Below are 71,809 nucleotides of genomic sequence, written 5' to 3'. Positions count from 1 at the left end.
AAACAGTGTGAAAACTGATGCATGCATGTGGGCGTCTGCAGTCTCTGGTCTCCCACATACATCATTTTCAAATAAAAAATTAAAGGGAAAAAAAGCAAAGAAAATTAGATTGCGAAAAAAGCAGGATTTTATTATTAGTAAAGATGAAAAAAGAAGCAGGATTTTTGCATATCTCTTTGATTAACAACACGTCAACTTTGCCTTTTATTTGGCCCTATATTATCTGGATTATATTGTTCGGTTTGTCGGGAAGCCTTTTCCTTTTCGACAAATTATACTTTTGTGCAATAATTCGTAAATTGTGTAATAGAGAAAATCATATACTAGAGAAACCATGTAATATTATAGCTTTCATTTATTTATTTATTTTGAGGCGGGAGAAATGCAAATTTATCATTGGAAATTTGAAAGTATAATATTAAAAGGTCAATAAGAAAATTTCGACTTTCATATTACTTTAAAATATTTTTGTATTTCTTGAACATTATATTCTTTTAATTGGTTATAATTAGATATTCTTACGCACAATTTACGTGACCGAACTAGCATCGTTGGACAGCACTAGCTCGCTCTTAAGTCTTAATAATACCTATATATATATTTTTTTAATGCGCTCTTAATACCTCTTTATTAGGTAGGCTTCCAAAACAAAAGGATTGATTATAATTTATGGCTTAAATTTGTAAAAACTGATTAGAAAAAAAAAATATATTGCACTTTCATAAAATTTATAAAAAAAAATGGACCAACTTTTAAAATGTACGAAAATTTGTCTTGAACTTTCATGAAAGTTGTAACTTTCATGAAAATTCAACACAATTGCCTTTCTTAAAGTTTGAATCATTTTACAATAGAATCGATCACCTACCCACTGTGGGCAAGCATAATGTGTCCACCACCGATATAACAATTTTAATTTGGAAAGAGAATTAGCATATCTTACTCTAATTAAAATTATCTTACTTTAATTAAGATTGTCATAACATATTATTCCTAAAAGAAATGTTAGTCGGTTGTTATTTACATCGATATTAATTATATCCTAGCTAGTACTAAAAATAATAATAATCAGCTGGTACTAAACCACCCTAGCTATAGCTAAAAAGCAAATGATTAATTGTTCATAAGACTAGATTATATGTGTCGGTAGAAAATGGAAATAAAATGAAAACATTTAGGCTTGAAGTTGATTATAAATAGCCTACCTACATCTGTCATCGTTAACTCATCTCTCTCCAAACTCAACTAAACTCAGTAGATCTCTAAAACAGTTAAGATGGGGCGCTTTGCTACTGTTGTCTTGGTGCTCATGCTCGTCATGATGGCTACTGGTAATTACTCGCTTCATTCATGCAACTTATATCATGTATTTCTATAGTTAATTAGCAATAATGCATGTGAATATGTGTGTGGAGATAGGTCCAACGGTGGGAGAAGCTCGGACGTGTGAGTCAAAGAGCCACAGTTTCAAGGGGGCGTGCGTCAGCGACACCAACTGCGGCTCCGTTTGCAAGACGGAGGGCTTTACCGGCGGCAACTGCCGCGGCCTCCGCCGCCGCTGCTTCTGCACCAAACACTGCTAATTAATCACCACTTCCATTTCTACCTCCATCGTCTCTTGTAATGCCATCTTAATTAATAACCAAATAAATTTCTCCATGCCTTTTCTTATCACTTATCACATATATATCATTTTTATTTTTAGTCGATTATTTCTTTTCCACATTCTAATTTTTGGGACGCAAATTTTAAACTATATATGCAGTTAACTTACGTTCCAAAGTTTAATTTTCCGATTGATCAAGTCATCTATTAATATTACTAATATTTTCGTACATGAATAATGATATGCGGTTAAAAAAGAAAGAACCACAAATTTGGAAATAGTTGCGGACCTTTTAATTAAGACATCAATTTAAGGTTTGAATGTTTTGTCAACAACATAGATAGTTCACGAGGGTCCAAGACAACGAAGGGCAGTTTATTGATAACACGTTTCCCCTTTAACCAATAAATTAAATAATCGAGTCGCTCAGAGGGCTAAAGTGTAATTCTTGAGTAGCAATAATTGGTGACGATTTTTTTTTTTTTTTTGAGAACATTGGTGACGATATTTGCATGGTGAAGCTAGCTCCTAATCTAGTTATACCCCACGGCACCATTATCCGCGTCTGCAGGCCCGTGGCCGCCGCCAAAATGCCGTGATTATTCACATTTGCCAGACTGTACGCCGAGAGCTAATTTCTTCACGCTCATGCCGGCCTGAGTCCAAGCTGCGATGTCGGCGATGTCGCAGCGGATCGTGCGTACAACATTTTCAAAGGAAAAATAAAAGAAAAAAGATGTTAGTATAGAGGAAAAAAGATCGCGATTGACTTGTGATTTGTGATTCAACGAGAATGTTATGTTTTGTGATAAATGACAATAATAAATAAATCTATAAAATTTGTGAATAAACTGCTCGTAATGCACGAACAATCATATATTGGTGAAATTTGTGTCCGTCCAAATTTTAAATCTAGATGAAAATGATTATTGCGTTACAAACAACTTATTCATAAATTTCACTATATTTATTGATTAACTGAATATCTGACAATTAATTTAAATAAGGCCAAAAATTGCATGAAAATATCCCACTTTATACCAAAATATGATTTTTTTTGACAATCTTTTTAATTGTAGGAAAAAATTTAACGACATTTCAATTGATAGCAATGTCCGTTCAAAGTAATTTTCCGGCCAAATTAAATTTTAGTTGGCAGCTGGAATGCTAACCTGACATCGGAAATATCAAATCACACCCACCCTTCCCTTCCCCCTCCCACGTCACTCTTCCCTCTCCCCCTCTTCCCGTCGCCTCTCCCCATTTCTCCAGATCCGCCCAGACCCACCCCCCTCCCCCTTCCCCACCCATTTTTCCCATCGCCTCTTCCCCTTGCTGAGCGGCGATGATAGAAACCCTCAAAATAGGTGGGAGTGGAATTGAGGAAGCGCAAGAGCAAGAAATTTGTAATTTGATGGGTTTGATGCGGATTGACGGAAATGGGTGTAAGTATGAAGCTTTTAATTTGAAGCTGTGAAGAGTGATGGGAGTGAATGTGGAGTGTTGGCCCAATTCTCATTAAAATTCCCCAAGCCCAAACCCGAGCCCACCTTCCCTTTAAACTCTCAGCCCAAGCCCATCCCCTTTATATCCAACCTCCCCTCAACCAAACCCTAAATCCCTTTCCTACCTTGCGCCGCTGTGACCTCTCTCTCCCATCTGCGCCCTTCCAGTTCCCTCCGCCGCCCGACTCATCGGTTCTCCTTCCGTCTTCAATTCTCCACCCCCTTCCCGATGCCTCCCACCCTTTTTTAATCTGGCCCTAATTCTTCACAGCAATGTGAAGGTCTTCAGGCATTTTTCTTGAGAAGGCTCTGCTACTCCTTCTAAGATTTCTCTCCTGTGTGTGAACGAGACCTTCTCTGTTGCTGTGAGAGTTATCACCGGATTCCTGCCCACCGGATTCCTGTTTGGTGATACTCTGGTTGATTGTAAAGCCATCGGAATTCCTGTCCTTAGGATTCCTGCTGTTGGTTGCTGTTCAACTGAGACTTGAGTGCCGATTAGATCTCTCTGTTCCCTTGAAGCCTTGATCATTAACGCTGCCGGAAGAAGCCGAGTCTACCGTGGGAAAATCTGAGCCAAAGTGTCCCGAGGACACATTTTCCCACTTCGATCTTTTCTGCTCTTTCCTGCTTTTCTGTCTCCTTTTGTTTTTCCTTCACTTTGTATCTTTTTACTTGTTGATTTCTTGGTGCTCTACAGGTACAGGTACAGAGGAGTGAAGACGACGAAGAAGAAGCAACGTGAAGTGGATCTTGGCACTAGAGTGTCGAGTGAGAAGGACCGGAGGTTCGGGAAACAAGAGGAGTAATCCCGGCAAGGCGAAGATACCCAACAGTGGTATCAGAGCCACGGGGACCTTGCCGGGGCTCCCCCGAACACATCCCTCTCACCCCGCCGCCCTTTGGCTGCGCCGACTCGCTCCCGACGAGCAAGGTTTTGGTAAGACTGACTCTTCCCCTACCTGGGAAGTCGGCTCTGGTAAAGTGGCTTAAGACCCTAAAACTCCTAGTCATTAGGATTGGGTTGCCTGCTGTTTTTGTTCTTTTACCTGTTTTTGTCTGGTATCTTGCGATCCTGTTACCCTTTTTGCTTCCGCGTGTTGCCTTGTCATCTCGATAAACCCCTGGCATTCAAAGCCAAGTAAGGTTCTCCCTTGCATTTGGTCCAGTTCGTCTGGATTCTCCTTTAAAGGAGTCTCCTCGTGCGAGTACCCTGGAAATCAAGGGAGAAAGGGGGCTATCTAGACAGGCTGTGTGTGCTTTGGTTCCTTACTGTTTCCGCTGATTGTTTTGCTCTCTCTGGTGTTTCTGCTTTGTTCTGTAAAAGCTCTCTTGGATTGAGAGTTTTACCCTTCTTTGGACTCAGATAGTCCTCTTGGAACTTCTTGGAGGGACCAGTGTGAAACCTTGCTCCACAGATCAATCTGTGCTGAGATCTGGGCTCTTCCCTGCTCCTGAACTCCAGAAGTTTCCTTCCTTGAGGTCCTAGTGACCTTTTGTTGTGGTGTTACTTGCTCTGTGGTCTGACTGACCTGTTACTCTGGTGTGGTTGTTGTGGTTTTCTGTGAAAAGTGTGTTTGCTTAAGTGTTGCATCTACATTCACCATGAACAACATGCATTTGGTGCCATTCAATGGCCGAGATGATTTTCAAAATTGGAAGACCAAAATAGAGTGCATTTTAGTCAAAGAAAAGGTTAAAAAAGCTTTATTATCTAAAATTGACAAGTCTGTGACTGATGAAAACTGCATGATATGAATGATAATGCTAGGGCTACCATTTTGTTAAATCTAAGCAGTTCTGTGGTTAGGAAAGTATCTCATCATTTATGTGCTAAAGATTTATGGGATGACTTGAACTCTATTTACTCCACTTCATCTGAAGAATCTGCATGGACCTTACAAAATCAATTTATGAATTTTCAAATGGATCCTTCAAAGGATGTTGATTCAAATCTTGATGATTTTCATAAACTTTTGCATGATTTAAAAATTGCTGGTGATGACAGTATTGAAAAGTATGCCCCTCAGATTCTGTTAAGTTCTATTCCTGAGTCCTTTTCTGAAGTAAAATCAGCTTTAAAATATGGTGGGTCTAAGGTTTCTTGTGAGATGATTATCAATGGTCTTAAGACCAAGGAAAATGAACTTAAACTGCAAAAACCCAAGTCTCTTCAGGGTGAGGTTATGTATGTGAATAAGGATAATCAAAGAAACCCTCATCATCATTTTTCAAAGGGCCAGAAGTCTGATCATCATAAAAATGCTGCTCCAACTGAACAGAGGGAAGACAATAGGTTTGATCATAATCAAAATCAAAATAGGAATCAAAATCCTGATCAGAAACCTAGGAAAGTGTGTTGGAATTGTGGAAAACCGGGGCATTTCATAAATAGGTGCAAATTACCTAAAAAGAATAAGAACTTTGTTCCTAATGAGCCTAAACAACATGCAAACAATGTTTTTGAAGAAGATGGTGTCTACATGGTCCATGATTATGATTTTCAGTACATTAATTACTCAAATGCTGTGTCTAAATCTGTTAGTTCAAATGAGTGGTTAATTGACTCTGGTTGTACATTTCATGTGACCCCATTTGAGCATATGTTTCAAAACCTTCAGTTGGTCAAGTCTGGGCATGTTTCTTTGGCTGATGGTCAGAGTTGTGATATCTTGGGTAAAGGTGATGTCTGTCTAAAATTTGAAAATGGGAGTCTCCTTACCTTGAATGATGTTAGATTTGTACCAAACTTGAAATTCAGCCTGCTTTCAGTGTCCAAAATTGCTGATAAAATGCTAAATGGTTCTGTGAACTACTTGAGATTCCAATTTGAAAAAGACTCTATGCTTTACTTTACTGCTCCAAGAAAGGGAGATTTGTATGCTGTAAGTGCTGAGTCAGTTCCTTTACCTGTTGCTAATGTGGTCCATGAGGACAAATCTGCACTCTGGCATGCTAGATTAGGGCACATGAGTAACAAAGGCATGGAAATTTTGAAAAAATCTGGTGTGTTTGGCAATGATAAGATCTCTGAAATTCCTTTCTGTGAACCATGTGTGATGGGAAAACACCATAAGTCTGCTTTTCCAGTTTCTGTTCCTTATCCTAGGAAGCATGTTAGCACTGAAATACTTGAATACCTGCATGCTGATGTTTGGGGTCCAGCTAAAGTACCCACTCATGGTGGAAACATGTATTTCTTATCTGTCATTGATGACTTTTCAAGAAAAACTTGGGTCTTTTTAATGAAAAACAAGTCTGATGTGTTTGAAAAATTGTCAACGTGGGCTACACAGATTCAAAATCAAACTGGAAAAAGGATTAAATGCATTAGGACAGATAATGGTCTTGAATTCTGTAATCATGCTATGGATAACTAGTGCATTGAGTCTGGTATCATGAGGCATAAGTCTGTCCCTTACACTCCACAACAAAATGGAGTGGTTGAAAGGATGAATAGAACTCTCCTTGAGAGAGTTAGGAGCATGCTTGTTGCATCTGGTTTGTCTAAACATTTTTGGGGGGAGGCCCTCATGACTGCTGTGTATTTGATCAACAGATCTCCTTCTGTTCCCCTACTTGGCAAACTACCAGAATCTGTGTTTTATGATAAACCTGTTTGTTTGAAACATTTGAGAGTGTTTGGGTGTGCTGCCTATGTTCACCAAAATGTTGGGAAACTAGAACCTAGGGCTAAGAAATGCATATTCCTTGGTTATCCTGAAGGGGTAAAAGGCTATAGGTTGTGGGATAGGTCAGTTCCTGGATTCAAAACTTGTGTGAGCAGAGATGTGTCATTCAATGAGTTTAACTTCCCTTGTTTATCTGAACCCTCACACTCTGCTACTCCAAGTGAGGTGGAGAAAATGCATGTCTATGACTTCAACAGGTATGAGTTTATGTTCACCCCACCCATGGATCCTCCTGAGGTGGATCCTCTGCCTTATGATCCTCCTACCATGACTGAGCATGCTGAAACTAACCCCACTCCCAATTCGGAACTCAACATTGATCCCACCAACTCAGCACCTCCTGATAATACTCCTTTGAATGACTATCAACTTGCTAGGGACAGAGAAATGAGGAACATCAGACCTCCTGCTCGGTTTGATGATTATAACTTGTCTATGTATGCATTCAATGTGTTCAACAATGTGGATTACTCTGAACCCTGCACTTATTCTGATGCTGTTAATTCTGCTGATTCTGATAAGTGGCTGACTGCTATGAATTCTGAAATGAAGTCTCTGCATGATAATGAAACTTGGATTTTAGTCAAGAAACCTGAGGACTGTTCTGTTGTTGAGTGTAAATGGTTGTTTAAAGTCAAGCATGAAACTAATAACATTAGATACAAGGCTAGACTTGTAGCTAAAGGTTTCACTCAAAAAGAAGGCATTGACTATAATGAAATATTTGCTCCTGTTGTTAAGTTCACCACTGTGCGCATTATGCTTGCTTTATGTGCTCATTTTAACTGGGAACTGAAGCAAATGGATGTTACTACTGCCTTCCTTCATGGTGATCTTGAAAATGACATTTATATGAAACAGCCTGAGGGATTTGTGAGTGATGAGTTTCCTGATCATGTGTGTTTGCTGAAAAAGTCCCTATATGGTCTTAAACAGTCTCCAAGACAATGGAATCTCAAATTTGACCAATGCATGCAGAACTTGAACTTTTCTAGAAGTCAATATGATCATTGCTTGTATTACTCAAATTCCGAACCTCCTGTGTTTCTGTTATTATATGTGGATGACATGCTTTTACTTGGCCCTTGTCTGCAAACCATTGAAAATGTGCAGAAAAAGTTGTGTGAAAACTTTGACATGAAAAATCTTGGTGATGCCAAGAAAATTTTGGGCATGAGCATAGAAAGAGATAGGGAGAAATCCACCCTGTTGTTGCATCAAAGTGATTATGTGAAACAAGTTCTTTTGAAATTCAATATGGAAAATTGCAGATCTGTAACTGTGCCTCTTGGTTCTCATTTTGAACTAAGTAAAAAGCAATGTCCTAAAACTGATCTTGAACTTGAAGAAATGAGAAACATTCCATATGCTAATGCTATAGGCTCTGTCATGTACTTGATGATTAGTACTAGGCCTGATATTGCTTATGCTGTTTCTTGTTTAAGTAGATATATGGCAAATCCTGGTGCTTCTCATTGGGAAGCTTTGAAATGGTTGCTCAGATACTTGAAGTCTACTATGCATTATGGTCTGAATTTTGCTAAGGCTCAAGATGGCATTAAATGTGTTGGATATGTTGATTCTAACTATGCAAATGATATAGATAGTAGGAAGTCATCTACTTCTTATGTATTCACTTTGTGTAATGCCTGCATTAGTTGGAAATCTCAATTGCAAAACGTTGTTGCCTTGTCTACTACTGAATCTGAGTATATTGCTGCAACTGAGGCTGTGAAAGAAGCTCTTTGGCTTGATGGTTTGCTGTCTGAAATTAGATACATTGATGATAAACCCATTGTTTTCTCTGATAGTCAATCTGCCATTCAACTATGCAAAAACCCTGTGTTCCATGATAGAACTAAGCATATTGCTGTTAAATATCACTTCATTAGGGATGTAGTTGAAAAAGGAGATGTTTTGCTTGATAAGATTCCCTCTGAATTCAATCCTGCTGATATGGGCACCAAGTGTCTTCCAGTTGCAAAGCTGGAATCTTGCTTGGAAACTTTGAATATAGGTCCCGGTTAATCCTTTTGTGTCTTTGTGTGACAAGCTCAGCCTCTGTGGCTGCTTGTCTCTTCTGTGTTTTTTGTTTTTTTCTTCCTTTTGCATGTTTTTGTGTTGACCTTATTCTGCCTATTGTGTTCTGTTTGCCTGCTTTGGTCCTGTTTTTGTCTTCTGTTTATGATTCTCTTTGCTCTGTTTGTGTGTACCTGCCTTGTTCTGCTTTGTTGACTGCTCTGTATGTTTGTGTGTGTTTTGTGGTGTCTGTGTGTCTTCAATGATAACCCTTTGGGTTTGAGAAATGGTGATTTCCCTTGGGTTGGTCTCTGTTGTTGAGATTGAGTTAAATATGCATAATATTTTTCTCACCCTCTATTATCTTGTCTTTGTGATAGGATGATAGTAAAAATGGCTGTGATGATAAAGCTCGAATCAAAGGCTGGCTCTTCCCTGGTAACTTAATGATCATTGTGCCAAAGGTGGAATGTGGAGTGTTGGCCCAATTCTCATTAAAATTCCCCAAGCCCAAACCCGAGCCCACCTTCCCTTTAAACTCTCAGCCCAAGCCCATCCCCTTTATATCCAACCTCCCCTCAACCAAACCCTAAATCCCTCTCCTACCTTGCGCCGCTGTGACCTCTCTCTCCCATCTGCGCCCTTCCAGTTCCCTCCGCCGCCCGACTCCTCGGTTCTCCTTCCGTCTTCAATTCTCCACCCCCTTCCCGATGCCTCCCACCCTTTTTTAATCTGGCCCTAATTCTTCACAGCAATGTGAAGGTCTTCAGGCATTTTTCTTGAGAAGGCTCTGCTACTCCTTCTAAGATTTCTCTCCTGTGTGTGAACGAGACCTTCTCTGTTGCTGTGAGAGTTATCACCGGATTCCTGCCCACCGGATTCCTGTTTGGTGATACTCTGGTTGATTGTAAAGCCATCGGAATTCCTGTCCTTAGGATTCCTGCTGTTGGTTGCTGTTCAACTGAGACTTGAGTGCCGATTAGATCTCTCTGTTCCCTTGAAGCCTTGATCATTAACGCTGCCGGAAGAAGCCGAGTCTACCGTGGGAAAATCTGAGCCAAAGTGTCCCGAGGACACATTTTCCCACTTCGATCTTTTCTGCTCTTTCCTGCTTTTCTGTCTCCTTTTGTTTTTCCTTCACTTTGTATCTTTTTACTTGTTGATTTCTTGGTGCTCTACAGGTACAGGTACAGAGGAGTGAAGACGACGAAGAAGAAGCAACGTGAAGTGGATCTTGGCACTAGAGTGTCGAGTGAGAAGGACCGGAGGTTCGGGAAACAAGAGGAGTAATCCCGGCAAGGCGAAGATACCCAACAGTGAAGAAGCTAGACAGCCATTCGTAGATTTTGCAGCAAAAGCCATTTTTATGAGAGAATTATCAATGTGGAGAAAGCGAAAGACTCATGATTGCACGGATTTGGGACAGCACACATTTGCTGAGAATCGAGAAAGACAGTTGATAAATCGAAATTGAAAGAAGTACCGAACGAAGTAAAGTGACTCTCCCGGCAAAAGAAATTTTCTGATTGCTCCACTTACCAATTCTTCTCTTGATTTTCTCCACCAGATAATTCCACTCTACTGTTCGAGACAAGCTTTTCCCAACTTTGATGCCCAAATAATTGATCGGCATTTCTCCAACTTGACAATCCAAAATCTGTGCCATTTCAACACAAGTAGAATCTGCGATCCCAATGCCCACAATACTACTTTTCTCAAAGTTCACTTTTAAACCCGAGAGGAGTTCGAAAAGCTTCAAAATACATTTGAAGGCCCAGGCGTTTTCTTTCCTATTAGTGGTCAAAAGCATCGTGTCATCCGCATACTGAAGGTGAGAAATTTTGATAGCTCCCCTACCAATTGAAATAGGTTCCAGACGTCCCTTTTGGACAGCTCTTTCCACCAACAAGTTGAGCCCTTCCGCCACAATGAGGAACAAGAAAGGTGAAAGAGGATCACCTTGACGAAGGCCTTTTTCGAGCAAAAACTCGCCTGACGGGCTTCCATTTACCAAGACGTTGGACGAAGCCGAGCCCAGACAACCCGAGATCCACATTCTCCACTTAGAGCCAAAATTCATGTTCATCAACATCGAATCCAGAAAATCCCAATCAACTGTATCAAAAGCTTTTGCGAAATCAATTTTGAACAGAGTAATACCTATCTTCCTCCTCTTGACTTCTTCAATGACTTCTTTAAAATTTATAAATTGTCAAAATATTTAAATAATTGAACTTATAAGTTAAAAAGAAAATTTTTAGTTAGATGGACAAAATCTTTGTTGCAGAGAGAAAATCTAAAAAGATGAACTTGAAAGGATATATGATGAAAATAATAATTTATAATTAAATAATATTCATAAAATATTTGTTACATATAAAATTATAAAAATAAGTTGGGGTAATGAACTTTTTTTCCAGAGAACTTATAGGTTCTTGGAGCTTATAAATTGTTTAAGAATTTATTTTGCCAACAAACACTTTGAAGGAACTCCTAAGCAGATTATAAGTTTTATCCAAACACCCCGATGGGATCCTCTGTCCCAGAATGTAGTGTGTACCACCGTGTACCACTCTTAATTTCTTTATTTTATAATTTTTTTATAAAAATAAAAATTATTACTGTATTATATTATGAAGTCTAATTAATATTTATCACTAAAAAATAGAATTTAAAAAATTATAGTATATCATAACTTTGAATTAATGAACCCAAATAATCTATTATTAATTCAAATAAATACAAAAAAATAATTATAAACCCTAATTAGATTAGTGAACCCTTGTTAATTATTTTTATATTATATTAAAGCACAATAAAATAAATTGAATAACAAATAATTAAAAATTATAAAAAAAAATTAAAAGTGGTACACACTACATTTGGAACAGAGGATCTCATTTGTCCAAACACCCTCTAAGAGTAGTTTACCGCTCACAGTTGAAGTGATTTTATAAAAATTGACTCAACATAAAAACGAAAGTAAAAAAAAAAAAAGTGTTTTGAACTTTCATAAAAATTGTAAAAATGTTAGACAACCTTTTAAAATGTGACCTCTACACCATATAAAGGTGGGAAAATAATCGTACACAGACGTGACCACTACCTACACAAAGGTGGAAACACTACCTACATAAAAGTGGAAAAACTACACGCTCATAGGCGGGATTGAACCAAGACCACTCACACAAGAGAGTCGATATCTTTGAGTGCCTCAACTTTGCCACTTGAATTAGGTCTCATTAGCAATGTTAGACAACTTTTAGAAAAGTACTAAAAAAGTCATGAACTTGCATGAAAGTGGTATAAATGGCTTGATATTTAAAAAATGTAAAAGAAAAAAAAAGACTCCGTACTAATTTTTCATGAAAATTATAAAAATAATTTGACCTTATAAAGCATTAAAGCTCTCTCCAAATCTATTGTTTCTAAGAAAATCATAGAATCATCTTCTGTAGAACAATGTTGAAGGGCCACTTTCAAATTATAAACTTAAAAACAATATTGTTCATCTCTAGATGAAATAAAAAATTTCTACATAATACACACGCCAACTTCAAGTCTTCCACAATAAAGTGTGGAAGACTTTCATGAAAGGTAAGGATTTTTTTTACATGTTTTTTATATGTCCAGTCATTTTTATAACTTCAATGAATGGTAAAAGCGTTATTTTGTATTTTTAAATTTCGGTTCATGTTTATAATTTTTATGAAAGTTCGAGATATATATATATATACACATTTTTTAAAAAAGGATAATTTCTTGTAAACCTAAAAAATTAAAGTTTCACGAAATCTGAAATTGCAAATTTCCTCAGAATATATAACCTTTTGTTTTATTCTAATTTATTATTTATGTATGGTCATCGGTTTTATCCGACATAGATATCGAAAAATGACGATGTGATGATCGAAAATGATATCGTAGCAGTCGAAAATGACATTTAGATTAAAAAATGAAATAATTTGGACTCAAATATAACACTTGGACTAAAAAATGGCCGGCGAGTGGTGGCAGATGACGTGAAGGGGGAGGCAGAGAGATGGTTCAGAGGGAAGGGAGTGTCTGTTGCCGAAAAATAGGGCCGAAGTCAAGCAAGCAGGTGGCAGCGGGCTAGCCGCCGAGCCGCGTCCAGGCCCGTCGAGAGGGGGAGCACTTTAAAAAATTGGGTAACTTTAAAACTTCTATAAAAATTGAGCACAATTTTATATTTTTATAAATTTCGAATTATTTTTACAAACATTATTCCTAAAAGAAATGTTAATTGAAGTGATACAATAAATAAGAAAACAACTGAAAATCAAATTCTTAATTCAGAGCCTACTTGATGATTCCAATATGAAGGTTCATATTATTATAATCAACGGTGTATTATTGCAAATTAAGTTTGACTGTCCCCAGTCACCCCCTCCCCCTTTTTTCACACTAATTATTTGGAATACATACTTGATTTTTAATTGGTTAGAATTGGACATGACCGAACTAGCATCAATAGCTCCATACAGCCCTAACTCGTTCTTCACATATTACCTCTTTATTAGGTAGTATAAGAAAAAAAGAATTCATTGTACTAATTTATGGCTCAATTTTTGAAGTGATTTGTAAAAGTTGACTAATTTAAAAAGAAAGTAACAAACGTTTTGTACTTTTATAAAAGTTGTAAAAACGACCCGACTTTTAGAAAAGCTAAGTATGAAAACATATTATGAACTTTCATTAAAATTGTAAAAATTGATTGATATAAAAAAAAATTAAATCTAATTTTTCATAAAAATGCAAAAAATAGTCTGAGTTTATGTATTCGGGCTCTCTCCAAATTCTATTGTTTTCTATAAAATTACATAATCGTTTTATGTAGAACAACGTTGAAGACTGTTTTCACCTCTTAAGCTTAAAACAATAGTATTATTCAATTTCAGGTTGAATAAAGAATTGCTATATAATATACACATTAGCTTCAAGCCTTTCACAATTCCATGTCATAGTTTGAGCCGAAAAGTGTAAGCTGAAGCTATCTTTGCGTAAGGACTTTTTTCTGCATTTTTTAAACAATAAATCTATGCAATCACATTGTGGTCACCCACAAATTAGTTTAACAGAAAAAAATTTAATTTATTTAATTTATTTTTTAAAATAAAAATAGGATTAATTATTTTATTGTATTGTCTATATTGTAGAACCTATTTTTTCAAAAAAATGCATCTTTTATTTTTATTTTATTTTATAATAAAAATAAAAAAGTTACCAAAAAATTACAAAAATATAGACTACAGTAAAATATCTAAATCTTATTTTTATTTTATAAAATAAGTTAAATAAAAAAATATTTAATTAATTTGTAGGTGATCACAGTGTGCCTGTTTAGCATTAGTCTTTTTGAAAGGTTGATCAATTTTATAAATTCAATGAACGTCAGCGTATTCTTTTGTGTTTTCTAAAATTGAGTCATGTTTACAATTTTATGAAAGTTCAGAGTATTTTTTTTTTTTGCGTTTTTCAATGATAGGACTATTTTTTTAAATTTTCATAAAAATTCAACACAATTTTTTGCATTTTTTGGGGTTCGAATCATTTCTACAAACGCTCTAAATTTCAGGTCATAAACAACAATTATTCATAAAAGAACTGTTAGGCATTTGATTTGAAGTGATACAATAAATAATAAGAAAACAACTGAAAATTAAAATCTTAATTCTGAGCGTACTTGATTATAATCAACGGTGTATTATTGCAAATTAATTAGTTAGACAGCCGCCCAACTATTTGGAATATATATAGCTATTCGGTTGTTATTGACATCGACATTACATCCTAGTCCTAGTATTAATAATGGTACGTACTAATTACTAAACCAGCCTAATTGAAAGCAAATTATTAAGTACATATATACTTCATTCGTCCATAAAGATTGTGTGCTTATTACTATTTTTATTTGTCTATAAAGATCGTGTGCTTTCTTATTTCAGAAATCTTCTTTATACTTTAAACCTCATTCACACTCAATATTTACAAAAATATCCACTATTTACTTTTACATTTTTGTGGGTCCAATACTACCCTTTAACACTAAAATCAAATCTTCCAACTTTTTTATTAAAATTCGTGTCCTCCACTCTATGACACACTCTTTGTGGACGGAAGGAGTATATTAATTATCATTTGTGCCAAAAGTACCAACAGAAAAAAAAAAAAAAAAAAAAAAGTAAATTGGTACTTTTGGCACAAATGATAATTAATATTAGTTCCGAAAGTATCATTCGATGATTAAACCTTAAATGGAGAATCTAAATCCTAAATGAAGAATCTAAATTCTACGGGGAAGTGTTCAAAATGGTCATATGGCTGATGGGGCAGTGTATCAACATAAGTATATGATACTATTGGCACTAATATGGTCATTAGTACCATTCGTGCAATATATCAACACAAATATATGATACTATTGACACTAATATGGTCACTAGTATCATTCGTACAACACAAAAAGGCATAACCGACGGGTAAAAGGATAGTTTGGGCAGACTGCATATTTTCTATAATATAAGCTACGAGCTAGATTATATGTGTAGGCAGAAAAAAGGAAATACATCTCAACCTTGAAGTTGATTTATAAATATGCTACTTACACCCGCCACTGTTAACTCAACTTATAAACTAAATTTAAGTAGATATATATATATATATATATATATATATATATATATATATATATATATATATATATATATATCTGTAAAACAATTAAGATGGGGCGATTTGCTGCTATTGTGTTGGTGCTCATGCTCGTCATGATGACTACTGGTAATTGCTTGTTTCATTCATGCAACTTTGTATATATATGTATTTCAATTAATTATGTGAATGTGTGGAGATATATATATATATATAGGTGCAATGGTGGGAGAGGCTCGGACATGTGAGCAGCGGCGGATTCAGGATTAAAAAACTGGGGATGCAAAAAATAATCTTATAAACACTGGCGGAGCTGGGATTTTTTTGAGGGGGTTGAACTTTTACGGGGGTTCGGGGGCGGTAGCCCCCGGGAATTTTTTTTTTTAGGCCTTCAATACATTTTAGACATTTTCTTTTTTTTACTAAAATACAAATATAATTAGTAATAACTCTGCATTCCAAAAACAAAATGTGTACGGTCAATTTTTTTATTTAATTAAGAATTGAGGTAAATGATTGATTAATTGATGGGCTCGATCAAAAGAATGAAAAAGAAAGAGATGATTGGCTCTCTTTTTAGTTGGGCCAATGGAATTTAGGATTTTAAAAATTGAAATTTTCTTTTATTTTCGATAAGAACTTTTATTTGGGGTGCAAACCTTAAATATAAAATAATTTATATATAAATATTAATACTATTAATTTTTTTTATTTTTTTTTTGGGGATGCAGTTGCACCCCCATGCACCATGCTAGATCCGCCAGTGCATGTGAGTCAGAGAGCAGCACCTTCAAGGGGCTGTGCCTGAAAAACGTCGACTGTTACATCGTTTGTCGGACGGAGGGCTTTCCCGGCGGCAAATGCAGTGGCTTCCTCCGCCGCTGCTTCTGCACCAAACCCTGCTAGCTAATTAATTACTACTTCCATCCATATATGTCGTCTAATGCTACCTACTCTTAATTAATAACCAAATAAATTTCACCCCACTCCATATATGCATCACTTGTCATATTTATATTATTTTTACTTTATTTTACGTTCATTGTTTACCAAATTCTAATTTTTGGCACGTATATATATGCAATTAAGTTACCACGTACGTTCAAAGTTTTTTCGACTGATCAAGTCATCTATTAATATTTTTCATATATGCATGAATAATGATATGCAGCTAAAAAAAGAAAGAACTTATTGTGGACCTTTCATCTATTTTTCAATTAAAACATCAATTTCAGGATTCAATGTTTTTCAACAATAACAAGAAGTTTTTAATGTAATTTCACATTTGATGTTGTTATCTAAAGCTCCATAAGCGATGGTGCTCTTTCAAGTTTCAAACGAAATAATATTTATAAGTTATAGGTGGCTTGGTAAGCTCCGACCTTAAGATGAGATGATGCTCGTAACTGATCATTTATGGTCTTTTAAACTCCAGACGATATGATACTAAGCCATGTATGATTTTTTAATCTCCATTTGATGCTCATAATTGAGTTGCAGTCTCTCAATGCAAGCTCCAAATGAGATGATACACAAAAATCGATTATGTCAAACTTCAAGTAAGATGATGTTCAACCGTCAATTATGATCTTACAAGCACCAAATGATATGATTAACTACAATATCACACATTGTACTACATCATATCTTACATCAAATTTATATATTTTTTTCTTCTTCTTTTTTAAAGATCTACAATTTCACATTAACCTTTCTATAAAACTTCATCAAATGAAAATTGATATAATACTATTTTTATTATACCAATCAAAAATTAATATTTAATTAACGAAAGTGGTTGAGACTAATATCATTTGAAATGTATCACTAATTTAATTAGATAAATTAAATTAATTAATTAGTATAGTAACTATTTTTATATATTATAATATTATAAATAATAAAACAATTATAAATAAAGACATAAAGTGATACTCGTCAAATTTCGACGAACTATAGCTCGTCTAACAATCTGTCACAATCTTTTGTGTAATTTCCTTCTATTTTTGCCGACAAGTATGAAAAATTGTATTCATAGTAACCTATAAAACCAACTGTCGTATAAATGGCTTCTATAAGGGAACATGCCATTGCCATGGGTCGATTCAATCATTCAAACCGCTGCATCCCACCTTTTGTTGTTATTCCAATATTATTTCTTCAATTTATATTTCATGTAGTTTAGTCAAATTTCACAATAATTAATTAGGGTGCATTACATCCAATTGGAATTTATAATTATTTTTTAGTTAATATAGAATTAATTATTATGACTGATCTCAGATAATCCGTGCATATAAATAGAAATATATTTTGGGGGCATATAAATCAAAATATAGGATACAAGGGGATACATAAATTGTGGGATAGAAGGTGGGAGCTCCATCCTAATTTTAGAGCCCATTTACAATGGGCTGAAAAAATAATTAGTCCGATCCAAGAGAAGTTTGATGGGCTTTGGCAGAAATCAAAACTACATGAAAACTTAATCTTACAAAGTTTATTAGCTTTTCTGCTTGACCTCCAAAAAAATAAAAAATAAAAAAAAGCCCTTCTTTTTTGGAGGTGACTTGAAAGTAAACTCGTTAACGTAAAGTGTATAGACTATAGAGGAATTCGCCACTTGCATTGCATGTGGAATTTTTTAACTAAGACACGTGCTTTGATAACTTCATTATAATTATACAAGAGACTCCAAATTATTACTTGCATTAAAGTAACGTACACATCATAATACAATCAAACATTAGAAATCTAAAATTTACTTGTGCAAATATACATGCGCCAAGAATAAATAAACAATATGGAAGTTCACGAAATTCATGTGTTAGTTCAAATATAGAACTAAAAGTAACATATACACATCATAAATAAACAAGTGGTGCCTTGGGATAGATAAATTTGTCTTATTTCCCTTTTCTTTTAACTTTATCATAGCCGAAATATATGGCTGATTACTTGTGAACATGACAGCCAATACTTTTACAAAACTAATTTACTTGTGGAAGGATATTGCTATCAATTGAAACGTTGTTAAAATTTTTGCTATAATTAAAAAGATTGTCAAAAAATCACATTTTAGTATAAAATGAGATATTTTCATGCAATTTACCCTTTAAATAAATACTAATTATATGATTTAAATATCTCACGTGCATTACAAATTTATTTCCATTTTTCACCGTATTTAATCATTTTCCCCGTGTCTTTTCTCAAATTTTGGATATCTAACAACACGTAAATTTTTGTCTTTTATTTGGCCCTATATTATCCGGATTATATTGTTCGGTTTGTCGGGAATAAACCTTTTCCTTTTCGACAAATTATACTTTTGTGCCCTAATTCATAGGTATATAATACTATAATTTTTTTTTGAGGGGGCAGAGCCGCAGAAATGCCAATTTATCAGTGGAAATCCAAAAGTATAATATTAAAAAAGTCAATGCAAAAAATTTCACTTTCAAATCATTATTAATATTTTTGTTTTATATTTTTTGAGCATTATTATTCTTTAATTTATTAGAATTAGACATGCCTACATACAAATTACGCGACGAACTAGCATCATTGCATCGATGCTCGCTCTTAATACCTCTTTATTAGGTAGCCCCTGAAATTAAAGAAAGAATTAAGATAATGATTTTTAAAGGGCTTAATAAATTTTTGAAGCTTATAAGATCTCATTCTTTTTTAAATTTATAAATTGTCAAAGTATTTAAATAATTGAACTTATTAGTTAAAAAAAAATTAGTTAGATGGACAAAATCTTTGTTATAGAGAAAAAAATGTAAAAGATGAACTTGAAAGGATTGAAAGGATATATGATGAAAATAATAATTTATAATTAAATAATATTCATAAAATATTTGTTACATATAAAATTATAAAAAATAAGTTGGGGTAATGAACTTTTTTTTCGAAGAACTTATAAGTTCTTGGAGCTTATAAATTGTTTATGAATTTATTTTGCCAACAAACACTTTGAAGGAACTCCTAAACAGATTATAAGTTTTATCCAAACACCCCGATGGGATCCTCTGTCCCAGAATGTAGTGTGTACCACCGTGTACCACTCTTAATTTCTTTATTTTATAATTTTTTTATAAAAATAAAAATTATTATATTATGAAGTCTTATTAATATTTATCACTAAAAATAGAATTTAAAAAATTATATATCATAACTTTGAATTAATGAACCCAAATAATCTATTATTAATTCAAATAAATACAAAAAAAATAATTATAAACCCTAATTAGATGAGTGAACCCTTGTTAATTATTTTTAATTTATATTAAAGCATAATAAATTATAATTGAATAACAAATAATAAAAAATTATAAAAAAAATTAGGAGTGGTACACACTGCATTTGGAATAGAGGATCTCATTTGTCCAAACACCCTCTAAGAGTAGTTTACCGCTCATAGTTGAAGTGATTTTATAAAAATTGACTCAACATAAAAACGAAAGTAAAAAAAAAAAAAAGTGTTTTGAACTTTCATAAAAATTGTAAAAATCAGTGCCGGTCCTGAGGGTGGGCGGTTCAGGTCGACGGTCCAGGGCCAGAATATTAAGGGGCCCAAAAATTGTATGTACCTTGTATATAAAATTGGGTAACTTTAAAACTTTTATGAAAATTGAGCACAATTTTATATTTTTATAAATTTCGAATTATTTTTACAAACATTCTAAACAATTATTCCTAAAAGAAATGTTAATTGAAGTGATACAATAAATAAGAAAACAACTGGAAATCAAATTTTTAATTCAGAGCCTACTTGATGATTCCAATATCAAGGTTCATATTATTATAATCAACGGTGTATTATTGAAATTAAGTTAGACTCCCCCTTTTTTCACACTAATTATTTGGAATACATACTTGAGATATATATATATTTACATACTTGATTTTTAATTGGTTAGAATTAGACATGCTCATTGCTCACGCACAGCCCTAACTCGTTCTTCATGTATTACCTCTTTATTAGGTAGTGTAAAAAAAAAGAATTCATTGTGATTTATGGCTCAATTTTTGAAGTGATTTGTAAAAGTTGACTAACTTGAAAAGAAAGTAACAAACGTTTTGTACTTTTTATAAAAGTTGTAAAAACGACCGACTTTTAGAAAAGCTAAGTATGAAAAAATATTATGAACTTTCAATTGTAAAAATTGATTGATATTAAAAAAAATCACTAATTTTTAATAAAAATGCAAAACTCTCCAAATTCTATTGTTTTCAATAAAATTACATAATCGTTTTATGTAGAACAACGTTGAAGACTGTCTTCACCTCTTAAGCTTAAAACAATATTATTCAATTTCAGGCTAAATAAAGAATTGCTATATAATATACACATAAGCTTCAAGCCTTCAAGCCTTTCACAATTCCATGTCATAGTTTGAGCCGAAAAGTGTAAGCTAAAGCTATCTTTGCAATTTTCATAAACCGTAAGGACTTTTTTCTGCATTTTTTAAACAATAAATTTATGCAGTCACATTGTGGCCACCCACAAATTATTTTAATAGAAAAAATTTTAATTTATTTAATTTATTTTTTAAATAAAACTAGGATTAATTATTTTATTGTATTGTCTATATTGTAGAACCTATTTTTTCAAAAAAAAAATGCATCTTTTTTATTTTTATTTTATTTTATAATAAAAATAAAGAAGTTACCAAAAAATTACAAAAATGTAGACTACAGTAAAATATCTAAATCTTATTTTTATTTTATAAAATAAGTTAAATAAAAAATATTTAATTGATTTATAGGTGATAACAATGTGTCTGTTTAGCATTAGTCTTTTTGAAAGGTTGATCAATTTTATAAATTTAATGAACGTCGGCGCATTCTTTTGTGTTTTCTAAAATTGAGACATGTTTACAATTTTATGAAAGTTGAGAGTATTTTTTTTTTTTTTGCGTTTTTCAGTGATAGGACTATTTTTTATAACTCTCATAAAAATTCAACACAATTTTTTGCATTTTTTTTTTGGTTCGAATCATTTCTACAAACGCTCTAAATTTCAGGTCATAAACAACAATTATTCATAAAAGAACTGTTAGGCATTTGATTTGAAGTGATACAATAAATAATAAGAAAACAACTTAAAATTAAAATCTTAATTCTGAGTGTACTTGATTATAATCAATGGTGTATTATTGCAAATTAAGTTAGACAGCCGCCCAATAACTATTTGGAATATATATAGCTATTCGGTTGTTACTGACATCGATATTACATCCTAGTCCTAGTATTAATAATGGTATGTACTAAACCAGCCTAATTGAAAGCAAATTATTAAGTACATGTATACTTCATTCGTCCACAAAGATTGTATGCTTATTACTATTTTTGTTCGTCTATAAAGATTGCATGCTTTCTTTTTTCAGAAATCTTCTTTATACTTTAAACCTCATTCACACTCAATATTTACAAAAATATCCACTCTTTACTTTTATATTTTTGTGGGTCCAATACTACCTTTAACACTAAAATCAAATCTTTCAACTTTTTTATTAAAACTCGTGTCCTCCACTCTATCACACACTCTTTGTGGACGGAATGAGTATAATATAAAGTCAACTTGTGAGAGTCATATTGAGTAATGAAACTCAATATTTGGCCACCTATCTAAAAAACACAAATTTTTAGCTTTTTTGTTTTAGATTTTATGATTGTTTTGCTCTTAATTAGGGCGGATCGGTTCGACCGGATTCGGGTTTGCGAACAGGTTAGGTACACTTGGCACTATTAATGCCAAAAGTACCAACGAAAAAAAAAAAAAACAAGTAAATTGATCCTTTTGACACAAATAAAAATATTAGTGCTAAAAGTATCAACAGAAAAAAAAAAAATCAAGTAAGTTGGTACTTTTGACACAAATGGTAATATTAGTTCCAAAAGTATCATTCGATGATTAAACCTTAAATGGAGAATCTAAACCCTAAATGAAGAATCTAAATTCTACGGGGAAGTGTTCAAAATGGTCATATGACTGATGGGGCAGTGTATCAGCATAAGTATATGACACTATTGATACTAATATGGTAACTAGTACCATTCGTGCAGTGTATCAGCACAAATATATGATACTATTGACACTAATATGGTCACTAGTATCATTCATACAACACAAATAGGCATGACCGATGGGTAAAAGGATAGTTTGGGCAGACTGTATATTTTCTATAATATAAGCTACGAGCTAGATTATATGTGTAGGCAGAAAAAGGAAATACATCTCAACCTTGAAGTTGATTTATAAATATGCTACTTACACCCGTCATTGTCAACTCAATTTATAAACTAAATTAAGTAGATATATATATCTGTAAAACAATTAAGATGGGGCGATTTGCTGCTATTGTGTTGGTGCTCATGCTCGTCATGATGACTACTGGTAATTGCTTGTTTCATTCATGCAACTTAGTATATATATGTATTTCAATTAATTATGTGAATGTGTGGAGATATATATATATATATATATATATATATAGGTGCAATGGTGGGAGAGGGTCGGACGTGTGAGTCAGAGAGCAGCAGCTTCAAGGGGTTGTGCCTGAGAAACGCCGACTGTTACATCGTTTGCCAGACGGAGGGCTTTTCCGGTGGCAAATGCAGCTGCTTCTGCACCAAACCCTGCTAGCTAATTAATTACTACCTCCATCCATATATCTCGTCTAATGCTACTCCATATATGCATCACTTGTCACATTTATATTATTTTTACTTTATTTTACGTTCATTGTTTACCAAATTCTAATTTTTGGCACGCATACATATGCAATTAAGTTACCATGTACGTTCCAAAGTTTTTTCGACTGATCAAGTCATCTATTAATATTTTTCATATATGCACGAATAATGATATGCAGCTAAAAAAAGAAAGAACTTATTGGACCTTTCATCTATTTTTCAATTAAAACATCAATTTAAGGATTCAATGTTTTTCAACAATAACAAGAAGTTTTTAATGTAATTTCACATTTGATGTTGTTATCTAAAGCTCCATAAGCGATGGTGCTCTTTCAAGTTTCAAACGAAATAATACTTATAAGTTATAGGTGGCTTGGCAAGCTCTGGCCTTAAGATGAGATAATGCTCATAACTGATCATTTATGGTCTTTTAAACTCCAGACGATATGATACTAAGCCATGTATGATTTTTTAATCTCCATATGATGCTCATAATTGAGTTGCAGTCTTAATGCAGGCTCCAAATGAGATGATACACAAAAATCGATTATAATCTTTCAAACTTCAAGTAAGATGATGTTCAACCGTCAATTATGATCTTACAAGCCCCACATGATATGATTAACTACAATATCACACATTGTACTACATCGTATCTTACATCAAATTTGCATATTTTTTTTCTTCTTTTTTAAAGATCTACAATTTTACATTAACCTTTTTATAAAACTTCATCAAATGAAAATTGATATAATATACTATTTTTATTATACCAATCAAAAATTAATATTTAATTAACGAAAGTGGTTGAGACTAATATCATTTGAAATGTATCACTAATTTAATTAGATAAATTAAATTGATTAATTAATATAATAACTATTTTTATATATTACATCCAATTGGAATTTATAATTATTTTTTAGTTAATATAGAATTAATTATTATGACTGATCTCAGATAATCCGTGCATATAAATAGAAATATATTTTGGGGCATATAAATCAAAATATAGGATACAAGGCTACAACTACAAGGGGATACACCTAATTTTAGAGCCCATTTACAATGGGCCGAAAAAATAATTAGTCCGATCCAAGAGAAGGGCTTTGGCAGAAATCAAAACTACATGAAAACTTAAATCTTACAAAGTTTATTAACTTTTCTGCTTGACCTCCAACAAAAAAAAAAGCCCTTCTTTTTTGGAGGTGACTTAAAAGTAAACTCGTTAACGTAAAGTGTATAGACTATAGAGGAATTCGCCACTTGCATTGCATGCGGAATTTTTTAACTAAGACACGTGCTTTGATAACTTCATTATAATTATACAAGAGACTCCAAATTATTACTTGCATTAAAGTAACGTACACATCATAATACAATCAAACATTAGAAATCTAAAATTTACTTGTGCAAATATACACGCGCCAAGAATAAATAAACAATATGGAAATTCATGAAATTCATGTGTTAGTTCAAATATAGAACTAAAAGTAAAATATACACATCATAAATAAACAAGTGGTGCCTTGGGATAGATAAATTTGTCTTATTTCCCTTTTCTTTTAACTTTATCATAGCCGAAATATATGGCTGATTACTTGTGAACATGACAGCCAATACTTTTACAAAACTAATTTATTTGATATCCAACAAAGTAGAGATAAACTAAATCAGAATCCAAAGACAATAACTTCACAGTGTTCACACGATATAAAATTCAAAATGGACCACAAAATATAATAATTGGATTGATTGATAATTTTTTTTGCTCTATGTCGGTCGACCTTTATAAGTCGGGCTTATCATTGTATAACTTTCGATATTTTTTTATTCATTATTTATTTCATATTATTAATTCCAACAGTACGAAAAATACAGCTAGTGTTAATTATAAGAAAAAAAAATCACAATCTTTATAAATATTTGCAAATTAGACACAACATTTATATATAAAAAAAATCAATTAAAACAAAAAACCATATCCGGCAATTTTGAATTTTAATTAGAAAACCAAACATAAAACATATTGATTTTAATTTATTTTTACATTTTTTTAAAAAAAAAAGGTTGTGCCTGAACTGTTTGCTTAAAGTTACAAATTGGAAGTTTGGGAATGCTGCGTCGGTCATATCAGCTTCTGCTTACCGTAGAAATTTTGGGAATGTCAACACAAATTGAAAGTTTGTGCCACTATTGCATAGATTCGAAACGTGTATCTAATTTACATCTCCAATTAAAGATTGTGATTTTTAGTGTAATTAAGCCTAATTATAATTAATATCCATGTTTGGTTAAACCTAATTGTTGTTAATTAGGTCCTAATACTTTTCATTAGCCTACTAGTTTAAGAGTGATGCCACTGTACATGTCGGTTCACTAAAATCTCTGGTGCGTTCTTGTCACGAGCTCTCCCCTTCAAATTTATTTCTCCCCTATTCAAATGAGTGTTAATGTAAGATGATGAATACTGGAGTACTAATTATTTGAGTTTTTGCACTCAATTTTGGATTTTATTTGTAAATATCCTTGTATCGTGTGATTATCTTCTTTCTTTATTTTCTTTTAAATACCCCTCCAAAAATGAGAAATTATATTTGTTCATTTATAAAAAAAGATGGATAAGAAAATATTGAATATTAAATGGTCTAAGTACGGAAATGTATAAATATTTGAATATAAAATGGTATCAGTAAGGAAATGTATCATTTAGAATGTTTAAATATATACGGTTAGAATCAATTTAATTTTCCCCCTATTGTTTTAAGCATGTAGATACATAGGACTGACGGTTAATGACGTTTTATTATTATTAAAACGGTTTTTTACTTAAGAGATTCGAACTACAATGCTTTAAAACATTTTATATTATCAAAATACACAATTATATACAAAACACAAATACAAGAAGCGTTACATAAAAGTAAAGAAAGCATAATAATATTTTACTTGTGGGTTATCCATTTCGTATTTTTGGAGGGTTTCACTTCTTTAATCCACCACTATATTTTCGCTGGTGAGAGATGGTACATAATGTAAATTTTGGATTTAATTTAAATGACACAAATTTAAATAAGATAATTGTTTGAATTAAAATTACGTAAGTTTAAATATTAGGAAAAATGAAGAATAAAAGTTGGAGGAGTTGATGTGAAAATTGTGTAGGAGGAATATGTATTTATAGTAGAAAAAATGGCTAAATAGCCGTTTGTGTCTGTTGGCAGCATTTTTTTCATATTTTTTTAAAGTATGGAGCGTGTAATACACGCGTTGAATTTTGGGCTCTTCGAGCTTGACTTATCCGAAGGAGCTTCCTTGAGTCAGGTGCCCCTGCATCAGCTAGCTCATCGGTACAGCTGACTCGAGCTACCCGCATCAGCCGATAGATGTGGGTGCTCTTATATGTTTTGTTATTCGAAATATTTTCTATGTTTGGTGCTTTGATAGATAAATAAATATATATGTTTGTTCTTATGCATCCCTTTATACTTTATGTTCAAGATTTTTGAGTGTGACAATTTTATTTTATTTTTAAGAACTAAAGTCTTGGATCATTATGCATTTCTTATCATTAATTTAATTCCCTTTCCTGATCAAAAAAAAAAAAAAAAACATGCCAACAACGTCAATAAGAAATGGGAAAGTTATTAATGACAAGTTACCCGCGGGTAAATTGTCATCCCTAGCGTTAACATTGACTTATGGGAGACGCAAGGAAGAAATAATAATTTTCAAATTTAGGGTTCCAATTAAATGACCATTTATATTTTATAATGTACTTAGTCTTTTTACTTCAACAACATACTTTAAAAATGATCACCAATAAAAATTGAAGTGAAATTAATGCGATATAAAATTATCACCAAGTCATATTATCATATTAAAGATTTTTTTCCCATAATTTATTATGTATTCAAATCTTATATTGTAAATTTATCAAGTATAATTTAAATTTATCTTATATCGTAAAATCTAAATAGTGTGGGTGATATCCTAGTTTGAAAATAAAATTTAAATCCTAATAATTTTAAGAAATCGCATAAAGTTCCAAATTCTCGATAAAAGATACATTGGTCTAGATATTTGGATTCAATGTGAAACAATATATATCGCATAAAAAACTCATGTGAAACCGGTTTTACGATAAAACCGTCTTCACAATGATACTACTTCAACATACTAATGATACTTTAAAATATTAAAGTATCATTAGTATGTTGAAGTAGTATCATTGTGAAGACGATTTCACCATAAAACCGATTTTATAGGAGACCACCTCTATATATTAGTATGGATCCATGACCATCCTTTCTTTTCTCTTTTTCTTTTTTTGAGCGGAAGGATCCTTTCTTTTTTCATGATTGTCAAGAATCATAACATACATAATTAAAAATCTGTACCTTGTTATTAGATTGAATATCCAATCCCCCATTTCAAATGAGTATAAATCAAGTAATATTAATTTAAATGATTGAAATTATTAAAGATTTCGAGATGTCGAAAAGTTTTAATTGATCTTAATAAATAAATTATTAATTTATACAATTTTTATCTATTCAAACTAATTATAAAACATCACTTTAAAATATCATTTTATTCACTTAACAAGCCAAAATTGATTAAGAACACAATTAAGATATCGAAAATACAATTTTCGAATTTTTGAGTGTGACAATCTATGTGTATAATATATTAGATTCCATGAATTATAACCGACTTGTATGCCACCTACTAAATTGAAACTAGACGCGACATCGACTAATTATGTAATGGAATAGCAATACCCAATTAAAAATTATTAAAAAATTGACAACGACACCACGTCATACAAAACCTCTATTCTCTTCTATTGTTTTTATATGTACTTGGCAGGTCAAATTGCCACCTATATATGTCTTGGAATATTCTCGAATATCCAAAGGATTGTATTTTTCGTGTGTCTTTCGCCGTGAAATTTTTACACTGGAAAGAATCATTCTTTATTCCTAAGTTGGAAAATGCTTTCCTAATCTCCGACTGACAAATCACTGCATTTATTGATGAAATGTAATTCGAGACCATGTATATACAGCATTCGCTCAAATGATATCTCTATTTTTTGTGAGACACTGAATATAATGAATAAGACATATATATTAATGAATAAGATAATATATATTGATAAACAATACAGTATATACTGATGAATAATAAAATTTAAAATATTTCAGTTCCTTCAAGATTCAAACTTTGAGATAAAAATTCATCCTCTAGATATAATATATATATATATATATATATATATATATATATATATATATATGGGTAAATATCACTTTAAACCCCAAATTATTTTCGCACTATCAATTATATCTTAAACTATTAAAAATAATTTTTTAAACCTTGAACTATCAATTTTGTATCAATTGTACCATTCGTTCATTTTTTTAGCATAAAAAATTTAACGTGGCTCACCGGATGCCACAATGTATTTAGAATCATTCGTTTTTTGACGTATATTATATAAAACGACATGATCATACGCATTATTCATTAAAAATTAAAAGGATGAAAAATAGATAAATGGTACAATTGATACAAAATTGATAGTTCAAGGTTTAAAAAATTGGTTTCAATAGTTCATGATATAATTGATAGTGCGAAAATAGTTTGAGGTTTAAAGTGATATTTATCCTATATATATATATATATATATATATATATATATATATATATATGATGAGTAAAATATGCACCATCGTTGTGCACAACAGGACCGAGATATTTCTATTTATTCTTATTATTATTACTATTATTATGATTGTTTTAAATATTTGGTGCAGCTCTGACTTGACAGAACTGGCTCGATTTCCCGCCTTGCGAAAGCTCGGCTCCTCTCTCCAACTAAGGCACTCGCCAGCTCTGACCTCCCGATTCCAAGATACCGAGCAGTATAAAGGGGCTTGGACCTATTACTTGGACTGGTGGGCTTTACTAGTCAAATAGGCTCAAATGTTAGGTTTATTGGAACACTTATAAATAAGGCCTTCATTATTAGATTAGGGACTCCCTTTCTTTTATTCTGGAACCATGTATAATGTAACCCCCACACGAAATATAGTAAAAAACCCGAATAACTCCGTAGATGTAGATCATTGATGATCGAACCACGTATATCCTTGTGTCACTTTCTATTTTTATTCATTTCCTACAATTAGATTTATTTCTGAACTCATCAATATATATATATAGTATATATATATATATATATATATATATGCATTTTCAATGTATATTAAAAGTAATAAATTTTAAATGATAAAATAAATTAAGTAATGCAGTAGTTGTTTATTTGGTATACGCACATTAATTGTCATTTCTACTCAAATACTTTTGTACCTAAACTCGTGGTTGGGGGGAGGGGCAATTTTTTTTATATTGATCTAACAATAAGTTGGCTTTAGTTTTTTTTTTAAAGATATAGAAAAATATACTCCATATTATACTATAAAATTATATATTGCATTAATAAATTAATTAAATTGATATAAATTAGACTTAATATCTAAACAAATAAAAATACAATCCATACATTATTGTTGAGATTGAAAATGTATAGTGTGTAATGCACCAAATTTTGGACACTTTTACATTTCAATAAATCTATGCAGTCATATTGTGGTTATCCATAAACTAATTTAATACTAGATTTTTTTTTGATTTATTAATTTTTTAAAATAAAAATAGGATTTGATTATCTTTACTGTATTGTCTTCTATATTGTACCTATTTTGTTTAAAATTTTTGTATTTTTTTATTTTATTTTATTTTATTTTAAAAAACAAAAGTTAACTACATTTTTTTTTCATATTTTAAAAAATAAATAAATACATTAAAAAATGTATATTTAATTAATTTATGAATGGCCACAAATTAATATACCCTGTTTAGCATCAGTCTTTTCCACTTTGATCAAATGTAGATGGGCCCGATTTTATAGTTTGTGGGCTTTTGTGATGCTTAAAAATCAATGCACAATAATTAAACGCGTGTCACTTTATGGGATTTGCTCCTTTCGAGGTTTTCCTTTATGAGAGCATATAGTATGTTGCAAGAATAATCGCATCTTTTCCGCTGCTATTCAATTTAAAAATAATTAATGATTTTTTAAAAGAATAATAATGATGATAGGATCAAAAGCAGCATAGACCACTCGCTCGAGTACAGAAATTGCGTGCACTCGCTCTAGCAGTCCGGCATCTCACATCTATTGTCACAATTATAAAATACTAGAATAGAATTATAAAATAGAATAGAATGACTTTATTATTAATTCATAATGACTCATTTTCGAAAAAAAGAAAAACGACTCCTCTTCGTTCATATGATTTTTTTTTTTTTTTTTTCTGTTTTAGACCTTACTCGACATCAGGTCGATAGTTCAGTTAAATACAAAAAGGTTTAAATAGTATTCTTATAAATATAAAATAATTTAATTTCATTACTAGTCCTTCGACTAACATATGTTAGTAACCAACATATGACCTAATTCACGTCGGAAAATTTAGACTTGTCACGATCATTTTAGGACCCTCTCTTTTCATGTACTAGTTTATATTGCCACTTATTCTTTCTAAACAAAAGCATATTTAAAATTGTGAGCACAATTTTGGGCAGGAGAAGCTACCTTGTCCCGTGTAGCATTTGTTATCTAGACATGAATGAGTAAATATATTAAATGTATTTAACAAAAAAATATTATGTGATATAGTAATAAAAACAAATTTAGCCTAAATAAATTCAAAATATGTTACAAATATATTTGAAAAAATGTTTTACTCCCTCCGTCCCACTGTAAGTGAGACCTTTTTTTTTTTGGCACGAGAATTAAGAAATGTGTATTTTGTGTGTAGGTGAAAAAGTGAAAATGTGTTTAAAGGGAAAAGCTTTTACCCAAAAAGGAAAGATCTCACTTACAGTGGGACGCCCAAAATAGAAAAAGTCTCAGATACAGTGGGACGGAGGGAGTACTTGGTTTTCAACCATTTCTCAATATTTGTTGGATTCATGATAATATTTTATGAATTAATAAAATAGTAGTAGATCTTTTCAATTGTAATAAGTCAGTCAATTACTTTTCTACGAAAAAAATGCGATATTTAACTTATACTTATATTAAAACATTAATATAATGTTTGAATTTAAAATTTACTTTCTTTGCATTCAAAATGCACGTGTAAAGATCCTCTCTGTCTCACGCACAAGGTAAGAGACTAATATAATGTTTTGAATTTAAAATTTGTTTTCTTAGTCCTCAAAAATATCAAGCATTACTGTTTTAAAAGCTAACAAAAGAAAATAATGCAGGGTAAGCATTTTTATTCATTAACATATAGTACTATTTTCTAAAAAAAAAAATACTATAGTAATATACTAGTATGTCAATAATCACTCCTAGCAAAAAGGAGCCCATATTCAAACTGACCAGAAAAATTGAGCCTCAATTCTATAATAGTAGTAGTAACTAGTAATAAGCTAGCCCATTAGATTAGACCATGACATCTTTAACATCTATGGCGATAGCTAACCCATTTTTATTTCATAGATTTATTTCTCAACAAATTTGGGGCATAAATAATGTCAACCTGAATACTAGTATTACAATGTAATGTAACATTAAATATAGAGTTTTTTTTTTTTGAGAGAGAATATACAGAGTTAATATATTGTAACATTATAGTAATAATTTCGTAGTAGATAATTAAAAGGAAACACAGTTTACTGAAGGGCATGACGAAATTATGTTGACTTGAGCGGAGAAGGGAAAAGAATTTGACACGTATAACGTGGAAAAGAAAAATAAAAACAATATTGCTATAGAGCGCCTCACCTTCGCCTTCCATACTCTACTATGTGGCTCAGCTAGTATCCCAGGATCTCTCCGAAAAATTTTTCTTTCGACCTCACTGTGTCATTCTCACCACCTCTCTCTCTCTCTCACACACATCCTGCTCTCTTACTATCTTTCGATCTCACCGTGTCCTTATCGCCACCTCTATCTCTCACACGCACATCCTGCTCTCTTACTCTCTCGACAAACACACATTCGCACACAAATCCACCTTGATTTCACGCAGCAAAGATCAGCCTTGAGAAATGGCGGGAAATGATTGGATTAACAGTTACCTAGAGGCGATTCTCGACGTTGGTCCCGGGCTCGACGAAAAGAAGTCATCTCTGCTGCTGAGGGAAAGGGGGAGGTTCAGCCCGACCCGCTACTTCGTCGAGGAGGTCATTACGGGATTCGATGAGACCGATCTCCACCGCTCCTGGCTCCGAGTATGTCTGATTGCGGATGCATCTATATTCGTCTTCTTCCTGCTCTGTTCTGTTTCCAAGTTCGAAAGTTTTTATGTGTGTGAATTGGTGTAGGCGCAAGCGACCAGGAGTCCGCAGGAGAGGAACACGAGGCTGGAGAACATGTGCTGGCGGATTTGGAACTTGGCTCGCCAGAAAAAGCAGGTAGTTTAATGCAATCAGAGGTTTGAATTTTGTGATTCTTATTTTTATGGTGATTTTTTTCTGTGAGGATCGTTTACGTGATGTTTTCTTATAGGAGATTGAAGATTTAATTGGTGTAACGATTCCTAAGGATGTAGTTTGATAAATCATGAAATGAATGCGATGGCTGATCTGAGATTCTTTTTGGTGTTTAATTGATTAATTAGTGTGAAGTGATTGGTGTAAATTTTATTGATAGTTGTTTATGTTTTCCAGTGCTTTTGAATCCAAAGCTGCATGCATTGTAGCATACCTGTAGATTAGGGGCAAAAATATATGAGTCCATATATTATCCGGTTAGATAAAATTGTTGTTGAAGGAGGAACCTAGAATTAGTGACGTTATTGTAGCATATGCTTTTCTGAGTATTCTCTGTAACGCTGTATACAATACCTCCATTTTTCTTACTTCGGTTCTATTCTGTCGGCAGCTGAATGCATTTTATGCTTCAAGTTGTTTTCCTGCACTATTGCTAAAGTCTTTTGCACAAATTACTGTGAGATGAATGTCATTTATTTGGTTGCTCATATGATATGATTGTCATTCACTCGTTCCATCCTAAAACTTTTCCCTAGCCCTTTTTCTTTTTCAATGTGCGTAGTAGTAGAGCATGGTATTCTCTTGCTTTAAATCAGTAGTTGACCAATCCCTGAATTTAATGGTCACTCGGTCCTAAAATTTTGCCTTGATGTTTGACTTGTTACTTTCCGATTATGGAACTATTTTCATTTGTTTATCTTTTGCATTATAGCGTAAACATGTAATGCTAAACATTCTAGAACTTTGGGCTCCTCATGTTCTGTTTATTGGTTAAACGCTTAATTTAACTTGTGGTACTTTAGCTGAACTGCCATCATTCTCTCATTGATGAATAACCTTTCTAGCTTGAGAGCGAGGAAGCCCAAAGAGTGTCTAAACGACGTCTTGAGCGTGAAAGAGGTCGCAGAGAAGCAGTTGCAGATATGTCTGAAGACCTATCAGAGGGGGAAAAAGGAGATTCAGTTGGGGATCTTTCATCTCATGGTGAAAGCACAAGAGGTCGATTGCCTAGAATTAGCTCTGTTGATACTTTGGAGGCCTGGACTAGTCAACAGAAGGGGAAAAAGTTGTACATTATATTAATTAGGTATGATGAACTCTTTTAGATTCTTTTGTGGAAAAAGAGATTTGATATTAATGTGATTTCACATGATATTTGGCACAAAATCAAATTACTCCTTTTCTAATTATTGCATCTCAACTCTTTAAATGGACGCCAGAACATTTTTTGTAGAGTGATATTTTTTATTGATTTCTTTAATCTTGTGCATATTAAGTCTGCCAAGCTTTTGAGTTGAGACAACTGGATTTAGACATGGATGATTTAATTGATGCATGTCCAAACTTCATGACCCAATCATTTTTGTACCTTAACTTAATAGCATGCTTTCTTGACTCTAGTTCTCTTGCAGCCTCCACGGCTTGATACGAGGGGAAAATATGGAGCTTGGCCGTGACTCTGATACTGGTGGTCAGGTAGTGTTTGGTTCCAAATCTTTTCATAATATCAAAATCTACTTCTTAGACATGAATAAGCTTGGTCTGATATAAGCTTGTTTGATTGTTGCCTCATACAGCCGTAATCAAAACTATCACATGGTTCTTTCTGTGACTTCCTTTTGATATTAATGGTTTTGGTTGCATGTGTCTTTCAGGTGAAGTATGTTGTTGAACTGGCAAGGGCTTTGGGTTCTATGCCTGGTGTGTATCGTGTTGATTTGCTTACTAGACAAGTTTCATCACCAGAAGTCGACTGGAGCTACGGTGAACCCGCCGAGATGCTACCTCCACTAAACTCAGAGGGCATGATGGATGAAATTGGAGAAAGTAGTGGTGCTTACATAGTTCGTATTCCCTTTGGTCCAAAAGACAAATATGTCGCAAAAGAACTTCTATGGCCTCACATTCCCGAATTTGTTGACGGTGCTCTTAGCCATATCATGCAGATGTCAAAGGTTCTTGGTGAGCAAATTGGTGATGGACATCCAGTCTGGCCTGTTGCAATCCACGGCCACTATGCAGATGCAGGTGACTCTGCAGCCCTATTATCTGGTGCATTGAATGTTCCCATGCTTTTCACCGGCCATTCACTGGGCCGTGATAAGCTGGAACAACTTTTGAGACAAAGCAGATTGTCAAGGGATGAGATCAACTCTACCTACAAAATAATGCGTAGGATAGAGGCAGAAGAATTATCTCTAGATGCCTCGGAAATAATCATAACTAGCACAAGACAGGAGATAGAGCAGCAGTGGCGTTTATACGATGGTTTTGATCCAATTCTAGAACGTAAACTACGTGCTAGAATTAAACGTAACGTGAGCTGTTATGGAAGGTTCATGCCTCGCACAGCTGTAAGTACTTCATTTCTGTTTTAGACATGAACCTAATGCACAAATGCTCCTAAATCAGTCATGATTATGCTTATGCACAATGAATTCTTATTATTTCTATTATTGAGAAAACAAAATAAATCAGGAGGGAGGGTTATTATTGAGGTCAGGTCTTTGAAAGTTCTCGCAGAACTGCTTACTTGGGTGTTCTTAGAGGTTCCAAAGATCTCCTATTTAGTTCCAGCTTAATTTGTGTACAATGAAAAAACAAACTCTTTTGTGGTGATGACTTTCAAACCTAGTATGTGAGCATCCTGTTTTTTGATACTAAATCTTTTAGGAAAAATTACAATTTAATTCCCAATAGACCCTTTTATGCAGAAATAACATATCGTTTAGTCTCAATTAAATGCCTATAGTTTGAGCATTTTACCAAAAATAACCTTCGATTAATTTACTCTGACTGGACCTGCAGGTCCAACTTGGAACTATTAATAGAAAAAGAAAAAAAGTTGTCCACGTCATAAACCTCCTCCATTCCCACTAGGAAATTACGGTTCTGCTCTGCTATCTCCATGTTGCAGTCCTTCTGCCTCAGCTTCACCTGCCCTCCTCTGCCGTCGCTGCCTCCACCACCTTCTTCATAACCTTTTGTGGTGACTCCTCCACCATCTTCTCCATAACCTTCTCTGATGGCTCCTCTACTGTCATTTGCTCCATGTCTTTGAACAATTTGTGCTTCTCCTGGAACAATTTGGAGAGGTCCAACCTTGATGAGAAAGTGATGATGTTGGAAGCGTTCAGATCCACTGGTCTCTCCATCTCCACGAATCTGAAATCATTGATTTCTGCAACTTGGTATTTTTGTAGCCTTTCCTGGACTGATCACACTTGATAGTATGGAACCACCACTGGCCGACGCTCATGGAGACAAGCCAACAGCGTTGTGTGGCGATGATGTCCGAATTGTTAGCCAGTTGTTGAGCAAACTTTAATGCCTAGCTCTGATAATGTTTTGGTTGCACAAACTTGCCGGGGGAATTCTCACTTGCGACACATTAGCCTTTCCATTTCTCCGTAGCTGGACCTAATTGTTGAATATTGTTTTTTGAAAGTTGACATATTTCAAATCCACGTTGAACAAGACTTTTTTTGTTTTTTGATATTAAATTGGTCTCAAAGGGTATAGTCATTGATTCATCCTTGATTGACTGGAAAAGATATTGGAGGTCATTTTTATTAAAATGCTCGAAAGTTAGTAATTTAAATGAAATTATCTAAACAATTGGTTATTTCTGTGAAAAGGGTCCCAATCTTTTAATTCGTGTAAGAACTTCTGAGACCAGTAAGAGCTGTTTTACACTTTTACATGAACTGTGTGGTAAATTTCTTCATACGAATTACCACTTGAGACTTAGACAAATTAGGTGATCTCTTTTTTTTTCATCACATAATATAGCTGCTGTACTCTTCAGTTTTCACGTTTTTTTATATATTTTCTCCAACAACATTATGTTGCTGCAATACTTGCTGTTTCATTGAGACCATGGGTTCCTTTTTGAAGGTAATTCCACCTGGGATGGAATTTCATCACATTGAACCACATGATGGAGATTTGGACACTGAAACTGAAGCAAACGAAGATGGAAAATCTCCGGATCCACCTATTTGGACTGAGGTTGCACCAATCGTTTGTATACTCAGTTAGCAATACTACAAGGCTTAATTTACATATTTTGACTTTTGTGAAATATGTCTCAAATTTTTGTGTACCCATGTTCGTTGTCCTGTATCTTATATCATTGTATAAACAGATAATGCGCTTTTTTTCAAATCCAAGGAAGCCTATGATTCTTGCACTTGCAAGGCCCGATCCAAAGAAAAATCTCACGACCTTAGTCAAAGCATTTGGGGAATGTCGACCACTAAGGGAGCTTGCTAATCTTGTAAGTTAGAAATGAAAACATCATTGTTTGGTAAGCACTTTCTTGTTATTTCATGGTCAGAACTGGTGCTGGTGTTTTCATTTTTTTCCTTGTTTTTTGCAGACTTTGGTAATGGGTAACCGGGAGAATATTGATGAAATGTCGGGAACAAATGCTTCAGTTCTTCTATCAATCCTTAAGTTGGTTGATAAATATGATCTTTATGGTCAAGTGGCATATCCAAAGCACCATAAGCAGAATGATGTTCCTGATATATACCGTCTAGCAGCAAAGACCAAGGTACTCTCATATTTGTCTTGCAGCTCATGGAAGCCTTTTCAGATCTGAAGGAGCCAAGCCAGATAATAGTTTGAAAGTAGTCCTTCTGAGTTTCTTTTATGCTCTTAACTTAATGAAAAACTGAACTGTGCTCTTTAGAATGGACATGCCAATAATTCTTAAACTGCTCATTTGCAGTTCTAGTTCAGCAACAATCTAAACTTCTTTGTGATGATGGCTAGATGAATTGGTGTCTTGCTCCTATTGATCGTGTTGTGCTATGATTAGAATTTGTTTATGCATGATGCAGGAGATATGGTATAGGAATTGTACATACAAATCAACATTATCTGCTAACTCTTTTTTTACTGCATTTTTTCTCCTAGTCGGGTAAGTTGGTCTTGGTAAGTGGTTACTGCTCTTGGCAGGAGTAGGAGTTGGGGTGGCATGCCCCATCTACTTATAAGCATACATGTGTAGAATCAGGAGATTAATTCCCATAAAGCTTTTAATTACAAAATGGCTTGAACCCATACTCAAAGTTATATGAAACCTGGCAATAACAGTGACTTATCCTTCTTAGAAAAAGTTGGCCATGAATCTTCTGTAATTTGTTTTTGCACTTGGAGCTCCACAAATAAAGATGAAATAGAGTTAGTTGAGTCCGTCAAATTGATGTCCATTCATGTGTCCAATATTGCAGTGTGCCCACACCACACTATTTCACCCCATGTCCATCTTAGATTTACTTAAATTATTAAGGACCATTCACTATTAACTTATTGGACATAAACTTATTATTTCTTGGCAGGGTGTATTCATTAATCCAGCTTTCATCGAGCCTTTTGGGCTTACTCTGATTGAGGTATGCGTTTTATTTACGAACTCTTTACATTTAACTATTTTTTCATGCAGAGGTAAAAAGAAAACTATTTTTTCATGCAACCTAAATAAGTTGTCTGCCATTATCAGGCTGCAGCATATGGCTTACCAATGGTTGCAACCCAAAATGGTGGTCCTGTTGATATACAGGGGGTATGTCTTTGCATTTATCTTGTTGTTTTCATTGTTCGCCTCCTGAAGTTTGATTCCCACATTGGTGGTCATGTTAATGACAGGTTTTAGACAATGGCCTCCTTGTTGATCCCCATGATCAGCAGTCAATTGCTGATGCTCTTTTGAAGCTGGTTGCAGATAAGCATCTTTGGGCGAAATGTAGAGCAAATGGATTGAAAAATATTCACCTTTTTTCATGGCCAGAACATTGCAAGACATATCTCTCCAAAATAGCAACTTGCAAACCGAGACAACCTCGTTGGTTGAGAAATGATGATGATGATGAAAACTCGGAATCAGATTCACCTAGTGACTCCTTGAGGGACATACACGATTTATCCTTGAACCTGAAGTTCTCCTTTGAAGGAGATAAGAATGAGAGCCGGGACAATGTTGATGGTTCCTTAGACTCTGAAGATCGAAAAATTAAGCTAGAAAATGCTGTGATGTCATGGTCTAAGGGAATGGCAAAGAATTCACAAAAACCTGGGTCGGCCGAAAAAGTAGACCATAACTCTAATACTGGAAAGTTCCCTGCACTGAGGAGGAGGAAGCACATTTATGTAATTGCTGTGGATACTGATGCAAGTGCTGGTCTTTCTGAAACTGTTAGAAATATTTTTGAGGCTGTTAAGAAGGAGAGGACGGAAGGCTCAGTTGGATTTATCTTAGCAACATCATTTAACATTATTGAAATACGTTCCTTTCTGATTTCAGAAGGATTAAACACCACTGATTTCGATGCATTTATTTGCAATAGTGGTGGTGATCTTTATTACTCATCTGCTCATTCAGAAGATAACTCATTCGTGGTGGACTTGTATTATCATTCACATATTGAATACCGTTGGGGAAGCGAAGGATTGAGGAAGACCTTAGTGCGGTGGGCATCTTCTCTAACAGATAAGAAGGGAGAAAAGGAAGAACTTGTTGTTGAAGATGAAGAGACTTCTGCAGATTACTGCTATTCTTTTAAAATTCAGAAGCCTGGAGTGGTAAACATATTTCTCTATTCCTTATACCACCTCTTTAGAGCTTTGGGAGCCCATGGATTTAACACACCTTGGAATCATCCACAGGATTCCAAGTAGTAGGCTGTTTCTTCTCTTCACATATTTTACTCGATTGTTATCATTTAGTATTTAGGTATACTATGGTTGTCCTAATTACAAACTTGACAAATTTTTATTTGGTAGCAGGTTCCCGCTGCGAAGGAACTCAGAAAGTTGATGAGAATTCAGGCACTACGTTGCCATGTTATATATTGTCAAAATGGAAGTAGGATCAATGTAATTCCAGTTTTGGCTTCTCGTTCCCAAGCACTCAGGTAGTAGTTCCTTTCTGCTTCTCAGTGGGTATCATATTCCTCAATTTTCTCCTTCAAACTTCTTGCAGGCATTTTGTTAGGCATGATTAATTAGTGTATTGTAATTGTTTGCTCTTTGTCATTATACATATAAAACAAATTCTCAAGCTGTAGAGTTTGAATGGTGAGGTGAAGAGTCAGGAATGGTAGTATGTAGTGAAGAGGAGGGAAGGGGAAAGAGGGCAATACAGCGGTGGCAGACCTGGAGCTGGTGAAACATATGTTTTCAAAACAGAGATGTGGATGGTGGACAAACAAAAAAATAATAGAATAGAAAAAATTAATAAAATGGAGAATAGAGAACCTAAAAGAACAAAAGAGAATGGAAACAAAACAATAGAGAATAATATTGGGAGGGTTAAAATTAAACATTACAACCTTAGTACATTGTGTTTTTTTTCTTTTGATGTTTGTGTTGGTCCTTTTCTTTTGCTGTGAATGCTAATGAAAACTTTCAGTTGGCTCTATCTTGGGTAGTTCTGTATATAACTTCCTGATAGCACCATTACTTGAGAAATAGGGAATACAAATAGGCTGCTGGATTTGCATGCATCATATCTTAATATATAAACCTGACACGTAAAACTTACTCTTCAGGTATCTGTATCTCCGCTGGGGTATGGACTTGTCAAAAGTGGTGGTTTTTGTTGGGGAGAGTGGAGACACTGACTACGAAGAAATGCTTGGTGGTGTTCACAAATCTGTAGTTCTGAGCGGAGTTTGTAGCAACGCAAGCAGCCAACTCCATGCGAACAGAGCCTACCCACTCACAGACGTCATAGCTTACGACAGCCCTAATATCACCAAAACCCCCGGAGGATGCAGTGTCTCCGATCTCCGAGCATCACTGGAGGAGCTGAATGTCCTCAGTGGCTAAGATTTCCAGTTACCACCCCACCCTGTCGCACACATCCAGCTAAAATAAATTAAGCGTAGGTGTGTTGTCGTTTGTGTTACTTATGTTAAATGGCAGACATACTACACTGCGAGGGAGCTTATGAGTTAGCTCCTTAAGTGATATATTACATTTTCTCCTTAAAACTTTGAGATAAGACATTTCTTTGGTTGGGTCAATTTGGAGGAGAAATTGAAGCATAAAAAGTAAGTGACTCCAATTTGTTACTTTGTTGTACAAGTGGGTACAGCAAATGAGAGAGACTCCAATTTGTTGTACAATTTGGAGGAGAAATTGAAGCATAAAAAGTAAGTGGTACAGCAAATGTGATACTTGTACAGATCTTGCAAATTTCTTGTTCAATCACAAATTTCTCATGTCTCTGCCTTAGTTTGGTTTCTTTGATCTTATTCTTATTTTTCGTCGTAAGGAGAAAGTTACATTTATTTAAGTATTGAATTTGCCGTGTGCTGCCCACAACTTATATTTGCATACAATATAAAATAATTTTATATGCTTTTTTGTTTTGTTTTGTTTTGAGGACATTCACATTGTAGTGCATTTAACAATTCCCACTGTGTTTCAGTAGTGTCGGTTCCTAGAGAAAATTTTGTGGAAAAAAACCATAAAAGTGGATCCAGTATTTTATTTTTGAAGATATTATCACTCGCGCCGATTAGTAAATACTCACATGCTACACATAGAATATGAATTGATTTTTGGATTTGTGTAAAGAATTTGAATATAATCTCCAAAACATGACTATAGAATCTGATGGCATTTCCATTCACTTCATTTGGAATATAGAATATTACTATTTCCGATTTTAGTACGGAATTGTCCAATGTTTGGTATGGGTTAGTAACATTAATTTTAAGCTTTTGCATATTTGCACTAGGAGATTAAAAAATATTAATTAATACAAAATTTTAAAAACTCATTCTCTTTTCTCACCTCTTAAATTTAATGTATTTCTTCATCTACTCAATACTTAATCAATTTAAATAAATTTTTAATACTAGTAATAGTAATTAGAGTCTTAATGGGAGAGTTGAAAAGTGAGAAATTTAACGAGGAAGAGAGATAATTAATGTTGATTGAAGAAAATATCTTATATCATGAAACAAAATTAAAAGCTTAAAATATCTTTTATTTTGATATGGAAGGAGTATAATGTATTACTAGTGTATTACCCGTCGAATTTTCGACGAGTACATATTTTCTTGTAATTTATATATTTTATGTTATTTTTATGATAATTATATAAATTAATTTTTTATGTAAATTATTTATATAATTAATTAAATTAAATTAAATTAAATTAGTAATACATTTTAAATTATATTAATGTCAACAACTTTTAGCAATTAAATTATTAATTTTGTTGAGATCATAAAAATACCCATTAGTTTTCATATGAAATTTTATAAAAAATTGACGCGTAAGAAAAAAAAAGAGAGAGTAGAAATACATATAAATTTGACATATGTATCATATAATTCCGAACTTCTAAAAGCATAACTAATTATGAAAATAATATTGCCTGATATTTAAAAGACCATAACTGATTTATCGAACATCGTATCATTTGGAGTTTTAAGACCAACCAAGTTGTGGGCATCAGCTCGTCGCAAACTTGACAGATCACCTCTAACTTCTGAGCATCATCTTGTTTGAAACTTGAAAGAGAATCATCTCGTCTAAAACTTGAAAGAGCATCATCTCGTCTGGAGTTTTGAGCATCATCTCATCTAGAGTTTGAGAGACCATCATCAAATATGAAATTATATTCAACCATGACTCCAATTGTCAACTATCTAACAAACATAACTCTAACAATTTAGATATTTTATTTATATATGTAATTTTATTAGTTCAAACTCTAGAGAGAAAGGAAAGAGAAGAGTTCTTAAAGCAGTAAAAGAGAGAGCGTGTGCTTTATTTCATCATCGTAGGTATTTATAGGCATTACAGTTGGAGTAAAGTAGTAAATTCGTTTGGTCATCTATTCCGCATGCTCGCCATTAAACTAATTAAGGCTATTATTAGATTATAACTTGTCAGGTCGTTGTCCCCTAATTACTGAGCTGGATTCTGTCCTCATCATTCCGCTCTGACTCTAATGACTTAGCTCTGACTCTGGATCTGGCGACTTGGCTTTGGCTCTGACTTTAATGACTTAGCTCTGGAATCTCTGCTCTGGCAGCTCTGCTCTGGCATCTCTGCTCTGGCAACTTGGCTCTGGCCCTCTGCTTTGGAACCTCTGCTCTGGTTAGCTCTGGCTCTGTCAGCTCTGCTCTGGTTAGCACTGGCTTCGGCATCTCTGCTCTGGCAACGTGGCTCTGACCCTCTGCTCTGGAAGCTCTGGCTCTGGCAACTTAAAATGGTATTATATGGACCCCAATCAACTGTAATTTACATATTCCGTCGAAAGGCTTATAACATATCTTTCACAAGTTAGAAACAAATTTTATTCAAATACGAAGCACTAAAATTACACAGCAAAAGGTTTGCTTTGCTCCCTAAACACAGCAAAAGAAGAATAAAAGTACCTTGTGTTGGCTGAAAAAACACGATGCAGCGTAAATCATTATTAACTAAGGAATTTATAGCTAAAAATCTAGGTATGCAATTAAAACTTATAAATATCGGAAAAACGAGGATTAAGAATGTAGGTATGCAATTAACTAAGGCCTAATCTGGCGATTTGGCTCTGGCTCTGACTCTAACGACTTAGCTCTGACTCTGGATCTGGCGACTTGGCTCTGGCTCTGACTTTAATGACTTAGCTCTGGAATCTCTGCTCTGCTCTGGCAACTTGGCTCTGGCCCTCTGCTCTAGAAGCTCTGCTCTGGTTTGCTCTGGCTCTGGCAGCTCTGCTCTGGAAGCTCTGCTATGTCAACTCTGCTCTGACAGCTCTCATCTGGAAGCTTTGCTCTGGCAACTCTGCTCTGGCTAGCTCTGGCTCTGGCATCTCTGCTCTGGCAGCTCTGCTCTGGCATCTCTACTCTGGCAACTTGGCTCTGGCCCTCTGCTCTGGCAACTCTGCTAAAAATCTAGGTTATAAGTTTCCATTGTTAAAATTCTTTCCAAAATTTGTTTTTTCTAAAATAATAATCATTCTATATTTAAAATAGTGAAACGTGTTATTAAATTAGGAAACTAATTTAATACTTACCAAAGGTGTGTAGGAAGAATCACGGCAGATTCAGAAATGAAGGTATCAAAACAGAGAAGTCGTCGGTGGGGTGGGGGTCGACGACACGGTGGACGAACTCCAGGGCTCAGCGGCGACTATTTCGCCGGAGTCTAGAAGAAGGAACGGCAACGGGTTATAGGAAAAAGAAATCTTAGGGCTCTTGTATTAATTGCTTCGAATGGAGAATTCTCATGGGTTTAAGAAGTGGAAACAGAATCGAACTAATTAAGGAATGGAAGAGGGAGTCAGAGATGAGGCGGAGCAACGCCGCCCTTAGGACGGCGGCGACGCCGGAATTTAGAGGGAGAAAGAGGCGGGCAGTTTAAGGGGGGAATTAGGGCTCGATTTGAGTGTGCAATCGACTTTAGAGAGAGAAAAGGATTGAGAGAAGAGAGGGACAGTGAAGGGGGAGACGACGCCGACCGAATTCTGAGAGGGACAGTGAAGAGGGAGGCGTGACTTTTGTTTTAAAAGTGAGAATGAGAATATATAGATTGGATTCTCAAATGCCACGTTGGAGATTGAGATTGAAAAGAAAGAATTTGAGGCCTGTCACGTAGGCTAAGGTCTAATCGTATTATAGAATATATTATTATTATTATTATTATTATTATTATTATTATTATTATTATTATTATTATTATTATTATTATTATAGTAACGGACGAACAGAAACAAATAAAGTTTGCAGAAATGAAAAATATATTTTTCTTCCCTATATAAATAAAATGTATGGATTTATTTTATAAAAAATAAAAATAAAATTTTAATTATTTTGATAGACATAAAATAAGATTTTGTTTTAAATTAATCAGTTTACAGAATTTGTGCCTTATTATGCAAACATGTAAATCAACGACCGGACCCATTTATAATTTACATATACGTGCATGTCTCAATTCAAACTTAATTTAAAATTAATTTTATTGAAAATTAAGAATATAAATATTATATATATATATATATATATACACACACACAATATAATATATTGCAACATATACATATAATATGTACAGTATTGAGAAATATAAAATTAATAACAAATATACATCTAATCACTAACATTCAATTAAAATAATTTATCATATATAGATTATAATTTTTTTCTTATCAGACATATAAATCTAATTTTTATCTAGAAAAAATAAATAATAAAATTTATTAATTTAGATTATATGTAATGTTAATATTATTGTATATATATACATTTATTATTAATTATATTTATTATGATTAATGAATCTTTATATAGAATGTAATAGTTAATTAATTAATAAATGATGAAGATTATATATGGTAAATTTTGAAATTGTGAGATTTGAGATATGCCACATAGGTTAAGACTTAATGCTATTATATAATAGATGATTTGCTAGTTATTGCACAAGAACATGTGTTTATCTATTTGTACCTATAATGGGTAAAATCTGTGTAAGCCCAATAAATGGTAACTATACAGACCAACGGGCTTGCCTAATTACACAGCCCATACCTCACTCATAGAAAAAGGCCCACAACCAATCCCACACACGGGAGATACGCGAGTCGGCCAAGTGAAACCCAAAACACGATAGTTACGTAGCAACTAAGCCACGAGAGTCATGAGAGATCACTTCCTGCAAAATTAGGACCGATTGGTTTGCAATGGAAGTTAGACAAAAACTCTAACCCTAGCCACCCCCCATAGGCTTGTCACACACACACACACACACATATATATTCAAATTTAATCAAGCAGGGTACGTATCCAAAATAATTTGTACAGACTCTTACACTCGCAGACGATCTCTCATTCTCACATTTTCAGCTCTTCCGTTCTGCCTCCATGCTCACAACACTTTAGGGTTTCGATCGCTTGACCAGCCCGGTAGCTCGGACGTCCGTCGCCCCTTATTCCACAACGCTCAGTAGCTCTAATTCCGACAACCGGGGCACTCAATCCTTCGGAGAAATTGTTTACTACTATATTTCACTATTATTACTTTTTTACGTTATTTACGTCCGTTATTTCTATCAATTCACTACTTGAGCGTCGAAGACCCTTTCATCGACACGCATACAGGTGCTCCTTGGAGCCTTGGAGGGCTCTAACGTTGCTTATGATTTTAGGTTGCTATCCAAACGTCACTTCCGTAATTGTTGGATTCATTCCCAACAGTACCCAAATAGCTCGTGCGGATTTTCATGACAAAAAAAATCTATGTTGTTTGGGTTAAAATAAGATCCGAGAAAGAATATGCCTACACTATCAGATGAGACAAGTCATATGTTGAGAGACATGTATCACGATGAATGTGACACAATTGTGTTAAACCAGTCGTTGGAGTTCAAATGTGGCGATAGAATATGGAGACCCATCAAGGGCAAACTACATGTGGATATGGACGCGACATTTAATCAAGAGTTGAAGGTCTTCGGTTCTGGCATGGTTGTGAGGGATGATGTGGGGAGGCTGGTGGTGGCTAAAGCGCTGAAATCTTCACCATCATCGAATGCTCTTATGACGGAAAGTATGGCAGTAGTTCATGGGATCATGATATGTATTGAGCAACGCCTTTCGCCGTTTGAAGTATTCATTGACCATCTCATTGCTGCAAGAACGATGACACGCCCGAAAGAATGAGGATGAACTTCTCCCGGCTATGTGTGCGACATGCTCATGGCTGTGCAGGATAATGTTCTTGTGGGAATATCTCATATGTATAGATCGACGAATAAGGTGACACATTGTCTTGCCAAATTTGCTTCTCGTAGTGATGCATTCTGTTGTTGGACGGATTGTTTTTCAACTTGGTTGGAAGAGATTGTTCGCGATGATTTAACTCATTAATGAAAGCTTTTTTTTCCCTTTCAAAAAGCAAAGATCCGAGGAAGAAGTAATGTATTTAGCTGAATCATATGATTAATGTAATTAGGGTGTGTTTGCTTTGAGGTATAAGGGAGAGATAAGCTATTTTTACCACCTTATACTTCGTTTACTTTGATGTATAAAAACATTCGGGCAGGTTGTAGAATTTTTCGGGCAACCCCTTATCCCTTTGAAAATGGATAATTTTATACCTAAGATGTATATATTATCCTTCAAATCAAATAAGATATAATAAATACGGTCCCCACTTTAAGTGATAAGTTTATACTTCATTATATTATCTCTCCGTTTAAAGAGATAAAAAGCAAACACACTCTTAAACTAATCAATTAGCATAGTCAACATAGTACTACGGAGCACGAAGTAATTCCTGCGATTTTATCCGACCCAATATAAACAACTTTTAATCTTTTACTCCCTCCGTCCTACGAATCTTGTCACGTTTGGATTCGGCACGAGAATTAAGGAGTTGTAGATTAATGTTTTAAGTGTGTAGTTAGTAAAATATAAAAGTGATAAAGTATGAGAGATAATGTAATAAAAGTGATAAAGTAGGAGAGAGAGAGAATAATAAAAGTGATAAAGTAGGAGAGAGAAGATAATAATTATTACCCAAAATAAAAACGTGTCAAGATTCGTGGGACGGAGGGAGTATCAATTTTGAGAAGGTCCCAACTTCAAATCTTACTTTAATGCATTCCCATTTTTGTACTTTTTCCTAAGTGCCATTTTGGCATTTTTCAAGCTACGAAATCTGTAATAAAACTCGATTAACACTATTCAATATATTATCACCAAAAGACAAATAAAAGAATTCTCGATTCGGCCAAACGTAGGATGTTGGAATATGAAGGTCTTAATCGGGGACCTCTCAAGTATACAAATACAACTAGAAGAAGCTAGTATTTCTCAGAAAATCTCGAAACTACACTTAGATTGACTAGTCAAACACGACACACTCTTTATCTATACTGTGAATTGAAAAGGGAGCAAAAGAAAAGGAAAAATAAAAGGATATTAATGAAGTAAATAATGAATATAGGTGAGATTTGAATGGATATTAATAATGAGCAATAAAGCAATTAATGTATATGAGTAGCTGTTTGAATACAACGTAACTAACATCTTCCCAACAGCTAATGCTATTCATTCATGACTCATAACAACTTCTCCAAACAAACAAATAATAAAACTCCAATTACAACTCCGTAGGCTGTCGTCTCCCGTTACCGTTGCTCCTACTTATTGTCAAGAACAAAAAATTCTTCAAAATTTGAAATTTCGATGAACTAATTTTCTTAATGTTCAATTTGATGATGAGAGAGCTTTGGCACAACAATTCTAATAAAATACGATGAATTTATGAATTTTGAAGATATTTTTATAAAACTAATTGGAGGGGGCTCAAGCCCCCTCCTCCTTAGTGACGGCCTATGTTTTGCAAACATATATGTACTTGATTTTTAAGCGTGTTTGATGTGATTCTTTAATCTAGCGTTGTTTTTTCTCCAGTTTTTTTGTTTATCTCGAAAGATTATTGCATGTGCAGAATAATGTCATATAAATTTATAGAGGGTGACAGTCTTTTGATTCCATAATGTTGTCATGATCATGAAAACTTGTAATTTTGTTTTTATAGATTTGAGAATTTATAGTCATCCCACAAAGGTAGGTATATTAGGTATGTTCGTTCTTGCACAGCAATTAAGAACCTCTAATCCACTTTAAAAATACAAATCATATTAGAGAACTTCTTCTATACATCTTAATGTTTCACGTTTTTATTCTTTTCAATTCGTATTATTGAATTAAGTATTTTTTATAGATCGATGATAATTAATTATGATATAATTGCATTTCTTTTCGCCTAATTAGTACATATATAACACTTACATATAACCGACTTATTTTTACTTTTTTTTTTAATTAGTACATATATAACACTAACATCTAACATGACTTTGCCCGATCAAAAAAAAAACCGACTTATTTTTACTAATTAATTGAATTCCTAAAGGTGTCTTCTATATATAATTGTTAATCTGTGAGATCATATATATATAATGATGACATCTGTAACTAACCATATTTGCAAATTGTGAACGTAAACAAGACGTTGACGCAATGAGATTTTCCGGCAAAGTCTCTTGACGTTTCGTGACGGTAATTACTGAAACCCACAAAATACGTATTTCGAATATTATGTTTTATTTTTATTTTAAAAAACGGAAGATATAATTAGTTCAAAGTCACTACTTTTTGCTAATCTCAACAACTAACCAAACTCCTCTATTTTATTTAAATTGATAAAAATAAATCTCAAGACTCAAAGGTAGAGTGTTCGCTTAGTTTCCTAATGGCGTCGAGAATTCTCAACTACCAACAAAAGAAATCCCTAACTAAAACTATTTAAACACTCTTTTCTTTTAGCATACTATTTAAACACTCTTACATTTATCTTTTTTCTCTTCTTTCTTGTGAAGTTTTGGGAAATTAACACTCGACATTAAACAAAATCTAGTTTCCAGTTTGCAGGGCTACGTACTATATATTAAGAACTAATTAAAATTAAGAATTATATTTAGGGCTCGTTTACTTTGATGGATAAATTTATCCATGGAAAATGATGGATAACAAAAATTTATGCCTTTAAATGTCTCTTTTCTTTTCCCACATTATACACAAAAGAGAAGTTCACCATTTTTTCTTACTTATTTTCACTTCAAGAATAATAATGTTCTAATTATTCAAATTTTGTGTTTATTATACATTAATATCCTTGTCACAAATTTTCTATAATTATCATTCTAAATTTTGAATTTTTTTTTTGATCGGACAAAGTAATGTTAGAAGTTAACAGTTAGTACCCAAACACTCCAAGAAATCACCAAGCCTACCTTATCTCTCCTCTAAATTTTGAATATTAATAATGATAAATTAAATAAACACATTTCTGTCGGCAACCAAATTTGGTCTTATGCATGTAAACTCAAAAACCGTTTGTGGCAGACTATAATTTCAAAACCCTTTAATTAGTAAAGGGACAAATCCCATTTTTTTTTTTTTTGAGGAGAAACGAGAGACCCGTTTATTAATCACACGAACATGGAATATGAAGATGACCCACCACAGTACTCGGGGGTTCACTCCAAACATGATGTGAAAGAAAATCTCTCGCTAGCTTCGCCAAACAATGGGCGATAACATTTAGCTCACGTTTAACATGTAAAATGCGAAAACCCGGAAGGGAAAGAAGCTCAGTCCGACAAAGCTCGGAAATGATACCCAACTCTGACAAATCCCATTTCTTCCATGAAAATAATTGAATACTTCATATAGAAATTCTCTTTTATCATACGTAGCTTGATCATTGATATCATCGATCCCAAAAGAATAATACAAATAGTATATATTGTAATAAATGATAAAAGAACCGATATACTATATATCTTTCTATTGTGAGAACTCGATATAATCTCCAAATCAACAAGAAACAAATAATCCCCAGCCCCAATAATTCTCCTAATCATAAATGAGCAACCACCATGAGAATCCCAATAATATAACCAATTTACATAAAAAGAAATTTGTAAGTAATTAATCTAATCAAACAATTTTTATTTATTTATTATGAGTATTGAAAAAGAGGAAACAAAATTATGACTTTTACATGCAATAAGATCACACCAACATAATAATTATATATATAAATCAAATCGATGACCTAATCACATGTATTATACTACATGTGAGATATCGGTCAAGCCAAACCGTGTATATAGCATAAAAACTTGGGTACGGGCCGGTCGGGTCGGCCCAATCCCAACGAAATATGACCCGAAATTTGATCCAAATACAAAATTTATAATTTGTTATATAAAAGTTACTGAATAAAGTACAATTCTCGTCAATAAAAATAACAAGAGTGGTCTTGGATATAATTGGGTGTACCGTATAATTGGGTTGACCCACACCTAGACCATGACCTGTGTCATGATCCAAACCCGCATCCTGACTCAAATCATGTAAATGACATTATTCAGTTATACAAATGACATTGTCTGTTATTGACACTATTATGTTATACAAAATGTCACTGTGTATAATTTACACTATTCAAAAATATAAATAATATATCTCGTAATTGACACTATAAGATTGTAAATGACGATATAATATTTTAAATGATAATATAAGATTGAAAATGATATTATAATATTTTAAAATATTACAGTGTCATTTATATAATCAAATAGTGTTAATTATAAACAGTGTCATTTGTAAAATTGAATAGTATCATTTACACGATTTGAATTAAAATACGAATTTCGATCAATATGCAAATCAGGATCTGAGTACAGGTCGATCCAATAATACTGAATAAAGTACAATTCTCGTCAATAAAAATAACAAGAGTGGTCTTGGATATAATTGGGTGTACCGTATAATTGGGTTGACCCACACCTAGACCATGACCTGTGTCATGATCCAAACCCGCATCCTGACTCAAATCATGTAAATGACATTATTCAGTTATACAAATGACATTGTCTGTTATTGACACTATTATGTTATACAAAATGTCACTGTGTATAATTTACACTATTCAAAAATATAAATAATATATCTCGTAATTGACACTATAAGATTGTAAATGACGATATAATATTTTAAATGATAATATAAGATTGAAAATGATATTATAATATTTTAAAATATTACAGTGTCATTTATATAATCAAATAGTGTTAATTATAAACAGTGTCATTTGTAAAATTGAATAGTATCATTTACACGATTTGAATTAAAATACGAATTTCGATCAATATGCAAATCAGGATCTGAGTACAGGTCGATCCAATAATACGATACACCAGCCACTCAAATGTACCCAAATTTTTTGTGTAAAGAAATTAATTGGGGGTGCTGTCAGCTGCCTAGCAACCCCGAATTCGCTCATGTTCATATATATTTGCAAAATAATGTACTTTGTTTTATCCGAATCCATGGTCAATCTTTTAGATCGAATCCGACGTATGTAAGATCTTTTACTATTTCTATAGTAATATGAAGTATCCATAAATTAAATAAATATCGCATACAAAAACCCTTAAAAGAAAAAAAAAATGTGAATGTACTTTAGCTGAGAATTACGAGAAGTTATATATTACTACCTTCATCCCAATATTGTTGGCCACATTTTCTTTTTGGATTGTCTCACTATTATTGGCTACTTTCTAAAAATAGCAAAATTTACTTTAATTAAGTTCAATTAATTAATTTAATTAAAGTTTCTAATTAAACCTAAACCCTCTTAAATAAACACACACGCACTCAGCCCCCTCCCCCCTACCACCACCGCACCTCCCCAGTACAACCGCATCGCCGTCGTCTGGCTCGCCGATGTCGAGCTCCTCCACGGCGGCACCATCTCTCTCCCTCGTCTTTGCTCTCTTGTTGCGCGCACACACGCGCAGAGCACCACCGACGCCGCCCCCTTCTTCCTCTCTGAAGGCTCCGCCGCCCATCTCGTCGGCGGCACGGGTTAGCTCTGGTTTGGGGCTAGGGCTTTTTCTCCGATTTTGGGCTAGGGCTTTCAGGCGGCGGCTGCAGAGGTCATCGTGAATCTTGATGCGTGGGTGTCGAGTGGGGTAGAAGGCGGCTGCGATGTTGTTCGGCCGGAGGTGGCGTAGCTATCTTTTGAAATTGAAGGAAAATGGGGGGCTAGATTTGGGGATCTAGGATTTGGAGGTGGCACCGCCTCTCCCTCCTCTACTTCGCTCCACAACACCGACGACCACCGCCGCTCGTTTCCCCAGCTACGGTGCCGCCCTTCTCCCTCCTCTGATTTGGTTTTGAGGTAATTGGGGTCTGATTTGGTTTTGATTTTTTGGTTTTTGATTTTTTAGTTTTTGATTTTTTGGTGACAAAGCATAGGCAGAAATTTTGGGGCGATTGTCGCGGTCGCTGGCGCCGACGTCGCTGTTGGCCGGAAAGTGGAGAAGAAGACACATATTTAGGTTCAAGAAAGACTTAATTAATAATTTAATTAAATTTCACAAAATACATTAAATTATATGAACCACACTTAATCTCCATGCCGAAAAGAATGTGGCCAACAATATTGGGACGAAGAGAATATATAATCAAATAAGCAATTCAGACGCAGGCGGCATCTAAAATCTTTCATAAATGAAAGTTGGGTGCTTCAACTTTGGCACTTAAGTTAGACCTCATTGGCTTCCTTGTCATCTGTCCCATAATTTAATGTGTCACACTCTGTCCCACTTGTAATTTGTTATAAATTTTAGTATTATTTTTCTTCAATTTTATTTTATTACTATATTTTAATATAATAAAAAGATAATGGGTTAAGTACCAAATACCCCCCCAACGTTGGGGCCCCTATCGCGTATAGGACCCTATAGTCAGGGTCCGCGCTGTTTACTACCTCAACGTGGCTAAACCTAAGCAAATCCCCCCCTCAAATACCAAATACCCCCCTGCATTAAGTCACCGTTGGGGGGGTATTTGGTACTTAATACCTGACTATAGGGTCCTATACGCGATAGGGGCCCAACGTTGAGGGGGGGATTTGCTTAGGTTTAGCCACGTTGAGGTAGTAAACAGCGCGGACCCTGACTATAGGGTCCTATACGCGATAGGGGCCCCAACGTTGGGGGGGTATTTGGTACTTAACCCAAAGATAATTAACATATATATATATATACTCCCTCCGTCCACCAAAAAAACTCTCATTTGGGGTTCGGCACGGAGACTAAGAAAGCTGAAAAAGGTGTTGTGAGTGGGGTAAAAGGGTAGTGTTAATGACTTTTGATTAGTTTTCTTTATCTTTGATTAGCATCAAGGTATTTGCACCTTTTCATTCTTTTTCTGTTTATTTTCTTAAATTATTTTCATTCTTTTTATTCTTTATTTATTTTACAGATTTTGCATTTAATAAATTGCCATTTAAATAAACTTCACTAAATTAACTTTATTTATTTATTGAACATTGAAAACTGGAAAATCAACATTAAATGACCGAATTTATTTGGGCAGATTACAAGAACTGAAAAATGCATTAAAAATATGCTTTTAATGAACATTGAAAACTGGCGCCAACTTCATTAATCACTTGAAAAAAGGACAGCTTACATGGACCGAAAATTTTTGGAGGGAATTTTACAAGGCATCACCTAAACTTCAAAACATCAATAAATAGGGGCATTTACTATCAGTTCTGCCCAGCATTCATTACAAAAGAGAAAATGGTGAATTTAAGAGCTAGGCCTAAGTTAACTAATGAGGAAAGAAATTCCTTGGCTCAATGGCTGCTCCAACACAGCACGCAAGGTAAGCTCCATCATGGTGCAAAGAAGCAGGCTGCCGAGAAGTTCCACGTCGCCTTGAGGACCGTTTGGACGGTCTGGAAATCTGCCAACTCCCAACAAGCCCTTGGGTTACCTATTCAGTTGAATAAGATGAAGAAAGGGTTAGCACACAAAGATAAATGGAAGATAGACATAGAAAAGGTGAAGAAATTGTCCGTGTTAGAGAGATCGTCACTACGAGTCATGGCAGGTAAACTAGGGGTTAGTAAATCACTTGTTCATAAGTGGGTGAAAGAGAAGCAGTTAAAACCACATACCAATGCTATCAAACCTTTCTTAACTGCTGAAAATAAGATATGTAGGCTTAAATGGAGCCTCAATCAACTTAGTGCAGTAAATGAAGGGGGGTTCATTAAATTTCAGTCCATGTTCAATACCATACACATTGATGAGAAGTGGTTTTATTTAACAAAGAGTAAGGACAGATACTACCTGTTACCTGGAGAAAATGAGCCTTACAGGAGTTGCAAATCAAAGAGATTTATCGAAAAAATAATGTTTATTTGTGCTGTGGCAAGGCCAATCATTGATGCACAAGGAAACATTATTTTTGATGGTAAACTAGGGATTTTTCCCTTCATAACAGAAGAGGCAGCAAAGAGGAATTCAAAAAATAGGATCAAAGGCACAATGGAGGTAAAACCCATTCCAAACATCACCAAAAATGTAATGAGGGACTGCATGATCACACAGGTTCGTTTATTATTGTTTTGCTATCAGATTTCTAGGCACGAATTCATCATATAGCTTATGTTGCACATATTGACAGATGGTTCCCCATTTTAAGACCAAATGGCCTGAATTTGCAAGCAAGGACATATTCATCCAACAAGACAATGCAAAGCCACACATAAAGCCAGATGACCCGGAGTTTGTAGCAGTTGCAAGACAAGATGGATTTAATTTCCAACTTGTCTGCCAACCTGCTAATTCCCCGGACACCAACGTGAATGACCTCGGTTTTTTTAGGGCAATTCAGACACTGAAAGACCAGAAACCAGCCAAAAATGTGGAAGAACTACTCAAGAATGTGCAAGATGCTTATGAAGAGTACCCTCCAGAGAAGCTTAATCATGTATTCCTCACACTACAAAGTTGCTACCAGGAAATCATCAAAGATAAGGGAGGCAACAACTATAAGATCCCCCACATGAACAAGGAAAGATTGAGCAGGCTGCAGATACTACCAGATGTACTAGCTGTTGAGGAACAACTAGTACATGACACAATTCAGTTCATAAACATGCAGGGAACTCAAGAGCAAAGACAACACAGCATAGATCAGTTAGAGCTCAGACTCCAACAGGTGGTAATCAGTTAGGAGTGTAGGAGTATTAACTTTTTGTAAAGGTTTACAAACCCAAACAGATGTGAAGCTCTGTTTTGAATTGTTTGGAATGTAAATCATGTTTATTTTCTTATAATTATTCAAAGTCTTAGCAATTATCCTCCTAATGTACCTCCAATACTAGGATGGCAGCCTAGTGGTGGCTCATTTAGAGTATAACAGCACCCCTCAGAAAAGACTCATCATAGGGGGTTTTATTCATGTTTAGTGCAAGTATCATCCATTCAAAATCAGTTCAATAACCAACAAATGGCATAAACAGCCCACACACATAGTAACAGTTGCAGAAATCAATTCAAGAACATGACCAAGGCATCACCAGCCCCCAATAGCAGTAAAACATACACAAATCCTCAGAAAAGTTTCATCATCGGATCAAGCATGGATCAATGTAGTATCATCCATTCAAAATCAGTTCAACAACCAACAAATGGCATAAACGGCCCACACATATAGTAACAATTCAAGAAATCAGTTCAAGAACATGACCAATGCATCACCAGCCCCTAATAGCAGTAAACCAACACAAATAGGAATAAAAATCAATTCAAGAACATCACCAAGGCATCACCAGCCCCCAAAAGCAGTAAAATATACACAAATCCACAAAGAACGATTTCACCTGATTAGAGGAGATGTAGGTGACCCGGAAAATAAATTTCTAGGGTTCTCAGCCTCCGAGCACGGACAGAGGCATCCACCTCCTTTCGCACGAAGGGCGGCGGCGGCGGCAGCGGAGGTTCATCCACGGTCCGGCCACCGCTAGCAAGCCAAGCGTCGTAGCCCCCATCATCGAGGATTACCGCCTCAGAGATGCCCACCCATTTCGTCCATTTTTCATCCTCATATTGGGCGAAATTGTAGAACTCTGCCTCTTCCAGAGATCCGGGTTCCGGAACCCTAGCTTCAGGAGATCTAGTCGCCGGGACCCGATCGATAGTAGATCTAGTCGCCGGGAGAAAATGGATCCTAGATCGAGGCGGCAGAACCCTAGAATCGAGTTGCATGCCGAATAAATTGGTTTCCGGCACCATGGATTCTATTTCCGACACCGAGAACACCGTTTCTGATACCATGGATTCTGTTTCCGTGACCGAGAACACCGTTTCCGGCACCATGGACTCAGTTTCCGACACCTCAAGCCCAAGGAAGGCGGCATAGGATTTTGCCACCGATTCCATGGACGGGAGGTCGGTGGATCCCAAATCGTTCTCCACCGATGGTGAAGCCCAGAGAAAATTATCGGATAGGAGTTTTTCAGACATAGTTGAACGGAGAAGAAGAAGAAGATGTGAAGAGAGAGAGAGAGCGGCGAAGAAGAAATGAGATAGAAACCCTAGGTTACAAATGGGCAGATAGAGGTTATTTAGTGGGTTGGGTAGGATTATTTAATTAAGGTGTTAAATAGGTTAATTATTTTAGATTAGCAAATTTAATGGTAAAGGGTAGTAAAACTTAAAAAGAAGGGAGGGTATAAAAGTCTAAAAAGCAGAATGGGAGTTTTTTTGGTGGACAAAAATTTAAGGGCAAATGGGAGTTTTTTTGGTGGACGGAGGGAGTATTAAAATTTAAATTTTTAGTGATAAATATTATTTAAAATTCATTATATAATAATATTTTTTATTTTATAACAAGCAATTATAAAATTAAAAGATTAAAATCGGAACATACTAAATTGTGTGATAGAGGGTCTGATGGTTATTTAGCAGCACGTCATCGTCTATCAAAATTGGACACTTTAAATGTGACTTGTTGGTACAGTTGCTGATCAGCCTCTAGTGCAGTTATTACCCCAACCTAACTTCTCTTCAACCCTTGCAATTGTCTATGAATATGGTTTGAATCCAAGAATTGATGCCACCAAATAATATCATGAGCAGGAGCAATCAAGGCTGCGTTTTGAAGAGAAAATCTAAAGGGCTTATGGATCAAGACAAGGATAGGATTACGTGCTGTTTAGCAGTGAAAGATGAGAAGATAATTAAAGGGAAATCATCATATCCTCTCTTATCCTTCCATGAATTGCCCGATTATATGAAGGATAATCACTACATACTCAGGTATTACAGGTCTGACTGGCCTCTTAAACTTGCCTTTCTCAGCTTGTTTCGATGGCATAATGAGACGCTTAATGTTTGGACGTAAGTACACTTTTCTCTCTTTAATACCTTTTATTTGATTTATTAATATTAATCACTTGGATTAAGATTAGTGTGATGTTGCAGCCACTTACTTGGGCTGTTGTTGTTTCTGGGATTGACTGTTGCTAATGCGATGCATGTTTATGAGGTAGCAGACTTCATCACAATGTTTGCTATGTAAGTCCCTGCCACACCATTTCATCAAATTCTTCTAAATTTAATTGCTTTTATAATACTACATGGATATTCATGATTGATGAATATAAGTAGTGAAATGCACATATAATTTTCACATAAAAGAGTTGAAACTAGCTAGAAATTATGTAGCTGCTATGCCAAAATTAATCCCTAATCAATTAGTCTCATACTCTTGATCCAATTTTAATTGAATTTTTCATGTAGAAAACTCAACTATGTTATTGCAGTTTAGGTGTTTGTTGCTCCTACTTTAGTAATGTCATTTTATGACAGGCAATTTCCATCAAGTGCAGAAGCTAACATCTCCAACAAATTCTCAGCTGTGAGCCTTCATCATCACCATTTCTTGTTTATTGTGTTAGAAAAAAGAAGAAGAGATTGACAACATATTTATATTTGGAATAGCAGGGGACAGCAAATCTAATAGATTTGAAGAAAGAATCAAGTCAAAAAATGAAAGCAAGCACTACTCCAAGTTGGCCCTTCTATGTGTTTCTGTGTGGCTCCATCTTCTGCCTCCTCTGCAGCAGCCTGTGCCACCTCTTCTGCTGCCACTCGCGCCACCTCAACACGCAGCTCCTCCACCTCGACTACGTGGGGATCACCGTCATGATCATCGCCTCCTACTTCCCACCCATGTACTACATCTTCCAGTGCACCCCTCACTGGCAGGTGGTCTACCTCACCGGCATAACAATCCTAGGCGCCTGCACCATCATCACCCTGCTCACGCCCGCCCTCTCCTCCGGCAAGTGCCGCTCCTTCCGCGTCCTCCTTTTCGTCTCCATGGCCCTCTTCGGCATCATCCCTGCAATCCATGCTGCCGTGGTCTACTGGACTGATCCTCACCGCAATGTCATCCTAGCCTACGAGGGCGTCATGGCCCTCTCATACTTGACCGGGACCGTCTTCTACCTCAGCCGGGTCCCTGAGCGCTGGCGGCCCGGCTGGTTCGATCTGGCCGGCCAGAGCCACCAGATCTTCCATGTGTTTGTGGTCTTGGGGGCCTTGGCACATTATGGTGCTGCTGATATTTTCTTGAGGTATAGGAGTAAAGTGGGCTGTGACAAACTTGGTTATTGATTCATTGTATTGGGATTTGGGGTTTGTTATTTACCATATGCTATATGGTCATAACAAAAAATTAGCCCTTAGTGAGAACGTAGCATTCTTTAGGTGTTGTTTCATCTGCAACTTTGAGTTGCATGAGAATTGGGCCCGGTGGGTCGGGTCGCCCGCCTGCAACACGACGATTATTGGATCGTCGTATGCAGTTTGGGCAAATTTCAAATTCATCTATAAACAATAGTATTGTAGCTGTAAAAAATTGGAACTGCAATGGTAAAAGGAGCTTCTATAAAGAAATTGAGCTTGGTACTCTTTAGAGTGAGATTTCAGGACCAACAAATTTTCCAATATCTGTAGTACTTTCTAGATGGCCTAATTGGCTATGCCGGTTTGGTGACGAACATATCCCTTGGCAATTCGTCCCGAGTTTTAGGGACGGATTTTGTTTTTCGTCGCTAAATCTTTTGGAGACGAATAATTTAGATTTGTTTTCATGAATTCATATTCAAAAATCAAAATATACAGTGATCGGAATTGACGAAAATGACAATGTAAATGTTTGTCGCTGAATTTTTAATAGTGAATAATAAATTTTTACTTTATTTAGTCAACTTGAAGGGTTATAACTTACAAATGTGTAAATAAATAAATACCTACTCAAGGCACACGCCATACTTTGTTGTAAAAAGCTTAATATATCCCAATCTATCTTTGCTTTGTTCTCTTTTGACTGTCCACGTGGTGTAAGAATTGCATAATGGTATCAATTCTGTGTGTGACGAGCTTCGTGAGACTTTTTACATGCCAAGGAACATATAGCTCTTCATTTTTGTCAAGTTCTAGCAAAGCTAATCGGGTGGCCCTTTGTCTAATAAATTTGCTATTCTTTCTGGTTATATAATGATGTGGAAGTCCAACTTTCTATCCTAATTAGCTTCTGAATATTGTATATGTAATAAATATCTCCTTTTCTTAAAGATAAGAAAAGAAAAATAAAGAAAAAAAACAGTATTTACAAGAATATTTCTTGTTTGTTGGCTAGATACGTCACTTTAGCTAAATAAAAATTAACTTTTTCTTGATAAATTATGTGTCTAATATATAACTTAATTTAATTTGGACACATAATTTAATTTGTATTCAAATACTACTAAATTTCTCAATTTCATGAATTTGAAAACAATACATCGACTACTCTTTAGACAATCCTTCTATAAATATTTCATATACGCAAAATACTCCCTAGTAGTAGTAATATTTTCTGGATTAAAAGCTTCAGATGTCAATGAAATTGATCTCGAGAGTAGTGACAAAATGTCAATTAAAAACCAAAGTTATTCAGTAATTTGCCACGGGAAATTTCCAAAATTACTATTTTTCGCAAAAAAAGGTGACATCTTTTCAGATTTAATTTGTATTTAAGCCTATAGTAAAATTTTATTCTGATGCATTAAAATATTATTATTATTTGGGCCTCGGAAATGTTTAGATAGAAATAGCATAAAGAGATCCACTCACCCAAAGATCTTCGTACAATCGCAACAAAACACAAAAAAGAATTCAATTTTGAGCAGATTCCTCGCTGATATACTTAAACCCTTCAATTCGATCATCATACAGAGCTCAAAATTCAATAGTTATCATGAAAAAATCAATGAATAATCGATAAGGAGAAAAAGTAAAAAATTAAAGAAAAATGTCATCTTGGATCCCTTCACTCTTCAATCCCTTCAACGACGACGACGATAATCCAAACCCACCTGAGCATTCCTCACCCCCGAAGAGCCCTTCTGCCGGTGCTAGGGATGATCTCTCAGCCGTGTTCCGCGGCGTCGCCGCCTTTCTTGCGCCTCCTCCAGCGGCGGCTTCTTCTTCTGGGCCCTCTTCTTCATCGGAGACGATCGAGGGGATTAAAAGTGATTTGGCTGAAATTCAGGGCACATTCAGATCAGGGTTGTCGTTAATTTCATCGAAGATTACTTCAAATCTACTGCAGCTCCAGAATCAACTCAATGATGGAGATGGGAATGATGATGTGGAAAGGGAGGAGGACGATGACGACGATGACGAAGATGGATTGGGAATTAGTGAAGAGGTTTTGGATTTTGTTTTGAAAATCTCGAGGCGGCCAGAGCTGTGGACTGATTTCCCTCTTTCTTTGCCTGATGATGGTAATGGTAATTTTATTTGGAAAGTTCTGATTTTTTGGTGGTATGTACTGGTTTTCATAGTTATAACTGCTATGTGGTTGTTATTGATGCTTGTTGTGATTTATGATGATGACAGTCCAGTTACTCCTATCATCTTTGAGGAATGGTTTCGAATACTTTAGGGTTGGACGACGAATACGGATATGTGTTTATTCTTTCGATGATTTTTATATGTGTATTTTGAGCTGGGGAGCTCTTGAGGTTAATGAATGTTGAGCTTGCTCGAAGATGTCAATTCTATCGTTTCTCGAGATACTAGAAGGTTAAAAACTCCTAAAAAAATTGTGAGAGATCGCCTGTTTATATATATAAGCATATGTAGATACACTGTTGAGTAAACTGACGCATTCACTGCGACATTCATGTGTGGATTTTAGGAGTTAATTGCTTTTCTTGAACTTTAGAATCACAAGCTCACAGATAATGATTCATGTTCAATAAATATGTCATTTGATGATGGGTAAATTTGTTGGCCAGTTGTATAGTTCTTGAAACTTGGTGTGCAGCACAAATGTTTCCGATTGTTGAGGTCTAGGTGATGCATAATCATGATAAGGTTAATGGATTTTTACCCATGTATTTGGGCTGAAAAAATGGTGAGCATATCTGGACATATTAGTGGTATTTGGCTTTGGGTTGAGTCTGGCATTTAGAAGGTGATGATGTAATTATATTAGGTTTGTAGTTAGAATGGACAATCGTATTCCAATTAGATTTTTACCAAATTATTTGGGCTGGAAAATGGTAAACATTTCTAGACTCGCATTTAGAAAGTGATGATGCGGTTATGTTAAGTTTGTAGTTAGGAACTTAGGAAGGACAAACATATTCTGCCGTTGGCTATGTGGTATTATGATATAGATGAATTTGGGTGTGACTGAAAATAATGATTTGAATAGACCAAAAGGCATGTCATCTATACTAGAGGCACTCACACAAATGCCAGAAAATGTATATATATATGCTATGTGTATTGACAAGTGGGAGCTTTGTTGGTGGTTTAACTCTGTAAGCTCAATGTACCACTTCATAAACTTTACTTATATGCTAAGGTGGTATGTGATCTTGTGCTGACTAAGATACTCTGTTACAGATTTTCATTTGTCAAATTATCAGAGAGAACATGCGGCAAATATTGACCATTTGGTACCTGACTTTAAGACGCTGAGGCAGAAAATCTGCAGTCAAATGAGCAAGGAGAAGTTTTGGCTTATATATTTTATTCTACTTCTCCCCAGGTTGAATGAAGAAGATCTGAAGCTTCTCTCAACCCAACAGGCAAGGCTTTATCTGATTTAGCATTGTTGTTTAATAATTAATTTCTGCTGAAAGCTATACCTGCATCAGATTATCATTTATCACAATATTTTAGAAGAAACATGAACTGTGTTTCTAGGGTCATTATTCGTAATATTTGTGATGCTAAGAGTTTAAAACTTTGTTATTTATTTATTTTGCTAGTTTTTATAATGTTTAAGAGGATAAAAAAATTGAGATGTTTGAGTAGGCCATTATGCATATGGGAGTGAGTGCATTATAATGTGCCCTCATATGTCTCATATAATGAGTCACTTTTACCTGTGTAAATTGACGTGGCCCCATCTCTGGAAAAGGAACTTACAGTATTGCTTTGTACTTGAGTATTGGTATCTTGAGATGCCGAATTAATTTCTTGATAAAACATCATCAACAGCATCCTTCCATTTCTCATGTTAGTCATTACATCGACTTGCATAATTATGTATAGAAAGTGATGTGTTTAGAGCAAATTTCTCTCTTTCTACCCCTTTTCTTTTTTCCAGAATTCAAAAGGAATAGAAAGATTCGTTCCATCTTAGCTTCAGAAAGATGTCCATTGTTCATCATTCACACACTATCTTCATATTTTTCGATCAGAATGCTAGTTAGGTAGGGAAACCCTATTCACCCAAAGTAAGTGGTTTTCTGCAGGTTGCTGAAGCAAGGGAGACACTTTTGAAGCAACTTCAAAGTAAGAATGATGAAGAAACCTCCGGAAACCCTGTGTCATCTGATGCTAAGGATGCATCAGCCGAGACTGTAAATCCAACTAAACCTAGAGAGACTGTTGAGGAATCTGAATCTGAATCTGGTCATCAGCCTGAAGCAGTTGAGACACGCGCATCCAATGATGCTAAAAAGCAATCTCAAAATGAGGAGGATGTTTCATTTAGTGATCTTGAAGATGACGAAGATGATCCATCAGCACGTAGAGTATCAACGAGCGACAAAGCTTGGGTTCAACTGGATGAGAACTCTGGATCTCAGGCTCCTAAGCAGAATGCTGGCCAGAATGTTTCGAAAGATAAAGAATCAGAAGGTGAGGATTCGAACGACTGGCTCACCGTTGATGATACCGATTTCGACAATTTGGGATCAGTGTGAAACTTCTCATATGTGTAAATTTGTTTCTCCCCTTCTATTCTTTTCTTTTACATGTCTGTGTAGAAATCTGCTGCCTTAGATAATCTAAGGTGGGATGGGTGTCATCACAATGCATGTCAAGAAATTGCATTTTCTTTTTCATCTTGTCATTATAGTGTTGCTTATTTTCGTCAACTATGATATATATATGTGTTTTTAAATTTGTATAAAATCTTCAGATTTCAATGTAGTATATTGTATACCTAAGTTTAGTTTAGTTAGCTACTCCCCCTAAAAGAAAAGTTTAGTTAGCTACTTTATGTATTTTAATTTTTTTAGTGATATGGCTGGTTTTCTTTATCTGTCGTTATCTCAAGTATTGAAGAATATGAGTGTGATTCATTGGAGGTAGGCATAGCTCAGGTTTCAACTTTGGGTTGAAATTTCCATGGAGCTTTTGTATTTCTTCTGTTTTTACTGATTAATTCAAAAAATTTAGGATTAATGTGTTTATGCTTAATAGCTTATACAAGCCAATTTGAAAGTGCAACCATTTTTACCTTCTTTTTTTTTTTTTTTTTCTTAGGAGGAGGTGTTAGTGTTTGGATTGTGGACTTTGTATATACTACAATATCCTGAAGGAATAAATCATAGTACATGTGTATTTGAAATTACTCAAGTAGGAATATTCGAAATTTCAATTTAGTGATCGTAGTTTTTGCCTGAGAATAAATTTAAGGGAAAAGTATCAAATAAATTATGAATTAAGATTCATTTTACAATTTCAGCGACACTCTTAAAAATTGGTAATAATTTTTTTTAATTGGAACTCAATTGTGAGTTGGTATTTGAGGAGGTGGGTCTTTTAGCCATTTGGTTTCTCATTTTCGCTAATTAGTTGAAGGAAAAGATCAATCTCTCATCATAGAGGTGGTTGGATGAAAGGTTGAGAGCAACTAACAAATTAGAATTTCAACATGCAAGTTGAGTTTGACATAAAATCGCTTTTTCAATTTTTTTTTATTGCAAGATAGAATGCTATTTTCGTGCAATTAATTTATGTGTTCTTAAAAGAGGAATGTTGTAATGTATGATTCGTTGATCTGGTTGAGTAACGGTGGAATTTTTTACTAGAGAATATTGCAGAAAAAAAAAGTTTTTGAGTTTTTATTGCTAAAAATATAAATTGTGGATGAGCTCGTGTGTTCAAAGAGTTGGAAAAGGCCCACGTCAAAACTTGAATTTGCACACAATTTTTTTGTTATTGGATCGAGGCCCAGCATTTTGATCGATTTTTTTGTTATTTCTATGGCTCATTTCCCTTATATTTTTTTTTGAATAATTGATTGTCAAATTTTAAGAGTGGTGTTGAAATTACAAAAGGACTACTTCGCTCATAAGTCATAATTAGTTATTTATTTGGCATTTTTACTGCATTTATTTATGTTTTCTTTTCACAAGTTACTTTGACGGTTAAAATTATGGGATTCAATATCTGCATGGTAAAGTTATATATTTCCTTACCATATTATATATACAAGCATTTGCACCTCGTGCAATGCACGAAAAATATTTTTATATTTTTATATTTATATAAATTGATACCAACTCAATTAACATATTTATAAATATAATAAAAAATTAAATTTAATTGAATATATTTAAGTTGTATATTGAAAAATAAAAGAAATAAAGAAGAATTCACAATAACAAAAATTGATAGCATTATGGAAAGGAAAAAAAAAAGTTAAAAAAAATTAAAATTAAAAAGAAAATAAAATGAAATAAATGAAAAATAGATAAATTCAAATAAAGACGAGATGAGAGAGATTTTTTAAAATTTTAATCTTTAAATAAATATACTTTTTACATTTTAAATCAAACAAAAATGCACTCCTTCAAATTAAAGCTCTTGTCGTGTTATTTAATTCTATATGTATATTTAATATTTTATAATTAGACGAATTTCACAATTTTAAATAAAAATAAAATAAAAGATAATAAAATAAAGAAAAAGAAAAAATATAATTTATAAATAAACTTTGAATTTTATTATAACTAAAAAATTGTCATTAATTTTAAAATTGATTTGAAATTAATTTCATTAATATATATATATATATATATATATATATATATATATATATATATATAGTATAGATATAGATGGATTGGGCTATAATAAAACACAAATAATGTAATTAGGCATTACTTAATTTGCCTTTATTTGTGAATCGAATTAAGATTTAATCCACGTTTGATTGAGTGTTTTTAGAGAATGAAAAGATTTAACCCACGTTTGATTGAGTGTTTTTAGAGAATGAAAAGTGATTCAATTAACTGAATTCATTAATTGTTGTTTGATTTGGGTAACGAGTTAGCCATTACCTTTATTTAAAAGTAACTCGATCACTCAATTTGTTACCCCTCAAAATATAGGGAAAACAAAAGAAAGAGAATCCTTACTGATGATTTATTTTCATTATTAAATCAAATTAACACTCAATAAAAATAATAGTTATTGTTACAATTTCAATTCTTTATTTAATTCCATTCCCGATGTATTTCTTTAGTTGAACCAAACGAATACTTAGTTTAATTTAATAAATCCAGGTAAACATAACATGTTTATGAGTAGGATTAAATGGATCGTAGAAAACAAAATGAAAGAGAGAGAGAGAGAGAGAGCACGGGCATGCAGATGCAGCTGAGCTAGATCATGATTAATAGGACAAGGCAGCCACGGTGGTGTCGCCACCGCAGCAGAGCAGCCGTTTCTGGCCGCGCGATCAGATTTTCTTCAACTAATGAATGGCTCACATTCTTCACCGATTTTGGTGGCCCTGCTTCGCCCGATTGTACTTCCGCAAAAAAACACCACCACCGGTAAAACTACTTGTACCTTCTTCTATTCATCATTAAATTCAAACAAAACAAAAAAAAATTTGTGGTCTACATTTTTTTCATGTTTCTTTACGTTACGCCGTAGTTAGAAATTCACGGAAACTTCACGAAATTGAGTCGGTAGATGTGAACATATCGTCTAATTTCTTTTCACCAAAAAGAAAAAAGAAAAAAACAAGAAGAGGAATGTTCGTAGATTTACAAAAACATCTTTAACAACTTGTATCTTTTCCACAACTTGAGCAAATGCACAAAGACTTTTTAACTTTCAACTTTCAAGGGTTACTTATGGGATCTATTGCAAAAAGAAAAGAAAAAAAAGGAACACTAAAATTCATAATTTAAATTTTATACGCCTAGTCTGCACAAATGAGAACATAAATGAAAAAGTAAAACTTAAACAAAATGGAAACTCTCCAAATTACTAAGATAACTGATTCAGAGATTCATTAGAAATTCAATGACTCCTGCTAATACGATAGTAGAGTTAGAGAATTTTTTTTAAGACACTAATTTAGATTGATTTAGAAATTAAAACATTTGAGCTTGTAAAAATAGGAGACTAGCTAATTAATAACTAATGCATTTACATGACAATTTTCGGTTCATTCTGAGAGTTTCAGATTTACTCGAAATTAAAGTAGGTCGAAAACTAAATTTTTGAGCTTAAAAAAGTAAGATATATATATTCTCGAAAAAAATTATCATAATTTCTAAATCAATCTAAGTGTCACAGCCCACTATCCCAATGACGGGTTAACCGGGGTTATGACTTGGGGTGAACAATAAGAAACAGAAATTAAAGGGAATCTACTAAATAACCATCATTAATAACAACAAACTAGTGGTATATATATATATATATATATATATATATATATATATATATATAACCACTTGGGTAATTAACAAACGAGCCTGCCATAACGACTAGACCCCAAATGAAAGTTAATTAAAATGAAGTAGTAATAAGTTCAAGTAGAAATGATAAATAAGTCAGAGTGTTTGCAGCGGAAAAACGTGTGAGTTATGCATATGGAGATGCATACTCAAGGTTTCATTACATAAACATCAAAAGAGAAATCCGCTCAACACCGATCCATTCCATCGCCTGCTCAACCTGCACATTTAGAAATACATGCAGGGCTGAGTATAAAAATACTCAGTGACATAAGCCGAAATACAACATGCATACATATATAAATTGAACTGCCATAACAGTAACACACAGAGGTTTTCATAAATGACCTGCGCTTACTAAAACATTTCGTTCATTTTCATAAAGATGGATGCATCCCATTTTCAGTCTATGTGATCCATATCTGTCCTTTCTATCACGCGCCGGGAAGGAGGCCTCCTTACCACGGACGCCAAGACCGGTCGCAAGCGACTCGCGATCTCCATGAGTGTACACGTTAACCCTAGCTAGCGACCTTTGTCTAGCATAGGATCCCAATTGGATTTCCTTTAAAGTTGGCGAACCAACACAGATAGGATACATATAAAAACATAAACATTTTGGCAGTCAATCATTTCATAAACATTTCATTTTCATAACATTTTCATTTTCATAAAGGGCATTAAACATATAAGCATTTCATAAGAACTGAATAAATAGTCAAAACATATCATGCATATATATTCGCATATGAGGCCTACGTCACGCAGGGGATCTCTATATACGTAATAATAAAATAATGCCCACCTCAAACGTTCTTAAGCTAGCGTGGAGTCGCTTCTTCTTCGGCTTCATTTCCTGTCGCCCGGACCCTTATTGATGAAGAGTCGGTAAGTTCGTGAAGAAAATTGTCACAAGACAAAGTCTAATTCTACGTGTCTAGGGTATCTTTTAGTATTTTAGGGTTCTAGCATCCATAAGTCGTTTCGATTAAAACAATCAAAAACCAACATAACATCGACTAACCACATAACAAACGAAATAAAAAATTCAATATCCTTAAACTTAATATCATTTAGAAAGCTAAGAGTATAATATAAAACATTCTCAACCCAATCCTTGAAAAATAAATCACATAAACAATTAATCTCAATAATAGCATTCTTGAAAAAAAACTAAACTCGAGGTTTCTTTGTAAAAAAAAAATTCTCAAAATTTCAATTTGAGCTCACATAGTACACAAGAATACAATTACATGATCATACGTCTTAAGAAAAAATCAACAATCGGCTTTCCCTTTTTATCATCATTTTCGGTCCTCCCATAAAATCTTAGGGGATGGTTCGTTTCATCTCATATCGCATATATGAGCTCAATTATTCATCACATAGTCATATATGTTCACATCCAACACCTAACTCATCTCATATGAGAGACCTCATACAAATGCGCAAACTAAACTCTTTGAAAATTCAAAATCCTTTCTAATCCTTTTAAAATCCATACTCATAAAACCTTAACTCATACTCTATCTCATATTCTATCTCCTTACTCAACTCTATATAAACTCTCCACTCATCTCAAATCCTTAAGTTCAAGGATAGGTTTCAAGAAAATCATGGTTCTAAGTCTGGATTTATCTCTCATATAAGGCTCGTCTAATCTCATTCAAACACATAGGCCACAATCACATAAAGCACATAAGAATCACAATCAAACATCATTAAAACATGCTCTGTTTTTTACACTGATTCAACTTTAAAATTTAATCTGTTCTGACCCCGACATCTCCTGGACTCGATACTCATACCGAAAGAAAGATCTTCAAGTCTAGTTTCATATAAAAAAAAGTAGAGTTGAAAACTCCAAGTGGTTTGAGAGATATGACGTTTTTACCACGATCTACCATATTCGGCAGTTTTGAGCAATCGAAAACTTGGATTTTTGAAAAATAGTAAACGTTGTCAAACTGGACTTAACTTCGGTGGATATCTATATAACACAATAAAGTTAATACCATAAAAATTTGGAAAGCTAGATCACAAAGGAAACTACTGAAATGAATGACTCTTTCCCCTGTTCTCTGAAATTCTCGGTAGTAATGTGCAGTTTGGGTTTTTCATTTTAAAGAAATATCAAACGAAGTTGGAATGGCTTGAAATTTTACCAGGGTACTCAAGACTCATGTAGGGACTTTCTATAAAAGTTTCAAAGTTATTAGACATCGACAAACCGTCGATCACAGTAGGTCAGTAGGCCCGAAATTCACCAAAATCTCATCTCAAATTCTTTAAATGCTCAAGATTATATACTCACATATAACATCATACAATCTAGATCTATGAAAATAAGAATCACTTACCCAAGATTAAACAAAGATCAAAGTTTTCCTTTCTCACTCTTCAAACCAAACCCCACGGTCCTCTTGAAATCTTCAAGAATTGAAAGGTGTTTATGTTGATTTGGTGGAGGATTTGATCTTGAAGTGAACTTGGAAGCTTTGGTGATTAATCTATGGCGATCTTTTGGAGCAAAATTGGAAGAGAGGGATTTTTGGAGGTGACTGAGAGTTGAAGTGTGAGGGAGTGAAGTGATGAGCTTTGTCTTGCAATGGAAGAATGATTAAGGACAAAGCATTATTCATGATTAAAGCTTGGTTCCCTACCACCTTAGCACACTAATCCTATCTTCACTCATCACACTTCCACTCATGTCTATTAGATAAAAATAAGTTAGTGGTAGGGAAAAGAAAATATTAGTGGTGGTAGGGAAAAAGATTAGTGGTAGGGAAAAGAAAATATTAGTGGAGGATAATGGGGTGTTACATTAAGTAAATATAAAAATGTGGTGTAGGAATAACCCATGTGTAAAAAAAATATGGAAGACTAATCATCAATTAATAAAATGCTAGAGCATAAAACTCTTGTGATCAAAATTAAAATAAATAGCACTAACATTAGTGCACTCTCTCAATTTATAAATACATCATAGGAAAATAATTTGAGAAAAATATTGATGGAAAATTTTTATAACTCATCATTCCTAAATTTCTCGGTAAAAATAAATGAATACATAATTTTTTTTTTAATTTATTTGAAAACTCAAAATAAATCTTTGAGCTCCATCATTCTCTTAATGGACTCAAAAATATTTTGAGTGCATCATCCGTTGAAATAAAAATAAAAATAAATCATCACGTATGTAAATCATCAAATTCACATAAGTCCGTATTTTATTAATGGGTGTTGAACCCTAATTACCATAAGAAATCCTTAAATCAATAATTAAAAGTCTATAATCCTTAATAAAAAGTCGGGGCATTACATACTATCCCCCTTAACATAAATTTCGTCCCGAAATTTGTACCTCAGAAAATAACTCTGAGTACTTCACTTTCCTGTTAGACGGTAGTCTATTATTGACCATGATATATTCATAGGTCCCTTACTATCGGTATTGACTTAGTCCTTAGTACCTGAACTTCCCGATCTAAGATAGATTTGGATCTTCCTTCGTAACTCAAATATTGACTAATAATAATGTTGTTCTTATGGATCATATGCTTTGAATCGTAAACATACTTCTCTATTTGCGACACATGAGATACATTACGCACATTCTCAAAGCTTAGCGCTAACGCCAACCAGTAAGTTATTGGGTCTATCCTTTCTACAATCTCGTATGAGCCTATAAAACGGGGTTTAGGTTTACCCTTTACACCGAATCTAACGATTCCTCTTGATGGAGAAACCTTCAGAAAAACTTTCTCTCCATCCTCAAACTGTAGGTCCTTTCGACGTTTGTCAGCATATGACTTCTGTCTATCCTGGGCCTCCTTGATTCCTTTTTCTGATTTGACGGACGATCTCAATCATCTCGCCATTTCATCCCAACAAAGTGGTGATCTATATTTCCTCAGGTATAACGCATCATTTGCCAACCTATCGATAGGCGATTGATAACTGGTAAAAACATGTTCTCAGCTTTCACCCCGGTTTAGCTCGGTCGTCCTCAACATACCTTATTAGTAATTTCTATGTCGTTTAAGCGGAACTATAATGACTAATATCTCTAGAGCATTATTAAGGCAACTTAAACAGTTTGTAAGGAGACCAACCATTTCGAGCATGTAGGCAGTCAGCCTAAAACGCCGTTATAAACTTTTATTCATTTATCGAAGGAATCTCGAGTCATGTGGGCATTGACTGCCCCCTTTCGTGACAACCTTTGCTTAAGTATGATGGATTAAAAAAAAAATCCATTTCGACAACGAAATTCATTGGTTCGTTAAGGGCTCAGTTTGTCCCAAACACGACATTAAGCTTGACTTTATGAGCTCGAAGACTCAAAGTAACAATATGATATGTTGTAAAACCTTCACTTGCTAGCACGCAAGACATATTTCAACAAATGAGGTTACATCTCGTTTCATGCCTCCTAACTAGAATTTTTCTAGATCTTAATACATCTTAGTACTTCTTGGTGACAGTATATGGGTGCCATGGCTTTATCTTATTCTTAAGTTCATTGTCATGGACATGCATATCTTCCCTTCAAAGAA

General features: G+C 34.2%; 4 protein-coding genes and 1 long non-coding RNA gene across 7 annotated transcripts; 4 read left to right on the top strand and 1 right to left on the bottom strand.

The window, feature by feature from the left end:
- Positions 1–32,058: 32,058 nt before the first annotated feature.
- LOC130989159 (probable sucrose-phosphate synthase 1) lies at positions 32,059–41,024 on the top strand. Of its 2 annotated transcripts, XM_057913101.1 has the most exons (13): positions 32,059–32,519; positions 32,613–32,702; positions 33,626–33,867; positions 34,193–34,256; positions 34,436–35,134; positions 36,678–36,791; positions 36,928–37,059; positions 37,162–37,338; positions 38,129–38,182; positions 38,290–38,352; positions 38,436–39,368; positions 39,573–39,700; positions 40,337–41,024. In XM_057913101.1, the coding sequence occupies exons 1-13, from the start codon at positions 32,337–32,339 to the stop codon at positions 40,614–40,616; spliced, it is 3,159 nt and encodes a 1,052-aa protein (XP_057769084.1). In that variant the 5' UTR covers positions 32,059–32,336; the 3' UTR covers positions 40,617–41,024. The 2 variants fall into 2 exon arrangements, with proteins under 2 accessions (XP_057769084.1, XP_057769090.1); XM_057913107.1 differs by lacking the exons at positions 32,059–32,519; positions 32,613–32,702 and having other exon boundaries at positions 33,726–33,867; positions 34,182–34,256.
- A 12,952-nt stretch (positions 41,025–53,976) lies between these two features.
- On the top strand, positions 53,977–55,420 carry LOC131009281 (uncharacterized). Its single transcript, XM_057936577.1, has 2 exons — positions 53,977–54,792; positions 54,869–55,420. Exons 1-2 carry the CDS (start codon positions 53,977–53,979, stop codon positions 55,418–55,420), a joined length of 1,368 nt encoding a protein of 455 aa, XP_057792560.1.
- A 1,744-nt stretch (positions 55,421–57,164) lies between these two features.
- LOC130989152 (heptahelical transmembrane protein 1-like) lies at positions 57,165–59,151 on the top strand. Its single transcript, XM_057913091.1, has 4 exons — positions 57,165–57,588; positions 57,673–57,765; positions 58,060–58,108; positions 58,195–59,151. Exons 1-4 carry the CDS (start codon positions 57,302–57,304, stop codon positions 58,867–58,869), a joined length of 1,104 nt encoding a protein of 367 aa, XP_057769074.1. The 5' UTR covers positions 57,165–57,301; the 3' UTR covers positions 58,870–59,151.
- A 1,152-nt stretch (positions 59,152–60,303) lies between these two features.
- On the top strand, positions 60,304–63,806 carry LOC130989136 (uncharacterized). Of its 2 annotated transcripts, none has more exons than XM_057913083.1 (3): positions 60,304–61,025; positions 62,158–62,342; positions 63,015–63,806. In XM_057913083.1, exons 1-3 carry the CDS (start codon positions 60,551–60,553, stop codon positions 63,465–63,467), a joined length of 1,113 nt encoding a protein of 370 aa, XP_057769066.1. In that variant the 5' UTR covers positions 60,304–60,550; the 3' UTR covers positions 63,468–63,806. The 2 variants fall into 2 exon arrangements, with proteins under 2 accessions (XP_057769066.1, XP_057769059.1); XM_057913076.1 differs by having other exon boundaries at positions 60,345–61,031.
- Positions 63,807–67,255: 3,449 nt separating this feature from the next.
- On the bottom strand, positions 67,256–69,947 carry LOC130989125 (uncharacterized). Its single transcript, XR_009090491.1, has 3 exons — positions 69,611–69,947; positions 68,056–68,120; positions 67,256–67,470 (listed from the first exon to the last, which is right to left on the bottom strand). It is a non-coding gene; the product is annotated as an uncharacterized LOC130989125 (long non-coding RNA).
- Between the last annotated feature and the right edge of the window lie 1,862 nt (positions 69,948–71,809).

This window comes from Salvia miltiorrhiza, chromosome 1 (genome assembly GCF_028751815.1).
Source record: "Salvia miltiorrhiza cultivar Shanhuang (shh) chromosome 1, IMPLAD_Smil_shh, whole genome shotgun sequence".
In the NCBI taxonomy this organism is placed as follows: domain Eukaryota; kingdom Viridiplantae; phylum Streptophyta; class Magnoliopsida; order Lamiales; family Lamiaceae; genus Salvia; species Salvia miltiorrhiza.
Note: the sequence above shows the minus strand (reverse complement) of the source record. Positions and strands in the feature narration are given on the sequence as shown.

Excerpts from the sequence above, each read along its gene's own strand:
- LOC130989159 (XM_057913101.1), top strand. The coding sequence starts at position 32,337 with ATGGCGGGAAATGATTGGATTAACAGTTACCTAGAGGCGATTCTCGAC. Across the intron at positions 35,135-36,677 it reads GGTTCATGCCTCGCACAGCT|GTAATTCCACCTGGGATGGA; the intron begins GTAAGTACTTCA and ends TCCTTTTTGAAG. Across the intron at positions 38,183-38,289 it reads TTGGGCTTACTCTGATTGAG|GCTGCAGCATATGGCTTACC; the intron begins GTATGCGTTTTA and ends TGCCATTATCAG.
- LOC131009281 (XM_057936577.1), top strand. The coding sequence starts at position 53,977 with ATGGTGAATTTAAGAGCTAGGCCTAAGTTAACTAATGAGGAAAGAAAT. Across the intron at positions 54,793-54,868 it reads GGGACTGCATGATCACACAG|ATGGTTCCCCATTTTAAGAC; the intron begins GTTCGTTTATTA and ends ACATATTGACAG.
- LOC130989152 (XM_057913091.1), top strand. The coding sequence starts at position 57,302 with ATGCCACCAAATAATATCATGAGCAGGAGCAATCAAGGCTGCGTTTTG. Across the intron at positions 57,589-57,672 it reads GAGACGCTTAATGTTTGGAC|CCACTTACTTGGGCTGTTGT; the intron begins GTAAGTACACTT and ends GTGATGTTGCAG. Across the intron at positions 57,766-58,059 it reads TTCATCACAATGTTTGCTAT|GCAATTTCCATCAAGTGCAG; the intron begins GTAAGTCCCTGC and ends ATTTTATGACAG.
- LOC130989136 (XM_057913076.1), top strand. The coding sequence starts at position 60,551 with ATGTCATCTTGGATCCCTTCACTCTTCAATCCCTTCAACGACGACGAC. Across the intron at positions 61,032-62,157 it reads TTTGCCTGATGATGGTAATG|ATTTTCATTTGTCAAATTAT; the intron begins GTAATTTTATTT and ends ACTCTGTTACAG. Across the intron at positions 62,343-63,014 it reads AGCTTCTCTCAACCCAACAG|GTTGCTGAAGCAAGGGAGAC; the intron begins GCAAGGCTTTAT and ends GGTTTTCTGCAG.